Genomic DNA, 72,089 nt, shown 5'->3' with positions numbered 1-72,089 from the left:
ACAACACACATGCCTCTTAGTCCATCGCAGTGTATCACAAAGGAGGACACGTGACAGAACCCAAAACGATGGAAGACTTCACTCAAAGTCATAACAACACGTGTAGGTGTAAGGCATTCTTTTTCTTTTTAAGCCATTAATTTAATTAGCAGTCAGTCATCCATTCTGTTTGAAGGGACTAAGGAAACAAAATGAAAGGATTTGTTCTTGGTCCTTGAGGAGGATAAACTCTTGTGGGAAGACAGACGTATGGACAGCCACAGTGTGACTTCATATATACCAATTACAATCAGTGCAAACATGCTTGGGTACTCCCCAGGTTTCATACACACACACAAAATTCATGTGCATGAAAGATGCTCAGTAAATATGTGTAGAATGAATGGCTGCAAGAATGTGTGGCTTCATGTATATTTCATCTGTACATTGATTTCTAAACATATCCAGACATATCTGAAAGCCTGAAGATTGTTGCTGGGTACAGTGGCATGATGACATGAAGGTCCTGGGTAATAATAGCCAGAGTTCCAGAAATAAGCCTCAAGCCACGGTTTTGTTTTTTGATTTTTAACTCGGACTCTGGACCCATAAACTGCTTAACTATAGCAAATCTCAAAAATGGAGAATTTGGTAGTACAACTCTTCTCTCTGCTTTATCAGGTTAATTATACTTTGCAGCTCTCAGCTGAATACCCTGCAGTGTGTTGACAACTTTCTGTGCTCACTGCTTAACTTTGCTGCATTTGTTATGAAATTTTCATTCCCTACTGGCAAAAAGTACCTTACATTCAGGAAGAAAAGGAACATTTACATCTCTTTTTATTGCTTCAAGATTTGTTTTATTTTTAGGATACAGGCAATGATACACTTTTGGCAAAACAATCCTTACACTTAAGACCAGATAGTAGAATGTGACTACATGATTGGCCCATTGCTTGCAGGGATCGGCTTGCCTTTGGACACTTTCACAGAGAAAGTAGGGATTGGTTGAACTGAAAAACAACAGCAGCTTCACCTCTAGGGTTATTTCTCCTTATTTATATCCATAGAATTGTGCAATGGATCCTAAAGGGTTCAGATGAAGCTGTAATAGGAAGACACGTGCATCCAAAATTCATCTCTGTGGTTTTTGTTTTTTTTTAATACAAAAGGATATTTAGAATGTAGATAGCTACTAAAGAGCATGATTTTTAAAATGGAGTAGAGAAGAGAGATTATGAGGAATGGTAAAAATTAGAAATGTTTCCCTGAGAAAAAGAAAACTAGAAGAAGCCTAATCCAATTAAAATAAAGACTTGTTGGGCTTCCCTGATGGTGCAGTGGTTGAGAGTCCGCCTGCCGATGCAGGGGACACGGTTTCGTGCCCCGGTCTGGGAGGATCCCACATGCCGCGGAGCGGCTGGGCCCGTGAGCCATGGCTGCTGAGCTTGCGCGTCCGGAGCCTGTGCTCCGCAACGGGAGAGGGCACAACAGTGAGAGGCCCCAACAGTGAGAGGCCCGCGTACTGCAAAAAAAAAAAAAAAAAAAAAAAAAAAAAAAAAGAATTGCTATGCAGAATATTCAGATCAGTTGTCCTTTGCGTCTGCTTAGAACAGAGTCAGTTAAGCCTCATGGATAAAAAAAGGGATTGCAATAGCAAACAGGCTACCAAGCGAGATATTTGAATCATCATCTTAAAAACTTCTTAAAATAAGATGGAAGTTATATTCCATTCAGGACCCAATATTTTTAATTGCAAAATTATGTTTTCCCTTACTCCAAATATTGAGATTTCTAGATATGGGCTCCATTTTTTTTCCTCTGTAGCAAAGATCCTTAAAGGAGTAGGAACGAGCTGTCACACCTGGACTTGTGTCCCCCACCCTCAGAAATGCCAGTGAGCTACCAACTGTTGAGAAAAGTGTGGCAACCAGCTTGAGCATCACTAGTATCTCCCCACCTACTACTTTCAGCCATTATTATCAATACCTACCTGAGTATCTTGATATCCCTTTTAGTTCTAGGTTTCTGCAATGCTATTATAAACAAGAATGTATTGATTCTCCATTTGAGATGGAAAACTAACATGCTTTTTAAAGAAATTATTTCTATTTGTAGTAGATAAAAGAGTAAACATATGAGAGACAGTAGAAATATATAAGGATAAACAGAAAATAAGAAAAAGATGAATTTTAAGTTAAAGATTTGAAACAGGACTCTGAAAATAAAAAGCAGCTCAGAACTGCCAACAAAAGAAATAAAAAGGCTTCTTAGGAGATACATTCTGAATAATGTACCATGAAAATATCTTGTGTATTCTACAGAGATGGCATCAGAAAAATGGGCAAAGGTATGCAATGGATGTGTTGAGAAGTAATCATTGCATAGGTAGCTTAAACTACATGGTTAAAATAGCAGTTGTTCCCTCAAGATCCCTAAAGTCCAAGAATGAGTTCAGGAACAGGTTGATCTCTGGGAAGAAAGCAGGGCCCTGTGAATAAATGAGGATGTAACTGTCTGGACTGAAGAATTCCTTTCCATATTACTGCTGAGCATCGTCTCAGTAGGAGGGAATGTGCTTTGGAAGCATAGCCTGGTCCCAGGGCTGTAGTGAACCCTAGTACCAGCTTGATGTGTATCATGGGAGTTAGCAGTGAGAGTGAAATAGGAAGAGCTTGAGATTTTTTCAAGAAAACATAGGTTTGATCTGTGACATCTTGAATTTTAATATGACAGTGATGAACTTTTATAAATGACCACTTGGGATACAGTAAGTGAGGCAGGGGATGTTGGAGGGAGGGAAAGGGGAGAGAAAGCATAGGATGAGAATGATAGAGAGATAGTCAGATAAAAGAAAGCTAATTGGAACTGTGGTCACTTGAATTTTTATGATTCACTTTCATATAAGATTTATTCCTTTGTCCTTTATATAATGGTAAATTTAAGAGGAAAAATAACTATTCAAAAAGAGATGATTATTCACAGCTGTTTGATTTGACAAGTTAAAGGAGAGAATTAAAAATGAGTCTACTTTTCCAGGAATGATATCTTGAAGACTTGAATTTATATTGTGCTTTATACATTTAATGCCCTTTTATCTTCAGAACAACCCCACAGGGTAAGATCTTTAGCATAGGAACTGACACACTGTAAAACTCAGTAAAGCCCTTGATACCTCAAATGGCAACCATGATGATAGACAGAGAAGCCAGACTGGGAAGGGTCTAAGAAATTAAAGAGCTAAAAAATGGTACTTTATAGACCCTTGGGAGTCACGGGAGCCTATTCTATGAATATCATCAACAAGCTGAACCCAAATGTAGATTATGGAGAAAAGCCATGGGTAAGATGACTCAGGAATACAGAAATGAGACACTCTTACCTCTAGAAGTTAAGAATGGAAACTCTTGGGACTTCCCTGGCGGTCCAGTGGTTAAGACTCTGTGCTTCCACTGTAGGGGGTGTGGGTTTGATCCCTGATCATGGAACTAAGATCCCACATGCCGCAGCCAAAATAAAACAAACAGAAAAACCAATGGAAACTCTTCTCTCCTAGAGGGAATGCAGGGTTCATGGTTGGAACCTGCAGAGTGAAAAGGAGAGATTGATTAAATGTGTTTCTCCCCACCCCAGCCATCCACAGTTTATCATTTCTAGCTACTGTGATTATTTTGCATTCAGCACAAAGATGGCAATCTGGCAGGTTTGTGAGCCTTGAGACTCCAACAGATTGTGGCTGGATTCTTACTTGTTTGTCAAGGCAGCAGAGCACGCTCCCGTCAGTCAAGAGGCGTTTTCTTGCCATGTGGAAACCATTTCTACTCTGTGCCTGTGTCAGTTGCATTTCACAGATATGACTCCAAAATACTGTAGCAAAAGTTACTGTTTCATTTGAAGTTGTTTGGGCAGGTGAGCTCTGCTGTTGTCAATTGCGATTCTAAATCAGTAATTTACAGAGGAACAAGCCCTGTTGAAATATGAATGCTATTTCCCTTCTAAAAAACATAAAGTGCTGTGCTGTCATTTAATCAGTCTGATGACACTATCTCTTGAGTACCTACTAGACTCTGAAACCATAGTGTGTGCTTTGGGGAAATACAGAAGAAAAATGTTGTTTCAGCCCTCCAAGTAATTTCTCCATTTGGGAAGGCAGAATGTATCCAGATAAATAAGGACATTTTCAACATTAACAGATTTCTGTAAGATAAGAAAAAGAGTGACCACAAAATGCCAGAACATGGTTCATCCTTGAGTAAAACTGTGACTTGGTGAATTCAGGCCAAGGACCTTGTGTCATGACTAAGGTTTTACTATGAAGTTTCCACAGGGTTTCCAGATACAAAGATTGAATGCGGATAAATAAGTACATCTTCCTCTTACAATTGAATAAAACTGCATATTTTCCAAACAGTTAGTTTGGAAAATTTTCTTTGCATAAGCAAGCATGTGACTGCCAGGATGCCTGGCTGAATACACCAGTTGGCATAGTGAAAAAGAGGAGAGATGTGAAAGTCCCCAGCAAAGAAGAAATCCCCTCACGTTGTTGCAACAGTGCAGATGGGGCAGCTTCCCACTGTGCTTCACCTCCTTCCGGAACACTGACCACCATGATGGTTGAAGGAGAGAGCATGGCCACAGTAGAGCACATGTGGGTTGCTTCTGTTTGTTTCGGTTGTCCTATGGCAATTAAGTAAGTGTGATGGTTCTAAAAAGCAATCCATAGATGGCGTGAATATCTCTGTAATGATGTTTCAGCGTTGGGGAGTCATGAAGACAAGGGAAAGAAAAGAAGGAAAGAGGAAATGGCTGTGTTTGGGCCCCTTCTAGAGGTTGGACTAATAACCTGGACATCTTAGAATGAATCTAACCAGTGCAGTACATGTTTCTCAGCCCTGTTCACCATTCTTATTTGTTTTCCAAAAGCACTTTCCTAACTGTTGTCCACTTACATCTTTGTTTCCTATCTTTCCTGCTTTTCATTACATCTCTTCATTTTTCATTCTTCTTCAATCATTCCCCCTTGATGAAAACTTGAGTTTTTGAATCTTCTGAGTCTATTTTCTGAGGTCAGGATTTTAATATGGATGGTTCCTGGGAGCACATTATCTCAAATATGAACTGGAACCAACAGATGGGGACTCTTGGCTGAGAGGGAATGAGTATCTGGGATCCTCAGGCAGATCAATCTTATTTGGCTCTGTTTGAAAATGCCAGGACTTTGGAGAATGTTCAACTGTAATATTAGCAAGTATACAGTGAAAGGTGAACCTGACGTAAGAATTCTCCCCTAAAGTTGGGACCACGAGGGGACCATATGTGTTTGAGTGCTGTCAAGATACTAACACTTGTCTTCTGCATTTCCTCTTAAATGGTTTTGTGATAGGGGGTGTGTTTAATAATAATGTCTTCTATCAATATATACACTTCCATTTAGAAAGTACCATCAGATACATAATCTCCTGTTGATTTTGATGATCACACTCCTGCATGATAGGTAAGGTAAACATTATTATCCTTATATCATATATCATAAATACAGGGAGTTAGCCTCAGAGAAGTTAAGTGGCTATGTAGGTAATATTCAGAATCGTATTCAACTGCTGTTCACTGAGCATCTAATAAGCACTGGGCAGTTTGCTACATGCTGACACCTCTGTTATCTTTCTGTTCTTGTTCATAACAACCCAGTGGAATTGGTAGTATTACTTGCACTGAGCTGATAAGTTTGAGAGCATGTAAGCCACTGTTGAGAATCATGCAGCTCTTAAGGAATAGAACTGAGATTTCAACTCAGGTGGAGTGAATCCAAGCTCACTGCACTTTATACCTTAGTGTTAAATGTAACTCTAAGCTGTCGCTCCGGTGTAATATTTGGGTCACACCGCCTCTCAAATTCTGTCCTATTCATACTGATTTCCTTTTAGATCCATGTCCTAAAATTCCTTTCTCATCACACCAGCCAGGCAGCAGGGAACAGACATAGACATGATAATTGTGTTAAGAACAATGATAATAAAAGCTAGCATTTTGGGTCATCTACCAGGAGCACTGTGCTAAATTCTTTCTTTGCCTTAATAAAGAGACTGACTGTATTTTTGAGGCTTAGTGACTGACAGCTTTCAAGCCCCACCACTCGCCTTTACCCTTCTGACCCACATCTGGACAAGCTGGTAAGAAAGCGTAGGTGCTCTGTCCTACGGCAAGAGCAGGTGGTTCAAACCAAGCAAGCCCTGGCCTGTGCAAGGGAACTCTCACCACAGCCCCGCTCCCTATCTGTCAGAAAACCCTAAGCTGGGTACCCCTCTGTGCTCTTTCAAGCCATTTTTAGGCATGCTTAGAAGCCTGCCCTGCTTTCTCCAGAAAGCCTCATTATGGGAGTAATAAACCTTTTCATACTTCCTGGATGTGTGTGTGTGGCATTCATCAGTCTTATCATCCAAATCAAATTTAGGGTTAAAGGTCCATCTTATATGTGTGGCGTCCTCAACAATACATGACCACGAATCTTGCAACCATGCAGTTATTATTATCAATATCCTACAGATGAGGAATCTGGAACACAGACGCAGAACTAACTGCTTTCTGTTTGTGTGCGTGTGTGTGCGCGTGTGTGTGTGTGCATGTATAGTGAGTGATAGAAGTTGGTTAGATGGCTAGTGGAAGAAATTGCAAAGAAATTTGTTTTTACAGGTTTAAGCAAATCCTTCTTAGCCTTCCCTGAGCAGTAGTGACTTAGAAGACTTGAAATAGCAGCTGACTAATGGTTGAGGTCGATAATGTTTTGTATAGTTTTATAAGGTCCTTGGTAGGTATAATGAAAGATGGGTATAATGAAAATTGATATTTCACAAGTTCCTGCCTGTTCATAATCAAATTGTGTCCTTTACATATATCAAAGCTCACCCTCAAAACAGTTTCTAGTTGTGTTCCCTGAAGATATAGATTGGAAAATAAAATATTGGCTAAATTTTCTCTCCCTGCTGGTTTGGAGAAAGCTTAATTAAAATGTGTTACCTTCTAGAATCCCTCATCTGATTTCCAGAGCCTTTCTTTTCTTCTTTTCTGCCCTTCCCCTAATCCCAGAACTCTATCAGAGCACTGTACTGAGCTCCTGTTGTCACTCATAACTCTGATCCCATTGTCTATGTGCCAGAAGCATGTACAGAGTGAGATCTCCAGGCCTAAAAAGCAGGGACAAGTTCTACTTAGTACCAAGGTGAGGGCATCCTCTGAGTATACTGACCCTAACAAATCAGAGGGATCTGCCATATAGAACATGGAAGACATCAGTTGTAAGAGGTGTTTCTGAAAATTTAAGCCAGAGTTCACAAAATGCTACGTATTTTTCAGTGTTTTTCATTAAAAACAATTCCACAGGTGTTGTGTTAAAAGATCATGAAACATCTTTCTAATGTAACTTACTCTATTTTATACTATTTGCAATCTGTTGCTCTTAAAGCATAACTTCATTTTCTAGACACCAATTTCATGTCAAAATATAAAATTCCTTTAGAGATACACATTGCTTCGTAATTGTCTTCTCACACAAACATCATTTGCCACAGTCAAAGGTTGTTTTCTTCCTTGAGCTTAACTATAAACAATTTATCTTCACCAGTTTTTGCATTTGTCTATGGATTTTTATTCTACATCTCATTTCCAACCTATCTTTTCTTTTTACATCCTCTTTACATGTCTTTTGTGAGGGAGTCTCTCTTGGGCATCTGCCCTTTGTCATGGAAGAGTGGCTCTTTATAGGAGATCATCCTGATTTCAATGGGGTTGAAAAACAGGCCAGATTATATGCAGTGGATATTTGACTATCCCTGCTAAGACAGAAGACAGACAGGAAAGGTTTATTTCCTTTAATTCTGAGAAATCTGAAAATAATAGCTTCAGCTTCAAATGAAGTGAAAATGGAAGTGACTGTTAAAAGCCACATTATTTAAATAGTGCCAGAGTAAGTCATTGTACTACACTTGTAGTTGTCTACTTGTGAAATCTACAAATGATCCTCGATTTACAATGGTTTGATTTAGGATTATTTGACTTTATGGTGGTGTGAAAGTGATAAGCATTCAGTGGAAGCCATATGTGGAATTTTGAATTTTGACTTTTGCTCAGGCTGAAGGTTTGCTATACAATATTCTCTCCTGATGCTGGGCAGGGGCAGCAGCTGCAGCTCCCAATTGGCCACCCCATTACAAGGTAAAGAACACTTACAGTCATTCTTTACCCATACAACCATTCTGTTTCTCACTTTCAATACAATATTCAATAAAGTACATGAGATAGTCAACACTTTATTATAAAATAAAGTTTGTGTTAGATGATTTTGCCCAACTGTAGGCTAATGTAAGTATTCTGAGCACCTTTAAGGTAGGGTAGGCTAGGCTAAGCTCTGATGTTCAGTAATGTAGGTGTATTCAGTGCATTTTCAACTTATGATATTTTTGATTTATGAGTATTATGGGATGTATCCCCATTCTAAGTTGAAGAAGATCTATACTGTGTTATTCAAGATCTCCTTGCACTCACTTTAGGAGAACAAGCATTGTTACCTGACTGTACATATAATAAAGTTAACAGGACATTATGTTGGAAAAGTAATGAAGAAGAGGTGAAAAAAAGTACTTGATCTTTCCACAATCAAGAAATATGTTTTGAGTACTCACTCTTGGGAACCCCCTGGAGATTTCAGAGAACAATAATTGATACCTGCTCGTCACTTGAAAAGACCATGGAATATTAGGTTTGGGAACAGTCCTAGGTCTTTATATCAAAGCATTTTATGTTCCTTTTTATCAAATACAAGTCAGGTGACTTCCATTAATCTGCTCTCTAGACAATTGTGTGTGTGTGGCCAGGTTGGGGTGGGAGTGGGGGTGGGGTCTAGGTCCATATTCAGAGTTGAAGTCATGATATTTGTATTCATATAATACCTCTTTATTTAGTCTTTGCATAGTTAAGCAAGTCACTTAATTCCTCTGAACCACAATCTTCTCATCTTTAAAATGGGTATATTATACTCTGTCTCATAAAAGCAGGATAAGAATCGAGTGAGATAATGCTTGAGACTGTGAACTTTACACAAATGTTAATTGTTACTTTGTCCCACATTATAGACTATTAGAAATGGAATCAACTTCCTGTTATTTGGGTGGTCAGTTTTGACTGGATGCAAGTTTTTGTTTGTTGATTTGATTTGATGGTAGTGTGATGTTGTTGGAAGTGATGGTGTTTTAAAATACGCTTCTTATGAAATTCAAGTAAGCAACTAAATTATCCATTTCTCACCCCATTTTCTGAGCTGTGTTAAAAGCAGACTAGAATAAATCACAGGGACAAATGCCAGGGATGAAGAAAGGGCAAATACATTCTAGACAGCAAGCTTCAACATAAACCAGAATGCACCTTCTTTATAAGGCTATGCCAGGATTAATTAAAGCAAAATTTAATGAGCTAAAGAAGACTTTGTGCCCTGTGGACATAAATGCTAAACATCTAGCCCCAAGCTATTAGTATTTAAATTACCCTGATGATCTCAAAATTATCAAAAATTGGTGAGCTTCCAAACGTGCCATAGAGGTAACTTAGCTTTAGGATGGCAGGGGTGGGGTGGGTGGAGTGTGGCATGGAGAAAAGATATACTTACACCAGCTCTCATCTCACGGTGAAAACTGAAACCTTCACAAATCAAATATTTGACATTTGGAATCAAAGTGTTACAGTTTGAAAACAGCTTTGCTTTGAGAGAACCAAGCATCCAAACCAAAAAATCAATTAATTAATTAAACTCAAAGAAGTAGGTTTATATGAATGAGAGCATACTTTATGTGTGTCAGATAAATGTGTCTTTTTCCAGGCAAAATTTGAAATATGAAACTCCTAAGCCTCATTCCTTTATCTCTTGTAGCCTCAGGGTTTTAGGTAGTCATCCACCTTGTGGATGAAGCAACAGTGTCTAGAGATGTAAAGTGCCTTTTCCAAGGAGGTATTAGCTACCAAGTTACAGAACTGAGTTCTGGAATTCAAGTTTTCTTACTCTGAGTAAAGTAGTTCCTTTCTACATTGGTAATGTTTTAAATAACAGGGAGATAACTGCTTTTCTTGACTCATTTCAGTAATAGCCTTCTCAGAAAAATAGGGACATGTCTTCCTGGGAGATTTAAGTTTATTTACCCCAGGGGATAATGAGACATTTGCCTGGTGACCTACATCTGTGACCTGACCAGGAATAAATGCAACCCTCTCCATGAGTAGGACTCACCCTCTGCCCAGTGATTTGGCCTCCACGAAATCCACCATCAAGGGTCAAGCCCTGCTTTCAAAATACCTGTGATTCAAGGCCCAGTGGATGACCTGCTATGACAACCCATATTCCCTGGGTAAACTGGAGACACTTTCATAGGTTTGTAACCTTTACATAATCCCTCTCTGGAGAGACATTAGAGAAATAATTTTTTTCATTGTTAAACATATTATACATGCAATAAATGTTTTGAATAAAAGTACTTTAAAACAACTTCTATGTATGTAACCCAGCAACTATACTTTTTTAGTACACCTCAATAGATCCCAGATAAATGTGTATGATATGTACACATTTATGGTGGCTTTTTTTCTTTATTAAAATGTATTAGATTTACTTTTCTAATACCCTGTTTTAAGAAACTGAGTGCATCATTCTGAAATTGAACTAATTTTGTTATTGAAGCAAAAAAAATTGATTACCAAAAAAATATTATTATAAAGGAATGTGAAAATAAACAAGGAAAATAAAATGACATATAAAATGTTATCCTGTAAGAAAATGGATATCTGATTTTAATTAAGTAACTGAACAAGCAAGAAGACCTTGCCCTGTCCCATACTTGAATTTGCTAATAGACTCCCAAATCCAACTTTAGAAGCTCCTAGTTTTTATCTTCTCCTTTATTCTTTTCCTTTTTTTCAGAGTTTGTACTGACCTTCTAGAGAAGGTTATGGATGATGAATAAGACCAGCAGCCCAGTTCTGGGTAAAAATGTAGCCTTCATATTTTTTCAAGTGACTGTTAACACAGGGAAAAACAACAGACAACCACCATTAACAGTGTGGCTTAAAAGTACCCTGAGTCTCTCTCACCTAAAAGGGAGATCAATTTTGTGAGGACATTTTTTTCACTATTTGAACATTCTGAGCCAGTTTTCCGGGTTGGTTAGGAAGTTTTACAGAACGAGAAGCCGATAGAAATAGACCGAAAGGCAGGTGGGGTAAGTGGCCGGGTAGTGTAGTGAAAGGACGAGGTTTGGGGCTTTAAAGAGCTGCAACCAAATGGTGACTGCACTGCTTTCTAGCTGACTAATCTTTAGCTCACGCTTCTTAACCTCTCTGAGCCTTAGTTTCCTGATCTGTAAATAGAGCCAATAATGTTATTTTTGACTAATTATTACAGCTAAGTGATACTTGACTTAAATATTCAGTATATGTTCAATATTACTCGTCTAAGTCTAGGACTTGGTCTTCCTTATAAAACTGTAAGCTTACAAATCAACTCCAACACTTACCACAGGAGAGGGAAACATCCATCCATCACTCCCTCTTTCAGCATGTGGGTGGACTAATGAAGACCTCCCCGAGTACGGATTTTTGGAATAAATGTTTAAATCAAAGTGATGAATACATTGACAGAGCAGTTATTTTCTTCTTTCATATGAAAAAAGCTACACGTAGGTTTAATTATTTCTCAAACTGTTATTCTGAAAGTCACTCATTCACATGCCAGAATAAGTCATGATCAAGAATTAGTTCCCTCTGGATGTGGGTACTTGTGGCATATCGAGGCGAGTACCACAATGTGAAGTTTCTAACACAAAGCCCCCAAATTTTGAGCCCTCTTTCCAAATTGTGCTGGGAAATGTAGTCCCAAACCAAAGGCTCTTTTTCCATTTGAAAATGGCCTGGACAAACCCTCTCTGGCAAAGGTCAGACCCAAGCTTCCTGAAAAGGAGGAGACATGCTTTCTATCTCCCTGCCCTGTCTCCATCACACAGGTACCTTCCTGAAGTATCCTGCCACTTAGAATTCAGAGGAAAAGTAGTGGCTTCATAAAGAGGGCAATAAACATAAAAGATACCTGTGGGTAATAGGTTTGAAATTGCTGTGTTCCTTGGTAATGGGATATAATTACAAGTCCCCTGGATTCCTTGGGGCTACGGTGCAATTATCACTCTCATTTCCAGGATAAAAGGGAGGGATTACAACAGTATTGCCACAATTCAGTAACATGAAAAAGGGGGTCTTACCAGAAAGATATCAGTAGTTCTGCATATTTTTCTCAGTATTCATTTCACATTGCTAGCCTGTGTATTTATAAGTCTAAAAGCACACAAATCTATGTGATTAAATTTGTGTAAGTTACAATACATCACCATTATAGTAAGGCCACTGCAGGGTGTTAAGAAAACAAAGAAAAGGTGGGAAAATAATGAGTGATATCACTGCACTGTAGCAGTGAGCAAGTTATCATATATTTTGGAAGTAATTAAAGACGATTGAGCGATACTTCCCAGCCTAATGAGTGATTCTGCCACAGCCTCGCAGCAGGGAGGCCCCTGTGTGTTTGCACATTTCCATAGTATTTACTGGGGTAATGAGTGTTATTGCTGTGGTGTAACAGCAGGGTGCACTGCTCCCTGTGCTTCCCCAAGAGTTCTGTCACAATTAGAAGGCAAAATGCGATTGCTGTTTTGCTAGACACCAGTCATGATCTATTCCTCTGTTGTTCCATAGTAATTACCAAATGACATAGTGTTATGTCCCAGGGTATTTGTTTTGAGCACAACAAGGCAGATTTTTTAAAAATTAATTAATTAATTAATGTTTGGCTATTGTGGCTTAATGACATCGTTTCTCATTTGGTTGTAGAATATATAGTTGTGAAATTGTTATTGACTTGTAATCACTGACTCACATACCACGTTTGCCATTGCTTCTTCTGGGCCTTGGAAGTGGGGTTGCCATTGTGTCTGCAACGTTGCTCAAGCTTGAGAGTGCAAGCAGGAGGGAAGGGATGGCAGAGAGGAGGAGAAAATAGACGTGGCACACACAGTCATCCTTTATACTTTACCAGTTATATTTGAATACTCTGCATCTACACGCCCCTCCTTAGATTATAAGAATAGTGCCCGTGTATCCATCAGGAGGACATATAGTCAACAGAACAAAACCTCAAACCGGCCAATATTTTGTTTTGACCTTACATGCTTTAAGTACAGAGAACCATCTTGGTTTAAAATATTTTGACTTACTGTGCACATCACTGACTAAAATATCCCGTGGATTCTGATATTTTCACTTTGGAGTCTGTCACTGTCTTACCCCTTGATTTTAATTTGGGAAAATGTGGCCCCTGTGAGTGCAGAGAGGTGCTTTGCGTAGGAGGAGTGGAGTGTGTGACTCTGGTTTGGCTCTACCCTTATAGAGATATCACCTGGCTGTAGAGAGTGATGCTAAAGAATATGTACCCTGGAACCTGACTGCCTGAGTTCAAGTCCCAGCTTTGCCATGATGAGCAGGGGATCCATGGGTAAATGTCTTAATGTCTCTGAGCTTCAGTTTCCTTGCTTGTAAAAAGGGCGAAAAATAGTACCTGCTTCTAGGCTTATTACAAGATTGCATGAGAGGATTATGTCAAATATTTATCAAAAGGCCTGTAGAGAGTAAGTTGTCATGAAGAGTTAGCTATGGTTATTGATCAACTTGTTGAGTCTTAATAGGAAAGAAAGTGTTACTCATTCTTTAAGCTTCCATCTATCTCCCCAAATCTTTGATTCAGTGACATTTTGTGTTTGTGACTATGTCAAAAGAAAACAGAAAATAGACACACACACTCACATAAAATTAGGGCTATGTCTTAACCTGAAATGTCTCATTTCCTCATTTCTCCACTTTATACACAACACAGCCAATAACTCTGAATTCTGAATTCTGGCAGCAGTGGAAACGAGAGGAAAAAGCCTCAGACTGATCAAGGAGGAAGTAAGAAAAATCCAGCCACCATTAACACTGGTATTTACAGCACTTCATGTGGAATTAAACTCAGAAGTGGCAGCCAAGTGAGAGAAAGCCATTCTGAGGTAAAGTCAGTGAGATATGTGAAATACTCTTCCTCTGAGAGTGTGTGTGAGGAGTGTGGAGATTTCTCTCACTTTTAGGACTTCTCTAAAGAAAGGATTTTAAGTTGCACAACACTCATCTATCCATTTTCATCTAGGTACTAACTATTTAGTTTGCCTGCAAATTTCTCCAACTTGAAATTGCTTTATACCATCAAAGATCCTAGGGTTAAACTAATTTCTCCCATTGCTACTTAGCACAGAGAGACTTGGAAAGTGGATCTCTTGACAGAGAGACCAGAACTCTAAGGATAAACTGTTGTGGTTATATTGTGGAAAATGAGAATAGGAGAGGGAACCGTGTGTATTAACAGTTCTATGCAATGCTAGACCTTAAGCATTTGATGACAACTTCACACTTGTGTAGAACTGGGACACTTGAATGATCTGAGTTCCCTGCAATTAATGTTAAACTCTCTAGATATGGAAACCCTAGATACTGACAGCGAACAGCATGAGAAGTGAATGTCAAGGGATCTGCCAATGACACACACTGGCTAAACCAGAAGGCTAGTAAGACCCAGACATTTTTCTCTCAAGCCACACAGTTATAGGTTTCACCAAGCTGTACTGTATAGGATCACAGTGTTGCATGTACAGTTGACCCTTGAACAATGCAGGGATTTATCCGTATATAACTTACAGTTGGCCCCCTGTTTTCATGGTTCTTCTCATCAGAGGATTCAATGGAACATGGACCATGTAGTGCTGAAGTATTTACTATTGAAAAATATCCATGTATAAGTGGACTCATGCAGTTCAAACCCTTGTTGTTCAAGGGTCAACTGTATGATAACATGTACATAAATTGTTCATTAAATCAGATGCACTTATAATTCCAGAGAGTGGGTTCTTAGATGCAAGTTCACCCTTTTATTGTTTTTATAAGACCCCAGATAGAGAGGTAAATTGAACAGACCAAGATGATAATTGCAGACAAGGATTCTCACATGCAGAGTGGTCAGGCCTGGTGGGTGGTGCCCCTGCAGAACCATTCCTCCACGTGGCTTATTTCTCATCTATGTGGGCCACATGGCACACGTGGCCCTGCAGATCTCTTCTGTGCTGATGCTGTGTCCTCCATCACTTCACCATGGCATGTCCGTCCATCTTTGTGAGCACAATTTTTTATTAATCAGTGAAATGTTTGGGCCTTTGAAATGGATTTCAATCTTCTTTATATATTAATTATTGATAAATGGAGCCTGGGAGACAAGAAATAAGCCTGGCATGATTAAAGACAGATAGTTTTTAATTTTATGTCTCTTGCAGTGACAGAGAAATTTAGTTTAATAGGAGTAGTTTTTCAAAGCAGATGCAGTCCTGAGGGAGGGTGTATAGAAAATGGGCAAAGCATGCTAAAAAAAGATAGGACTTGTAGGAGACATAGGATGCCTCCATAGATTAGCTATAAGTTTCCTAGGAAGCGTTATCAAGAGATAGGGGTAGAAATCTCTTGAAAATTTTGTCTGTATGTTTGCAGATATGAACTGTAAGCCTAAAACCAGATCCTATTATATTAGTTTCAAAAGCCATACAGTACAAAAAATTATTATATATATAAAATAAGCTGAAGGTGATACTGTACAACACAGGGAATATAGCCAATATTGTATAATAACCGTAAATAGAGTATAACTTCTAAAAATTACGAATCACTATATTGTACACCTGTGACTTCTATAATATTGTACATCAGCTGTACTTCGATTTTAAAAAGGCATACATTACAAGCCAAATTTGTACCTTTTACATTCTTTCAGACTCCCCTAAACTGTACTGTCTCAAACAGCCTTAATTATGTATTGTCCCAACCATCATGTAAAAAATCATGAGGTGCAGTAGAAAAACTATCAGGCACAAAGGATTGCTGTGTTCCAGTCCAGCTCCATCATTTATCAGCTTGCTTTGAGGCAGTCATTCAACCTAGAGTCTCAATGTCTCCTTATGGAAAATAGAGATACTGTTCCTTTCACCAGGTCCATAAGTAGTTTCTGAGGATCAAATGAAGAAATTACCATGAATGGTTTCTGAGGCTTTGCTGAGTTTTAAAAAATCTCAGGTTTTTGGATAAAAAAGAAATGAATCTTTTTACGGGTCTATCAGTTATGAATTACTCCATGCCAATGTATTTCTTTTTTATTCTCCACATATATAACTAACCCAGTTTAACACCACAAATATATTTGATACTTACGATCAGGATCCAGGGTGTATGCTGGGATCTGGAAATCTAAAAAAAAAGAAAAAAGAAAGAAAAGAAAGAGAGCCTGTGCCTCTAAGGATTCCTTATTCCTCTGATCTCTTGTTAAAGCACCTACATTTTTATGGGCTCCTGTATAATTGACAGGACACTCCCCTCTCTACAATTGCCAGTTTAGCACAATGAGCCCTACACTGTTGTGTTTTGAGGTGTCAGCCAGAAGGAAAAAGCATTACATTACAGTAGATAACACAGGAAGAGGGAGAGAAGAGGAGGAATATTGGCTTTTGTTAAGAAGTAGGAGAACAGGATTAGACTGAGGCTCTACTTCAGCTGCACACTTCAGACTTGGCTGGCTGATTGATAGGGAGAAGAAGGCCCTAGACACAGCCATGTCTTGCCTATCTTAGTGATTATCTCTTAACTAGCCTTCCATATTAATCTTCCTAAACTCTTTTCATTATGTTCTTACCCTACTCAAAAGCCTTCGATGGCTCTCACTAGCACCACACTGAATCCATCTTTTTGTGCTTTTTTCCCTTTTCTAATCTCTTTCCCTCTTCAGTTCATTTTATGGTTGGATGTGTCTCCTATCTCCTCAGTAATGTTGCCAGACTTCCTTAGAGTGTGAAGCCTGTCTTGCACAACTATTCCCCTGTAACTTGCATAGAATAGGTAATCAATACATGTTTCTGGATTGGTTATAAACCTGTAAGTTATCCCTTGCTTTTACAGTTTTTTTTCCTTCTAATTTTTGTGAGTGAGTATTTCACACTGAACTATAATTTTTTAAAATAATAATGTTGTCTTGAACATTTGATACACCTGAGGGATCTATCAGCTTCAGATTTTAGAGTTATTTGCTAACTGATGGTTACTAAGATGTATGTTTTCTTGGTAGTAAAGCTATTTTTCATAGTGAAGTTCACAGGAAGTATCATCATGTGATGTTCTTTCCTGGACTACTACCCCCTTTTTTCCTTCTAGCAACTCAACATACATGTGTGTACATAAGTACACACGAAACATAATTATTATTAAGATTGCATTCTGCAGAAGGTCATAGCCCCAGTTTTTCTGCTCTGGGCACCAGAATTTCTACTGGGATTGACAGAGCTCCAACCAGCACGAGTGTCTGTGTATAACAGCTGAAAGTATACTTTAAGGGCTTTATGATAGCAACACATAGAGTAGTTGAAAAAGACTAAACATACACATGTAATAGAAGTGCATGCAGTTATCATACAGATAGTTTAAACATGCTGCTAAGTACAGACACTGTTTAACACTCACAGAAGTGAGCAAGAGATTAATTGCCCTTCTGGTTCATTCTGTATTCTTTCTATTATTTAAGTTCTGCTTATCTTCTTTGGTATGGTCCACTTTCTCCTTGTCCCCTGCCGTGCATGCTGGGATTGGTCAGGTCTTTGTACTGAGGTCTTATTACTATTTCCAGAAAATTCTAATTCTTTATCACTGTTTTGCCAAGGAGGCTTTGCTTCTCTCCAATGAGCTTTGCATAATGCTGGCTGCCAGCCTTACTTATTAGGCCAGAAGTGACTGTGCTGTGCCCCAGCGCACCCTTTTTCTAATCTGAGGATTCTGGACTTAGGCCAACACTGGGCTCTGCTTCATTTTTTTTTTTTTTTTCCTTTTCCTTTTCTTATTCCTTAACTTAAGTTTGAGTTAGTTGGAATATGAGCTGAAAACACATTTTACCACTAGATAGACACAAATACGTTTCCTCTGTCAAACGACTAAACGACCTCTCAGATGCAAATTGTGGGCATGGGTGTATGTGTGTGGATAAGGGAATATTGTGTAATTATTGCTTGTGGTATTGGGTGCACGTGTATTGAAAATACGCTCTGTGAATTACCACGGTAAGTCAGTTTCCAAGGACGCTCAGACTTGGCACATTGACAAAGCACTTCTCATTACTCTGAATACGACCTCTGAGGATGAATAAAGAAGCACAGACCGGGGCTTCCCTGGTGGCGCAGTGGTTGAGAGTCCGCCTGCCGATGCAGGGGACACGGGTTCGTGCCCCGGTCCGGGAAGATCCCACATGCCACGGAGCGTCTGGGCCCGTGAGCCATGGCCGCTGAGCCTGCAGGTCCGGAGCCTGTGCTCCGCAACGGGAGAGGCCACAACAGTGCGGGACCCACGTACCGCAAAAAAAAAGAAAAAAATACAGTTGAAAAATCCCCAGATCCAAATGGCACTTCCTAAGCTAAACCACAGTACAAATTGTGAACTGTATCACTCACTAGCACATTAACCGACATGTAAGGCAACAATTGTAGGGAGCTCAGTGAAGGATTGAATCTGACTTAGTAACTTGAAACACGATTGGCCTCTTTCATTCTTTGATTATCCACACCAATTTCAAGAATTAACCTTAACTTTAAATTATGTAGATTTCCTCTTTTGGATTTGTGTAATAACTGTAGGCTTATCTAAGTATTAGGTGGTCAGGGTTTTTTGTTTTGCTTTGTTTTGTTTTTCTCTTTCTCCGAATAATGATAATTGTTCCGAGTTATTAGCGTCATAATGACGCTACCAAAAAATAATAATATTAGAGGCCAAGAGTGTCTCCAACCAGGCTATTGCAGGTCCCCGATGCCAGTGCTAGATTGCCTGGTTGAAAAATCGTATCTCAACATAATAGGCTACAGTGGCAAAAAGAGAGAGTAAGAAAGAAAGAAAAAGTCAGCAGGTCTGATAGGAAGGTTGCAGGCATTTGTATCTAAATGTTCTCTAAATGTACCATTTTGCTCCTAATGACACAGGATTAGGAAGGGAATATAATGAGGTTATATCAAAAGTTCAAATAAATAGCCTGAATACCCCTCCTCTCAAGAATCCCTTTTTCTCCCTGATATAAATGTAAGCATAATAGAGTTTTAGGATTAAGAAAGGCAGATTTAGCAAGCTAGATGTCTTTTTCTAAGGGTCTTTTTCCACCCTTCTCTGCTCATATAGTAATTAACCTTTTGAATAATCTCCCTTGCAATACTGGTTATACTTATCTTCTTTTCAACCATTTCTCACTGTTCTGAAGTCAAAGCTTGACCAAGCATCGTGACAAAGAATGATGAGAGAAATTTCTGGAAATTGTGCAAATTTATTCGGAGTGCCTCAGTGTTCTTTTGAAGTGAGATAGCAGTATCTGAGTGTTACACATGGGGACACGTGTGAACATTTGCAAAAGGAGCTTCAAGGGCTGGGACCCATAAGTACATGCTTTTTTTCCTCCCTTCTCTTCTCTAGCCAAACTCTCTCATCCCCCTCCTCTGTGGTACCACTTGTAGCCAAATACCCCATTTGTTCCTCTACAGCTTCTCCTTACTGCCTCTACTTCCTCCTGTCTCCCCATCACTCAGTCCCTCTATGCCCTCCCTTGTTGTCCAACTCACAGGGCATCAACCATCTGAGCTCACAAGCCCTTTAAGAGGTAGATCAGCAATTTCCAGGCATGTGTTTTAGCATTTGAAGTTGATAAATATTCTGTGCCTAAACATAATGTTCTGATTATTTGGAAAAGCTAGATCAAAGAAATAAGTTATTTACTATATATATATAATGTATATATAAACGGTATATATACTATATATATATATATATATATATATATATATATATATATATTATATACTTTGAACACACACACATACACATACCCATTATGTGCTAGACAGACACCATGGAAATTAGAATGATGATTTAGATATATTCCCTTTCTTCAAAATTATAATTTAGTAGTTTCTTGCACCATCTGCGTAAAAGTGATTGTTAGAGCCGTGGAGTGGATAATGTCCTAGTGAGACACTAATATGAAAATAACAGAAGGCAGAGGTTGGAGCCATGTTTAAAATGCAAAATGAGGGGGGGAAAGCCAGTGAGAGATAGAGAGAGAGAGAGAGAGAGAGAGAGAGAGAGAGAGAGAGAGAGAGAGAGAGAGAGAAATTGGCTGAAATGACAGAAAGGGGATCGCAATAGTGTAATGCCAGAGAATTCTAAGAAGAAGAGAGTTGCAAGAAGGAGGTGGGCATAACAAACTTTCAGAGAGAACAAATAAAATCATGACTGAGTAAAACCTACTGCATTTGGCAATTAGGAAGATGCTGGTATCATTGAGAAAGGTGGTTTATAGATCATGGGAATGCAGCTGAGTTGCATAGGGTTGAAGAGTGAGTGTTTGGTGAGGAAAATGATAAGGCAGGTAGATTCTTTTGAGAAGTTTGGGGTTAAGGGGAAAAATAGAGAAATGGGATTATATATGGGGTAAGGTAATGTGTGTGCTTTGCTGTGAAGTGTGGTGTGTGAAGGTGGCATGGTTGTAGTGTAAATATGGTTTGGAAATAGAAGTATACTGTGTGTATAAGAGTACAAAGGAGGGATAGAGAGAGAGGCAGAGAGGGAGAAAGGGAGAGAATACAAAGGGTGATCAAGTGGTTGATGGAGCCAGTTCCTGGAAGTGATGGAGGCATATAGACTGAAGCAGGAAATATTTACATATATTTTGGGTATTAGCTTTGGAATTGGGTAATTCTTTTTTCCTCTGAGAAAGAAAAGATCATGAAAGGGCAGTGACATTTGGTGAAAGGGCATGGCTGTCCTGGAAGTCCTAAGTGGAAAGGTTTGAGACATTACCTGAGTGCCCTGGGCTGGAGGAGTACATACAGTGTTTGAAATGCCTGAATTGCAGTAGGCAATCAATACGGATAAATCCAGGGTGAACAAATGTCTCTAAGGAGCCAGTTGAAGTTCTAGAGTAAGGATTTTCAATCAACAGTTCATCACAGCTTTGTGTCTGTTTCTCTCACAATGGTAGGTAACCAGTAGTTGTGTGTACACAGTCAGGAGGATAAACAAATCTGGAGTTCTTGAGTCTTATTTAATAAATAGTTATTCTGAGTACCTGAATTTCCAGATACTGCCCTAGGCTCTGTTAAATACAGATTTTCTTATAGCAGCCACATCAGATAACATTAATCCTCTTTGAGCAATAAGAAACTTGACCTAGAGAGGCAAAGTAAATCACCTCGATTACACAGTTGGTAGATAACAGAAGCAGAATGGCATAAAATCTTAGATTATGGAGCCTAATTGCCTGGGTTCGAATCAGAGTTCAGTTATGTAAATTGGGGCCAATTCCTTAATCTCTCAAAACCTTAGTTTCTAAATCTGTAGGATGGAGCTAATAGTATCACTTCAGTTACTTTATACAAGATTAAATGTGTTAATACATGTAAATCACTTACAGCAGTACTTCGCTTATTTTAATATTAGCTACTAATAACATCATCATCATCATCATTATCATCCTGATTTCCTAAGTTAAAATTCAGTGGTTTTTCCACTTTACAATAATTTCCCAAGCTGTTCCCTACACACCATAAATTACCTAGGATGTTATTAGGTAAAAGAGGACAACAGAACTACAAAATTTGGGAAGCAGGCATTAGACTGAATTCATCAAGCTTCTTTGCTCCAAGTGACTTAGAACCTCTAGTAGGTTAATACATACTGGGAACTTCTAATAAAGGAATATAACAAAAAATGATACTTAGCTAAAATTTATTGAGAACTTATTTTTCCCTTAAAAACACTTATTAACAACATTTTGAGAATTATTACTTTTCAATGGAACATACTTGCCAAAAAATGTTGTGCTTCATTTTGACTATTAGAGCAATTTTGAAAAGACTGATCCATGCCTGGCACAAGTTGGGTTTGTAGGAAAGCAAAGTCAGAGAAGGGCTGATGAGCTGCTGAGGCTTGTCAGGGGCTTGGCAGAGTCAGGCCCACAATGAGGGCAGGGAGTGGATTCAAGAGATGGCAAAGAGCAGGAGAAGAAGGTGAGCAGGTGGAAAAGAGATAGGACTATGATATCAAGACCTTGGAGGTAGACCCATTCTTCAGAATGGCAAGACCCAATATGGGAGGTATTGTGTGTCTCTCAATTTTAAAGGAGGTAAAAGTCACTGGAGTTGAAAAGGCCAAGAAGATATGAAATCAAAGTTCCAGATGGTTCATCCTATTGATACTGATACCTTATGTACACCTATTGTTTTATACTTAAAAAATATAGACTTAGAGGAGAGAGAGAGAGAGAGAGGGAAGGAGGGAGGAAAGGAAAGAGGGAGGGAGAAGGGCTGTCTTGCACAAACATAACTAAAAACAAAAACAGCATTTGAATGTTATTAATTATCATAATCAAGGTATAATAAAACATTCTCCTCTTCTCTTTAAGCTTTTCCTTTTCTTTAAGCAGTTGCTTTCTTTATTTTTGATTTTAGGGTCAATTTTTAAATTGAAATGTATTTGAAAGCAGTTGGTGTCAAAAATCAAAATAAATTATTGGGTTATTTGTATGGCACTGTATGATGCCAAATGAAGATGTTGGTAGTTATGTGGAGAGTTTGGAGTATAGATATTCAAAATAAAGTACTCTTAATTCTCTCAATTATCTGAGAGTATTTTAGCAAACAAGGTAATGGATGAAACTGATTATTTTTATGGTTAGTCTACCATAAATATATAAAGAGTGTGAGAGCCAGAGACAAACAGGAAAATTTTATTTCTGTCTTAATAAAAAAACAAAACAAAACAAAACAACAAAACCAACAAAACTGCATCCACTCTAGGAACCTTTAGAAATGTCTGAGATATTCTAACCTTGCATTTTTTTGATAGTTGGTGCCTATTGACTATATTTGCCATCAGCACATTTAGTAGGAAAGCAAATAATCAAGCTACAGAATTTAGAAAAGACAGTTATTTATTGAAGTATACCAAAAATGAAAGTCCATTAGCCACAATTACCATTCCTTTCCTTCCCTCCAATAATCCACTCATTTTATACTAACACTGGGCCAAACACTGGATTGGACATTAAAGATTGAAAGATGAATAAGATACAGCTCCTGCTTTTAAGGAACTCAAATCCATTGGGGATTCAAGTCTTATTTAATTCTCTCTATTGAATGCTCTCTATTACGCATCAGGTAATGTTCTGGGAATCTGAGATGCTAGTTACAAGTATTTATTATCAATTTTTAGGAAGGTTAAAACTGAGGTGTCAAAGTCTAAGGGAGAATAGAGAGCAAATGTCCAAACTAACCTTGAGAAATCAGAAAACTTGGCTTTCAGAGTTGCAAAAAAATGTATAAGTGAAAATACAGAGATGTAAAGAAGCAAGATATATTTTGGGAACTTCAGGTGGTTCTGTAAATCTGGAACAGAGGAGAGGATATGACAGGAAGTGACAGGAGATGAGCTGAGGCAGTGGAGTGGAGGGAACATGGCGGGGTGGGGAGGGACAGGATCTGACAGGTATTGGGAACTGACCAAAGCATACCTTTAGAGAAAAAGGGTAAATAAGAATTGAATTCAAAATGAGTCAAAGGGATACAGAAAGGCTGAGGGGAAAAAGAAGTATACAGAAGATAAGGGCTGCAGGAAAGGGATCGTTATGTAAGTGGGTAAGTTAATGGAGGAATGGAGGGCCTAGATCAGACACATAAGAGAGATGGATATGTTTAAGGGTCATAGACCTCAACAGGGGTAGACCTTGAAATCCACAGAGTAGAGGTTTTACTTCACGAAGTGGGTGACAAGGAACCATTAGTGTCATAAGAAGACGTATGATGGCCCTCAAGTGGTGTATTCTATGAGCTACTTAGATTCTTCCAACTGTCCCATGAGTACTTCATGAGAGCACAGAGTGTCAAAAGGGAACCTAAATGGTACCTAAGGAAGTTGAAAGATCAGATATAATTCAAGCTCTCTGCTTGATTAACTCCCTAGCAGAAGCCCAAATAAACCCCAGGGGCCAATGCAATTCTTTAAATAATATTAACATTGGGTTGTGCCAATTAATTAGGGAATTAATGAGCAATTAAGTTACCCACTCATAACAATTGGTCATTTATGGTGATTAGTATGTTTTGTACTGTTATGTACCAAAATAGTGAATTTTCAGCACTAAAATATTCAAGACAGCAGTAGCCAATAAGAGGAAATATCCATCATAAAATTATCATCTAGAAAAATAGTATTTACCCATTTCTCTGATCATTATTAGCAAATGTTTTAAGCCAGGCTTGAAAATAAACCCTCCCTGATGCTCAACATCAGTAATCATTAGAGAATGCAAATCAAAACAATAATGAGGTATCACCTCACACTGGTCAGAATGGCCATCATCAAAAAATCTACAAACAGCAAATGCTGGAGAGGGTGTGGAGAAAAGGGAACCTTCTTGCACTGTTGGTGGGAATGTAAATTGATACAGCCACTAAGGAGAATAGTATGGAGGTTCCTTAAAAAACTAAAAATAGAACTACCATATGACCCAGCAATCCCACTACTGGGCATATACCCTAAGAAAACCATAATTCAAAAAGAGTCATGTACCAAAATGTTCACTGCAGCGCTATTTACAATAGCCAGGACATGGAAGCAACCTAAGTGTCCATCAACAGATGAATGGATTAAGAAGATGTGGCACATATATACAATGGAATATTACTCAGCCATAAAAAGAAACGAAATTGAGTTATTTGTGGTGAGGTGGATGGACCTAGAGTCTGTCATACAGAGTGAAGTAAGTTAGAAAGAGAAAAACAAATACCGTAGGCTAACACATATATATGGAATCTAAAAAAAAAAAAAAAAGGTTCTGATGAACCTAGGGACAGGACAGGAATAAAGACACAGACATAGAGAATGGTCTTGAGGATATGGGGAGGGGGAAGGGTAAGCTGGGATTAACTGAGAGAGTGGCATGGACATATATACACTACCAAACGTGGGATAGATAGCTAGTGGGAAGCAGCCGCATAGCACAGGTAGGTCAGCTCTGTGCTTTGTGACCACCTAGAGGGGTGGGATAGGGAGGGTGGGAGGGAGGGAGATGCAAGAGGGAGGAGATATGGGGATATATGTATATGTATAGCTGATTCACTTTGTTATACAGCAGAAACTAACACACCATTGTAAAGCAATTATACTCCAATAAAGAAGTTAAAAAAAAAAAGAAACGAAGTCCAGTTTTATCTTGCTTAGAAAACAGATTTTCTTGAAATCACTTCTGTCCACACACCTGAATGTAGTAATCCCATTAACTCTTTATCTGGCTCCCTAAATACCATATCATATCATAAAATATCAGTTAAAAATTTTTTAAAAAAAGAAAAGAAAAGAAACCTTTCCCTACTGGCTTGAGGTGAATAATTATTTACTCTTATTGCACAGAAATAAACTTCTGACAATACATGATTTTTAAATAATAAAAAAGGGCAGAATGATCCTCACCCCTCATAAATATGTGGGCCAGTTCAATATACGTATAAATAAATATAAATATATATGTATGTAATTTTCCCCAAGGTTGAAATGACATTCAAATAACCATCAGGCTTACACAGACACACAACTAAATAAAATAATTTATTTGTATGAACTGAAAGGGAAATAGCTACCCATGGTTCTGAGTTAGACTTCTTCTTATGATCTGGCCATTTCTCAGCCCTTGCTAACCAATAGTAAAACTGCATGATATTGTCAATAATACAATGGGCTTTCCATATTTTAGACTGAAAAGAATGTTGTTGGTTAACAGTATCATGGAGAGATAATTATGAGAATAGGTCTGGTATAGTGAGCCTCTCACTCACTAACCTGGAGTAACTGTTCCTGTCATTGTATAAGGGCTGTTGAATTAAATGACAGAGATTTCTGTAGTCAGTCCTTAGAAGGCGGCAAGGAAACCTGAAGGTGTGCCCTAGAGATTTGCTGTAGAAAAAGTCAAATGGCTTACTTTGACCTAACAACAACAACAAAAAAAAATTGTTAAATATATGTAGTGGATCAAAAGAGTCATGCTGAAAAACTTTAGAAAACATTATTGAAAACTAACATCGTAAAAAATACTGAGGACTAAAAGGTACTGTGCAGGTGTGTGTTCAATTGCTAGAAGATTAGACATCCAGAGTCCTAGATGCTATCCTAGCCCTGCCATATATTCATTTACATAATGCATTTTGCTATGTTTTCAGCTTCGATTATAAATTAGTCATGTATACTCCTCCTAGGATTGAAAAAAAATAATGTTTGGAGATTTAGGCCCTACTGTAAAACTCACTCAACTCTAGTTCAGGTAAAGAGGTGCTTTGTGAGGGGAGAAAAAAGAGATGTGTTAGCTATTGGTCCAGTTACTATGTTAAATATGAAATAGTATGAGAGGTGAGCATCTGTATGTGTCCACAGTGCCTAGAAACTTAGACCAGTTTTAAGAAACAGGGAAAAAGTAGTCTGCAGTTATTCCGCCTGCCTTCTGATTCATCAGTTATTTCTTTGCCTAGTAGAAAAGGAAGTTAAGGAGTAGATAAGCCTCTAGAAAGAGGGAGTGGAAGAGAACATAGAAATGTAATCTCTATATACATTTTTGCTAGGCTGCTCAGTCTCACTGCAAAAAATTAGACCGAGTCAGCAACACTGTCTAATTGGCTAGGAAATTCCATATATGCTTTTAGTAGTAACACTTCTATAAACTGGACTTGCATCATATAATATCTTTAGAGATAAAACTCAGTTTTTGTTCTTTTGGCTCCTTCCCTCCATTCTGAGGAAATAGGTTACCGTGTCTGCAGGTTGGTAGGCATAAATTGTGCAGCCTATTTCAATGGTAGGATAGCACAGGGATTTGATTTACAGAGTACATAAGAAATCCTAGAACAGCTAATCCAAACTTTCAGGGAGCTGATTTCTTTCACTGTATCTGCATATTGGCTGAGTTTTAAAAGCATTTGATAATATTTGTGGCTAATGCTCAGTACACCAGTATTTTTGAGATTTATGAAGTGGTTTGCTTTTTTAGATTTCTCAGGGACTAAAAGATAACATTAAAATAAAGCAATTAGTATTAAAAAAACTCCTTGTCTTACTAAACCTGTTTAGTGCCCTCTATGAAAACTTATAGTGGGGCAAAAACTGTTTTAAATATCAAGAAAATGGAAAAGTGTGACAGTTTTGAAACCTGATAAGGCTTTCTGAGAGCCATAAACAGCCCAGTTCATTTGAACCCAGAAAATTCTGTAAGGAACCAGAGTCTGTTTAGGATTCCCTTCTTCTTCTTCTTCTTCTTTTTTTTTTTTAATTGAAGTATAGTTGATTTACAGTATTGTGTTAGTTTTGGGTATACAGCAAAGTGATTCAGTTATATATATATTTTTTCAGATTATTTTCCATAGTAGGTTATTATTAATACAGTTCCCTGTGTTATACAGTAAATCCTTGTTGCTTGTCTATCTTATGTATACTAGCTTGTATCTGCTAATCCCATACTCCTAATTCGTACCTTCCCTACCTCCCCTTAGGTAAACATAAGTTTGTTTTCTGTGTCTGTAAGTCTGTTTCTGTTTTGTATATAGATTCATTTGTATTATTTTTAAGATTCTCCATGTAACTGATATCATATAATACTTGTCTTTCTCTATCAGACTTACTTCACTTAGTATGATATTCTCTAAGCCCATCCATGTTGCTGCAGATGGCAATATTTCATTCTTTTTTATGGCTGAGTAATATTCCATTATATATATATGTGTGTGTATATCTATCTATCACATCTTCTTAAACTAATTGTCTGTTGATAGGCACTTGGGTTGTTTCCATGTCTTGGCTACTGTAAATAGTGCTGCTTTGACCATTGGGGTGCATGTATCTTTTAGAATTAAGTTGTCATCTTTTCTGGATATACTCCCAGGAGTTGGGGGGAGGACTAAAAATTAGAGCTGCCATAGGATTCCCTTCTTGAGTCCACTGAAGATACTTAGTTTCTATGTTTATCATTGTGAATTACATCTTCCTCTTAGAAACAGTAAAATAGCTCTATTTTCAATTTCATTGAGGATTGTGTTAATATAAAGGACTCTGTTACACGTATTACCTAAAATAAGCACCTCATCTCTGTACATTTTCTTCTTGCATTAGATAAAGGCAATAACAACTTAAAAAAATGTACTTTTCCCCTCTCCTTTATAGACTTACTCCTATTTAGATGGCATGGGCTCACTTTTTGTCATCTTAGAATATATTTTAAAAATATGTCTTCACTATTACTTTCTTATTTATTGTTTTAATCTCTTCTTTTTCTCTTTTTTCCAGGTAAGTCCTGCTGCTTTCTAAATCTTACCAGAATGTCCTTTAGAAGAAATGGTAAGTCTTTCCTGTAATGTGGCTTCATTACAGAGCACAATGAAATTATCATGTTTTTTTTTTGAACTGCATTTGGTATCAGCCCATTTCTTAGGTTTTATCCATTAACTCTAAAACTTCGTTGTGAGTGGGGTGCCAGTTTTCCGTTTGATGCTTTGATGGATCCTTGCCACTTTGGGTGTTTGGAGCGTTTTTCCTAGAAAATTGAGTCTACTAGTGTGTTGTATATTAGAAAGAGGCAGCTCAACTTCTTGTAGATGGTCAGAGATTACAGATGGTTCATGATTGGTTTGGAGAGTTAAAGGAGCTTGTATTTTTGAGCATCAGGTTTCAGAATCCGGCAGGTAAATATTTTTTCAGTGATGTTGGATAATAAGACTTTCTCTCAAAACATTCCATGACAAAGCTACCAAAGGAAATGTGAAAAGTGACAGTGAAAATGAGAAGTAAAAGTTCACAAAACCTAGCTGCTTTGTTTAGCGCTTCAGAAGGAAGAATATTGGCACGGTGGTCTTCATCTGCTGGAATTAGCTTCATGGTCCATTAAAGGAAGCACAAATTTAGCTTTGTATATTGCAGACCTTCATATTCAGAGATGACGCAAGTTGCAAAAAAATTTGATTCATTTTTCTTAAGATGAGAGTGTGTATAACAAGCTGAAATTATGACTTCTTGGTGTTGTCAGCTATTTTATTTTGTGTCCTTGGTTTCACTGCTGTGTTGTACATAATTATATGAGAATTATATTCTGTGCTGTTCCAGAAGACTCTTTCAAAACCTTTTCTCATGAGGTTGAGCATTTGTTTGATGGTATCAAAACAAAATAATGAGCACATGAAAGGAGGTTTAGTTGAGACCATGAGAAATAGAATAAGAGTTTCAGTCCTCAAGTCTTTATCTAGAATTCTCTTTAAAAAAGAAAAAAAAGAAAACCTTAATATTTAGGTGCTAAGACATGATTTTATATTACATGTTGCTATGTTATCAAGTCACATGTATTTTGTAATAACTGCTTCCAATAACTAAATTAAAGAAAAATCAGCAATATATAGACTCCTCTGCATGCAAGTCTTTAGTTAACTTTGAATAGGAAACTCAAGAATTAACTGGAATACAAGCTCTATTACTAGCTCTCTTGAATTCTCATATGATTGTCTTGTTTACACCCACCACAAGATCATCTCTTCCTTATATATTTTTCTTTCAGCATCATTTAGAACTTTTCCGGTTGCAAGTAACAGAATATTCAACACAAACTAGTTCAAGCAAAAAAGGGAATTAGTGGGGTCGTGTAAATAAAAACCTAGAGATAAATCTGTCTTTGGGCACAGCATTTAGCAAGTGCTCAAAGGACCTGGTTACTTTGTCTCAGCCTCTTAAAGGCTGACCTCTTGGTTTCTATAAACTGTTTCAAATCCTGTGGAGTAAACAGAGGTTCACTCTGATGGTAGCCCCGCCAGAGACCCATTGCATCTTATGGACTGTGATTTTGTCATGAACTTATCTTTAGGGAGAATGCAGTGAACTGGCTTAGGTCTGAGTTAGGTGCTTTATCTCTGGTACTGAGGGGTAGGCGAAGCCCACCCAAACTCAGGGACAAAATGAAAAAGGACTGAATTCCTCAGTTGCTGGTACTTGCACTAAGGTGAACAGATGCTGAGAAACCAAGAAATAAATTAATAAGTACCTACCTCATCTTCTTTATTACTAAATATATTTTTTCCTTTGAAAAAGATTATCTTTCCCCTCTTTGGAATGATATAAGGAACTTGACTAATTCTGCCCCATCACTGGCCACCATCATGGCAAGGAAGGAAGGTACACGGGGTGGACAGATGGGGCCATAGCAAATTCTAGTATTTCTTGTATTTGATCCAAAATACTTGAGCTTAAAATCCATGATGAGAAATGCTAGATAAAAGCACCTTACTTTAATCATTTTTACTTCTCTCTCTCCTGCCCTTCTTTGTATGTTAAATATGTTCACTGTAATGAGAGAACAGTGTTGAGATGTTGTGGTACTTCTGATGTCATCCTTGTTTTAAAGATAAAGCCAGTATATACAAGAACATTGTGCATGGGGATAGAACCTCTAAAGTTAGTTTATTTCACATATGAAAGCTAACTTAAAAGAAGAGCTTTCTTCTGAACACATAACACTTATTAACCCACAAATTGCCCACATTACATTCTTAAATAACTATCACTTTTCTCTTCCTACTTATATTAACACTTTGCATCTAGAAACTATAGGTTGAGAGAAATTATTCTTTTCAAAGTAAAGGATAAAATTAATATTTAAAATTTGTTTGGAGCTCTATGGAGACTACAAAATGTGGCTAATACCACCTGTTGTTGTGAAGCACCAAAATCTTGGAGCTAATGATCAGGATCCCAGATATTAATCCCAGTGTTCAAGTTGCCATTAGGAAAAAAAAATTGTTTTTTCTTTTAAAATATAAACTACCACTGCCTAGAAAATTAAGCTATGAACAAATACCTGAAAATGTTATAGGCCTTATTAGAGAGCAGTCTCTCTAGATTTTCATTGTCTTGTTGAATGAAATTAAACATTTTATATTACCTTTGAATGTCATTAAACTAGATGAAGCCAAGCTACACAGTTCAATGAAAGTCCTAAATAGTCAAGGATTTTCTGAAAGAGTATTTACTTCCTCACATCTTGATTATTCAATTTTTGTTTAATCTTTTTTATTTTTTTGTAAAACATTCTATGTTTCTTTTCAATGTAGAAAACTTATACCAAGAGTAATAATGTAAATGTTAGGTTAATAAGGTTAAAACTGATTTACTGCCTTAATATTTTATACACTTAAGGTGCTACACAATATATTTTTGAAAAGAAGAGTAACTTGTAAGACAAAAATACATGTTTTACAATTTCTCATTAGAAGTATGGTTATTAAAATATATCAGCAATAAAGATTCTGCTTGAAATCTATTCATCTTTGCATTCCCCAAAGCACCCTAAACCAAGATTTGCACATAGTAGAAACTCTGTATTCTTAATTGGTTACTAAAGTAAGAAAGAAAGAATAAGTGAATGACTTTTTTGGAAGACATTTTCATACATAAATCCAGTGTAAAAAATGAGAAAATCGGGCCTCCCTGGTGGCGCAAGTGGTTGAGAGTCCGCCTGCCGATGCAGGAGATACGGGTTCGTGCCCCGGTCTGGGAGGATCCCATATGCCGCGGAGCGGCTGGGCCCATGAGCCATGGCCGCTGAGCCTGCGCGTCCGGAGCCTGCGCGTCCGGAGCCTGTGCTCCGCAACGGGGGAGGCCACAACAGTGAGAGGCCCGCATACCGCAAAAAAAAAAAAAAAAAAAAAAAAAAAAAAAAAAAGAGAAAATCTGAAAATACAAATAATAAAAAACATGGATGTGTTTTTCTAATCATAAAATATATTCAAGTCATGAAATTCAGCAACAACTCTTTTTGAAAAAGATAACTTAAAATAAGAGTAGAATAAAGTAACATAAAATAGCTATATAGCTGATAAAATTAAAAGAAGCTAAGAATCATCAGAGGTCTAAAGCCTATTAAATGCATGTCTTCTGCCTTTTAAAGCATGTGTTGGTCACAGTTATACATTCTTCTCTGGTTTCAAGGGATTATTTGCCCACTGTCCACCTTCTATTCTGTTTCCAGTTTCATTTATAAGAATTGGTAGGAGTGTCACATGTTTATTATATACTTTAGAAAGTAACAAAATTTCCTGAGAGACAGGTTTGAATTCTATGTAAATCTTATCTAGTAGCTCATGAAGGCCACTGGCACATGAACATATGGTGAAATTGGATGTTTAAAAAGCCATAGTTTAACTTTCAGTTATAGCTTCAACATATAAGGGGCTGAGAAGTTGTCATTTCCATCCTTATAATTAAAAACAACAACAATAAAAAAAAAAACTGGGCAAACTGAAAATGATTGATTTTTTTTCTTGGACTCTCACTTTTACAGAGGACTTACCTTCAGGAAACATATCATATTACCTTAGTGAAGAGCAGACAAAGATTCCCTTGTGGCTCTGGCAGAGGGAGGAAAAGAGTAATCCTTGTGAACTAAGTCCATTCTCCTCCACAATGACTTATTACCCAGAGGGAAAGACTTTCCAAGAGCATTGTCCCAGAGCTGTAAAGAAAGACCATCCCTCTTAGTCCAGCACACTCCAGCCTATCACAGCTAGCGGGTAGGGAGGGGTGAATGCTGTAAAAGAAGAAATACTTGTAAGTCATAAACCAGACACAGTCTTACTAAAATACTAAGATTTAATTGGAAGACGATAGAATGCCCTCTCTCTCCCACACCTTATCACCATACCAACAGGGCTCCAGTGTATTAATAGGGGTTGACACTAATTACACTGAAAAAGACACAAATTCTCTCATATTGAGTGAACTTCAAATCAAAGGGTACAACAAAAACAAGTCACTGGAGGGGTTTGATGCCTCTGGCACCTCTAGCTACAGCATACATTAACCAAAGCTCATAGTCAGATTAACATAAATCTTCACACTAGAGGCCTGTTTACCTCAGTTCCTATTACCCAAAACAACATTTCTGGCTTTTAACAATAAAATTACAATGCACATGGGCACACACACACACACACACACACCCTGAATAGAAAAAGCAAGCATCATAACCAGACTCATACATATGCTGGAATAAATGAATAGAGAGTTTTAAATAACTTTGATTAATATATTAATGACAAAAGTAGATAACATGCAAGAACAGATGGGTAATGTGATCAGAGAGATTTAAATGATAAGAAAGAATCAAAAGGAAGTACTAGTAATCAAAAGCAGTAGAAGAAAAATGAAGAAAGCTTTTCATGGACACATCAATATACTTGGCATGCTGAGGAATTAGTGAGCTTGAAGACAGGTCAAAAGACTCCTCAAATATAAATGCAAAGAGAAAGAAAAGAATGAAAAAGAACAGAACAGAAAATCCAAGACTATTGGACAATATCAAAAGGTATATGTCTCTGGAATACCAGAAGGATAAGAAAGAGTGAGTGGAGCAGAGAAATATTTAAAGTAATAATGATAGAGAACTTTTAAGAACTAAAGACACACCAAAGCACAGATCCAGGAAGCTGAGAGAACACCAAGTAGAATAACTCACAAAAAACTATACCGAGGCACATCATATTCCTACTGAAGGAAATCAATGAAAAATAGTAAATGTTGAAAGAGCCCAGAGAAAAACAACTTACAAGACATAAGGGCAAGAATAAGAATTATAATGGATTAATCATCAAAAACCATGCAAAAAAAGATCATCTAATGAACTACTTTAAACGTTGAGTAAAAAACTCCAACCTAGAATTTTATATCCATTAAAAATGAAGGAGAAATAAAAACTTTTTCAGAAAAAATCTTAAGGAATTTGTTACCAGCACACTGTTTTTTCAAGAATTGTTAAAAAATATTTTTCAGGCTGAAGGAAAATTATGTAGGTCAAAAACTTAGATCAACATAAAAAGAGGAAGAACATTAGAGAAGGAAAAAATTAAGATAAAACTAAATCCTTTATTTTTCTTATTTTAATGGATCTAAAAGATAACTGTTTAAAGTCATAGTAGTAACAATGTATTGAGAGTTTATACCATATGGATAACTGAAACGTATGACAGCAATGTCACAAGGGATGGGAGGGAGGAAATGGGGATACGAGTGGAATAGTATTGTAGAAGGTTGAATTGAATTAGGGAAAACTATATACTATAAACTGTAAAGAAACAACTTAAAAATTGTTTTTAGCATGATTTAAAGCCAGGGAAGGTAGGGAAAAAAAACCTTTTAACGTGATAGAAAATGATTACAATTGTTATATTACTCCAAATATATCAATCATCACTTTAAATGTGGATGTTCTACATACAGGAATTAAAAGACAGATTTTTATAATGGATAAATAAACATGATGCAACTATATGTTGTCTGCAAGAAACTCACTTTTAAACTAAAGACTCTACTAGGTTAAAAGTAAAGAAAGAGACCATGCTAACACTAATTAAAAGAAAGCTGGAATAGTTGCATTAATTTCAGACAAAGCAAACTTCAGAACAAGGAAAACTAATACCTCAAGAGAGGTATTAGTAATGACAAATTCTTCAAGAAGACATACTAACCTTAAATGTGTATGCACCCCTAACATGTACATTAAACTATGTAAGGGATAAACATATAGAACTGAAAGGAGAAGTAGACAAATCAACTATTATGTTTGGAGACTTCAGTATGTCCCTATCAATAATTGATAGTTCAAACAGGCAGAGAGTCATTAAGAATGGAATTTCTTTCTCTGAAAGAAATCAAAGATGATACAAACAGATGGAGAGATATACCATGTACTTGGATAGGAAGAATCAACATTGTGAAAATGACTATACTACCCAAAGCAATCTACAGATTCAGTGCAATCCCTATCAAATTACCAATGCCATTTTTTACAGAACTAGAACAAAAAATCTTAAAATTTGTATGGAGACACAGAAGACCCCAAATAGCCAAGGCAGTTCTGAGGGGAAAAAACAGAGCTGGAGGAATCAGACTCCCTGACTTCAGACTATACTACAAAGCTACAGTCATCAAGACAATATGGTACTGGCACAAAAACAGAAATATAGATTAATGGAACAGGATAGAAAGCCCAGAGATAAACCCACGTACCTATGGTCAACTAATCTGTGACAAAGGAGGGGAGGATGTACAATGGAGAAAAGACAGTCTCTTCAATAAGTGGTGCTGGGAAAACTGGACAGCTACATGTAAAAGAATGAAATTAGAACACTCCCTAACACCGTACACAAAAATAAACTCCAAATGGATTCAAGACCGAAATGTAAGACTGGACACTATAAAACTTTTAGAGAAAAACATAGGAAGAACCCTCTTTGACATAAATCACAACAAGATCCTTTTTGATCCACCTCCTAGAGTAATGGAAATAAAAACCAAAAATAAAAAAATAAACCAAAAATAAACAAATGGGACCTAATGAAACTTACAAGCTTTAGCAAAGCAAAGGAAACTACAAACAAGATAAAAAGACAACCCTCAGAATGGGAGAAAATATTTGAAAATGAATCAACAGACAAAGGATTAATCTCCAAAATATATAAACAGCTCATGCAGCTCAATATTAGAAAAACAAACAACCCAATCCAAAAATGGGCAGAAGACCTAAATAGACATTCCTCCAAAGAAGACAAACAGATGGCCAAGAAGCACATGAAAAGCTGCTCAACGTCACTAATTATTAGAGAAATGCAAATCAAAACTACAATGAGGTATCACCTCACACCAGTTAGAATGGGCATCATCAGAAAATCTACAAACAACAAATGCTGGAGACAGTGTGGAGAAAAGGGAACCCTCTTGCACTGCTGGTGGGAATGTAAATTGATACAGCCACTATGGAGAACAGTATGGAGGTTCCTTAAAAAACTAAAAATAGAATTACCATATGACCCAGTAATCCCACTACTGGGCATATACCCAGAGAAAACCATAATTCAAAAAGACACATGCACCCCAATGTTCATTGCAGCACTATTTACAATAGCCCGGTCATGGAAGCAACATAAATGCCCATCGACAGATGAATGGATAAAGAAGATGTGGTACATATATACAATGGAATATTACTCAGCCATAAAAAGGAACAAAATTGGGTCATTTGTAGAGACGTGGATGGGTCTAGAGACTGTCATACAGAGTGAATAAGTCAGAAAGAGAAAAACAAATATATATTAACGCATATATGTGGAACCTAGAAAAATGGTACAGGTGAACCGGTTTGCAGGGCAGAAATAGAGACACAGATGTAGAGAACAAACGTATGGACACCAAGGGGGGAAAATATTGGGGACTGGCGGTGTGTGATGAATTGGGAGATTGGGATTGACATATATACACTGGTGTGTATAACATGGATGACTAATAAGAACCTGCTGTATAAAAAAATAAATAAAATTCAAAAAAAGAAAAATGTAGTTGACCTGAATAGCATTTTACAGTCAACTTGATTTAATTGACACTTACAGAATATTCTATCCAATGACAGCAGAATATACATCCTCCTCATGCTTACATCCTCATTTCAAGTTCACATGGAACATTCACTAATATAGAGTACATTCTGGGCCATAAAACATACCTTTACAATTATGAAAGAATGTAAATCATACAAAGTATGTTCTCAGACCATAATGGGATTAAAATAAAATGAATCAAAAATACTCAAATATGTGGAAATTAAACATTACACTTATAGATAACATGTGGGCCGAATAAGAAATCTCAAGAGAAATTAAAATATATTTTGAACTAGATTAAAATTAAAATGCAAATTACAGAAATTTGTGAGATGTAGAGATGCAAAAAGAGGGAAATTTCATTTTAAATGCATGTTAGAAAAGAAAAAATATATAAAATCAATAACTTAAGCTTCCACCTTAGGGAGGTAGAGAAAGATCAATTTAAGCCTAAAGCAAGCAGAAGAAAGGAAAAAAATTTTTTTTAAATAGAACACAGTCAATACAATTGAAAGGAGAAAAGTAATAGAGAAAGTCAATGAAACTAAAAGATTTCTTTTAAAAATTCAATAAATTTGATAAACATCTAACCAAGGTAACTAAGAAAAAATGTATACATTAGTAATACAAAGGAACAAAAGAGTAGTCGTCACTGCTGATCCTATGAACAACTCTATGTCCACAAATTTGATAAGTTAGATAAAATGGACCAAAAGACATAACTACCAAAAAGACATAAACTACCAAAACTCACACAAGGAGAAATAACCTGAATAGCCCTTTAATCTATTAAATAAACTGAAGTAATAATTAATAATCTTTCAAAATGAAATCACCACCCCAGATGGTTGCACTGGTGAATTTTGCCCAACATTTAAGGAAGAAATTGTACCAGTTCTCCACAGTGTCTTCCAGAAAACCGAAGCGGGAACACTTTTTAATTCATTCTATGAGGCCAGCATTACTCCAGTATTAAAACCATGTAAAGACATTACAAGAAAGGAAAGCTATAGACTGGTATCTATCATTAACAAAGGCAGAAAATCCTCAATGAAATATTAGCAAATTGAATCCAACAATATGTTAAAGGAATTATACACCATAACTAAATTAGTGTCTTAGGACTGCCATAATAAGTTATCACACACAGTTTGGGTTAAAGCAACAAAAATTTATTCTTTTATGGTTCTGGAGTCTAGAAGCTGAAACAATGGTGTTGGCAAAACTATCTATCTATCTATCTATCTATCTTATATATAATGCAATCAAATAATATAATCCACCACATCAGCGGACTGAAGAGGAAAATGCATATAATTTTATCAATTGATATAGAAAGACCATATTGTAAAAATCCAGTAGGAATGAAAGGGGAACTTTCACAAGTTGATAAAGAATATCTATCCAAAACCTACAGACAAACTGATACTTAATAATGAGAAAATAAACCCTTTCCAAAATAAATCATACATCTAAATGTAAAGCAAAACTATAAACCTTATCATAGGAAACACAGGGAAAAATACCTATGTCACTTTAGTTTGGTGATGGGTTTTTAAATACAACACTGCTAGTGAAATTCATGAAAGAATAACTTGATAAATTTAATATATTAAAATTAAAAACATATGCTATGATAAATATACTGTTAAGAGAATTAAAATATAAACCACAGACTGAGAGAAAATATTTAAAATATACTATCTGATAAAGAAATTGTATTTAAAATACACAAAAAATTCTTAGCATTCAATGATAAGGAAACAACCGAATTTAAAAAATGGGCCAAAAGTCACAAAAGATATCTAACCAAATAAGACATGCAGATGGAAATAATATGAAAAGATGTTCAGCATCATTTGTCGTAAGAGAATTACTAATTAAAATGACAGTGAGATACCATTACACTAAAATCCAAAAATTTATGATACCAACTCTTGTGAAGAGGTGGCGCAACAGGAGCAAAATAATCTGAATGTATTATAAAGGTATGAAACAACATCACTGAAATGGGTGAGAGAATAAGGAGGAGGAGACTATAATGACCCATGTAATAATGATCAGAGCTGGAGACAGCAGTATGAAATTAGGTTTCACTCAATATAGATACAGGTGGTCTACATATAAGTAAGAAGATGTATTTCAGAATGCATAAGAACATGGCAAACCATTAATTTAAGAGAAAAAGCAATCTGAACTATTCTTTAATAGGTCCTATCATTATGCAAAACAAACAAACAACAAGAAAAACAAGAAAGAAACCTGGTGGGTACCTTCACTACCTTTAATGTAAACCCTCTTGGGCAAGAACTGTAACTGGAGGAGTTACATTTACACATGAGTTTTCATTCAGATGAACCTTTCATATGAGGATATGCTTGGGACCATACATTTTTTAAAGTTTAAACACATTTAAAAATTTAAAATTGTGCTGAAACTTTACAAAATTTATTAATATTAGTAAATTAGACAGAGATGTTTATCAAATTCCAAAAGTACATTATTCTGCTATTTTGAGAATGGAATGCTAGGTTCTCAAAACACATGGAATTAATTATTGGAAATTATAGTACAGGCTAAAAATTCATACATGACAGATTCCTAACAGATTAAAGGGTGAAGTTACTTTCAAAGTTCTACTGTGGAGAAAATTGGTTTTCTTCTAGTAACCACCACTTATCTCCACTGGAAAGGATGAATGTGACCTCCTCTACAGTTTCTTATTTTTTTAACAGTTTGTTTCAGTTGGAAGCTACAGCAGATCAGAGTAAGATGGCTCATTAGCGGGGCTTTCTATAAATATCTGCAACAGTATAGTCCCCAGAACACCCCTTCCATGATGTCTAGATTGATTTCTCAAGATGCTTACGGAAGGCTACAGATAGAAGAGGACTGAGTGGAAATGAGATAGCCTGAGGCCAGCTAAGTCTTAAGAGGCAGAGATAGCTTAAAGAGACATGAGGACTTGGTATGCAACAGTTTCTGATAATTTCTGAAAATGATAGTATGTACAAACCTTGTATGTGAAGGTAATATTAACGATGCCCTAACAATGATATAATATATATTTTGCTTAATTTCCCAGCAGAATGAATGGACATTTACTAGCCCATGGACCCCAATTAACCTTTTAGGGATCAATTAGCCATATTTACAAGGTAGCTAACAAACTAGCTATATAAACTCTATAATGGAGTAACCAACATAAAGGCTTATAATGTGTGACCTTTGACTCATTAGTGTGACATTTTAATCCCTTGTCATGTGTGTAAAGCTTTGAATCTCTTCATCATGTGTACATTTAATGATCTGCACTTTAATATGTTTCTTAAAAGTAGAAGTAGAATTGTGTATTTTTAAAAATGTATCTCTGAAATTCCAAGTAGAAAATAATTACATTCACTAAGTTCTAAAGTCAGTTATGAGTATTAAAGATCAGTTTCTTCCAAAAATAGGAGGATGAAGTCTGCACTTTAAGATCTATTAAAACACCCCCCCAAAAATAAAATACAATAGAAATTTTAAATTAATCTAGAAGAGTAGGTAAATATACAATTCACCTAGGCTAACTTAGTTACTGTGATTGGATAATGTATTTACCTTGAGAGCCCTAGATGTAGAAGAAATAAAAGCATATGCAGGGACTTCCCTTGTGGTCCAGTGGTTAAGACTCCACGCTTCCAATGCAGGGAGTGTGGGTTCGATCCCTGGTCGAGGAACTAGGATCCCGTGTGCCACACAGCCCCAAAAAAATAAAGTTCCTGACACCTAGTAAATGCTCAATAAAGGTTAGTTTAAAAAAAAAAAAAGCATATGCAGTGGATTACAAAATTCATTTTACTAATAATAGATAACATGCCAGTTCTTCAGGAGAAGCAACATTTTTCTTGTACTGTATTTGGAAAGAAAATTTTCATGTTGGTTATTTGAAAACACAGAGACTATTGTCTTTATCAGTAATTTTGTAGGAAGTGGGGAAATGTTCATTTTATGCTTGACCCCTGAATAAGCCACATCCATAGAAATAACTCACAGGTGGTGTTCTGCATGGGTATAAACTAATTAGGTCTAGATATATTGCTTTCTGATGCTCTAACCCTATACAAACTTGGAGAGGATGTTGGATAATATGCCCCTAGAGTATCTTTGTGGCACTGGTTTTTACCTTAACTGAAGAGCAGTCAGGTAGATCAAGGTCCGTCTCTCGTTAACATGTGAAGGTTTGACTTTCTGGAATGCTGATTATTTTTGGTTGGTTAAGCAGTTGTTTAGAAAGGCTAGGAAACTTAGAGTCCTCTCTCAGAAATACAGATTTTAAGTCCCCTCATTGTGTTCAGTTACTTAAAAAAAAAAGAAAATTATTACATATTTATTTTAAACAATGCATATTTTACAAGGCCTAGTTTACCTTTCGAAAAGCAAAGAGTTGATGACAAAAAGAATTGGTGAGTTTTTGCAAGGGTCATTTTCAGAGAAGTGGGTAGTGTAGTAAGGGTCATTTGACTGGCAGCTCATTAACTTTCAGATTCCTCCATGCCTCTGATTATTAGTAATAATGTGGAATGAATTATTAGTAATAATGTGGAATGGTAAGAACACCTCTGGCCTCAATTATCTTCACTTATGTGTCTCTCCATAAGAACTGATTTTTGTTTGAAATAAGTTTGGGGAAGAGGATTTTCCAGTTCAGGTATCTTTTGATATGAGTAGGTTTTCATGGGATTGTAATGATGAAGCTAGGGAGAGGATTTAGTTGTGGCTTTTCTTGTGTCACATTTACTCCCTCTCAGCCTCTCTCGTCTCGTTTCTCAAAGAGCTCTTGGATCTCTTTGTTAAAATAATTATTTTTGTGTGTGAGATTCTGTCATTAGATGAAAGGTCATGGTTATAATATGAATCCTGGATAATAAATACAGTGTAAAATGAATTGAAATGCATAGAACAAAAAGACTTTCCAATTAAAAAACACTTTGCCAAGTCTGCACCAAACAAACAACCATATAGACTCTGATTTCTCTTCACTTATAATTAGCTGCCACTGAAAGTTAATTACTTTCAGAATCAAAGGAAACAAAACTAGAAATAAAATGGAAGAATTCCTTTTAGATTCAAAGTTTAAATAAAGGTTTGTTTTAGGAGCAGACCATATGCTGAATGTATCCCAGAGGGGGAATGAACTTAAGCCTCAATACATATAGATGGACTTTAAAGTTCACTGAAGGTGGGCAAAGAAATAAGGCAGATTTTATTTCCTTTGTGAGTATCAACTAGGAGATTTTATAAGGGAGTAGGAAAGCCTCTTTACATAGCCTCATTTTTGTTTTATCAGCAGAACTGAGAAATATTGTACCTTTTGGAAGATTGACTCTTGAAATGCTTTCTTCTAGGAAGACCACTGAAAACTAATTTGATTTCTGATTTCTCTGAATAACAGATTGTCCTTAATTAAAAGGCTAATTTATTGCGAAGGTGTGGGTAGTAGTAATCATGCACTTACCTACTTAAAAACAGTATACGTTGAGTCATGGTAAACATTTTTATTGTTTAGTGTGTTTTTCTTCACCCAGAAATGATTTTTTAAGTTAAATATGGAAACACAAGTGGGAATTCTGTAATCATATATTTTCAGTTTGTTTCAAAATATAGGTTATAATCTTTTGGAAAATGCATTTTGGAACAGACTGATCAGGTTCTGTGATCTTTATGGAAGGGTTCAGAGATTATATTCTGAAAGTACTTCAGGACTTTGGATGGAGACCTATAGATGAGTTAGGGGCAGTGTGGCTCAGCTCTCTATCCTTATGTTAGGTTAAAGTGTTCATCCAAACATGGGCACAACAATAACGTGAATATAGCTAGTCTTCAGATACTCACTTACCCACAGTCTCCACACACATCAAAGCTTTCAGCAAGTCACCAGTCTTACACCCAATGCTTCAGTTATACTGCCTCTTCCTGACCTGCATTACTGTTAATTCAGTGCTCACCAGTTGCCTAGCACTGAGTTCAGGGTTTCACACTTAACTAAAAAATGTCTAATAATAATGACACAAGGTAGAAACAGTTATTTTCCCCACTTTGCCAAATAGGAAACCTACCTGAGAGATTAAGTAAGTTTCTGAGCACACATGGCTAGCATGAAACTAAATCAAAAACTAAGCCCAGGTTAGTTGGGATCCAAAGCTTGTGCTCATAACCACTATGTTAATGATCCTGTCCTATAATATTTTTTTTATTTCAGTAAAAAACACATAATATAAAACTTACCATCTTAACTGTTTTTGTGTGTATACTACAGTAGTGTTAACTATATGTACATTGTGATGCAACAGATTTCTAGAACTTTTGCTGTTGTCAAACTGAAACGCTACACCCACTGAACAATACCGCTTTTCTTCCTCCCTAGCACCTGGTAACCAATTTTTCTATGAATTTGACTACTTAGATACCTCATTTAAGTAGAATCATGCAGCATTTGTATCATTTTTAACATCTTTATTGGAGTATAATTGCTTTACAATGGTGTGTTAGTTTCTGCTTTATAACAAAGTGAATCAGCTATACATATACATATATCTGAATATCCCCTCCCTCTTGTGTCTCCCTCCCACCCTCCCTATCCCACCCCTCTATGTGATCACAAAGAACCGAGGTGATCTCCCTGTGCTATGCAGCTGCTTCCCACTAGCTAGCTATTTTACATTTGGTAGTGCATATATGTCAATGCTACTCTCTCACTATGTCCCAGCTTCCCCTTCCCGCTCCCCCACCCCGTGTGTCCTCAAGTCCATTCTCTACGTCTGCATCCTTAATCCTGTCCTGCCCCTGGGTTCATCAGAACCTTTTTTTTTTTTTTTTTAGATTCCATATATATGTGTTAGCATACGGTATTTATTTTTCTCTTTCTGACTTACTTCACTCTGTATGACAGACTCTAGGTACATCCACCTGACTACAAATAACTCAATTTTGTTTCTTTTTTTGGCTGAGTAATATTCCATTGTCTATATGTGTCCCATCTTCTTTATCCGTTCATCTGTTGATGGACACTTGCTTCCATGTCCTGGCTATTGTAAACAGTCCTGCAATGAACATTGTGGTACATGACTCCTTTTGAAGTATGGTTTTCTCAGGGTATATGCCCAATAGTAGGATTTCTGGGTCATACGGTAGTTCTATTTTTAGTTTTTTAAGGAAACTCCATACTGTTCTCCATAGTGGCTGTATCAATTTACATTCCCACCAACAGTGCAAGAGGGGTCCATTTTCTCCACACCCTCCCCAGCATTTATTGGTTGTAGATTTTTTTATGATGGCCATTCGGACCAGTACAAGGTGATACCTCACTGTAGTTTTGATTTACATTTCTCTAATGATTAGTGATATTGAGCATCCTTTCATGTGTTTCTTGGCAATCTGTATATCTTCTTTGCAGAAATGTTTATTCAAGTCTTCTTCCCATTTTTGGATGTGTTGTTTGCTTTTTTTGATATTGACCTGCATGAGCTGCTTTTATATTTTGGAGATTAATCCTTTGTCCATTGCTTCGTTTGCAAATATTTTCTCCCATTCTGAGGGTTGCCTTTTTGTCTTGGTTATGGTTTCCTTTGCTGTGCAAAAGCTTTGAAGTTTCATTAGGTCCCATTTGTTTATTTTTGTTTTTATTTCCATTTCTCTAGGACATGGATCAAAAGGATCTTGCTGTGATTAAAGTCATGGAGTGTTCTGCCTATGTTTTCCCCTAAGAGTTTTATAGTGTCTGGCCTTACCTTTAGGTCTTTAATCCATTTTGAGTTTATTTTTGTGTATGGTGTTAGGGAGTGTTCTAATTTCATTCTTTTACATGTAGCTCTCCAGTTTTCCCAACACCACTTATTGAAGAGACCATCTTTTCTCCATTGTATATACTTGCCTCCTTTGTCATAGATTAGTTGACCATAGGTGCGTGGGTTTATCTCTGGGCTTTCTATGCTGTTCCATTGATCTGTATTTCTGTTTTTCTGCCAGTACTATACTGTCTTGATTACTGTAGCTTTGTTGTATGGTCTGAAGTCCGGGAGCCTGATTCCTCCAGCTCTGATTTTCTTTCTCAAGATTGCTTTGGCTATTCGGGGTCTTTTGTGTTTCCATACAAATTGTGAAATTTTTTGTTCTGGTTCTGTGAAAAATGCCATTGGTAGTTTGATAGGGATTGCACTGAATCTGTAGATTGCTTTGGGTAGTAGAGTCATTTTCACAATATTGATTCTTCCAATCCAAGAACATGGTATTTCTCTCCATCTGTTAGTATAACCTTTAATTTCTTTCATCAGTGTCTTATAGTTTCCTGCCTACAGGTCTTTTGTCTCCTTAGGTGGGTTTATTCCTAGGTATTTTATTCTTTTTATTGCAGTGGTAAATGGGAGTGTTTCCGTAATTTCTCTTTCAGATTTTTCATCATTAGTGTATAGGAATGCAAGAGATTTCTGTGCATTACTTTTGTATCCTGCAACTTTACCAAATTCATTGATTAGCTCTAGTAGTTTTCTGGTAGCATCTTTAGGATTCTCTATGTATAGTATCATGCTATCTGCAAAGAGTGACAGCTTTAATTCTTCTTTTCCGATTTGGATTCCTTGTATTTCTTTTTCTTCTCTGATTGCTGTGGCTAAATCTTCCAAAGCTATGTTGAATAATAGTGGTGAGAGTGGACAACCTTGTTTTGTTCCTGATCTTAGAGGAAATGCTTTCAGTTTTTCACCATTGAGAACGATGATTGCTGTGGGTTTGTCATATATGGCCTTTGTTATGTTGAGGTAAGTTCCCTATATGCCTACTTTCTAGAGGGTTTTTATCATAAATAGGTGTTGAATTTTGTCAAAAGCTTTTTCTGCATCTATTGAGATGATCATATGATTTTTCTCCTTCAATTTGTTCATATGGTGTATTACATTGATTGATTTGCTTATACTGAAGAATCCTTGCATTCCTGGGCTAAACCCCACTTGATCATGGTGTATGATCCTTTTAATGTGCTGTTGGATTCTGTTTGCTAGTATTTTGTTGAGGATATTTACATCTGTGTTCATCAGTGATGCTGGCCTGTAGTTTTCTTTTTTTGTGACATCTTTGTCTGGTTTTGGTATCTGGGTGATGGTGGCCTTGTAGAATGAGTTTGGGAGTGTTCCTCCCTCTGCTATATTTTGGAAGAGCTTGAGAAGAATAGGTGTTAGCTCTTCTCTAAATGTTTGATAGAATTCACCTGTGAAGCCATCTGGTCCTGGGCTTTTGTTTGTTGGAAGATTTTTAATCACAGTCTCAATTTCAGTGCTTGTGTTTGGTCTGGTTTTATTTTCTATTTCTTCCTGATCCAGTCTCCTAGGGTTGTGCTTTTCTAAGAATTTGTCCATTTTTTCCAGGTTGTCCATTTTATTGGCATAGAGTTGCTTGTAGTAATCTCTCATGATCCTTTGTATTTCTTCAGTGTCAGTTGTTAGTTCTCCTTTTTCATTTCTAATCCTATTGATTTGAGTCATCTTCCTTTTTTTCTTGATGAGTCTGGCTAATGGTTTATCAGTTTTGTTTATCTTCTCAAAGAACCAGCTTTTAGTTTTTTTGATCTTTGCTATCATTTCCTTCATATTTTTTTCATGTATTTCTGATATGATCTTTATGATTTCTTTCTTTCTGCTAACTTTGGGGTTTTTTTGTTCTTCTTTCTCTAACTGCTTTAGGTATAAGTTTAGGGTTTTTATTTAAATTTTTTCTTGTTTCCTGAAGTAGGATTGTATTGCTCTAAACTTCCCTCTTATAACTGCTTTTTCTGCATCCCATAGTTTTGGGCCATTGTGTTTTCATTGGCATTTGTTTCCAGATGTTTTTTGATTTCCTGTTTGATTTCTTCAGTGATCTCTTGGATATTTAATAACGTATTGCTATCCTCCATGTGTTTGTATTTTTTACAGTTTTGTTCCTCTAATTGATATCTAGTCTAATAGTGTTGTGTTCGGAAAAAATACTTGATATGATTTCCATTTTCTTAAAATTACCAGCGCTTGATTTGTGACCCAAGAGATGGTCCATCCTGGAGAATATTCCATGAGCACTTGAGAAAAAATTGTATTTGGTTGTTTTTGGATGGAATATCCTATAAATAGCAATTAAGTATATCATTTAAAGCTGTGTTCCCTTATTTATTTTGATTTTGGATGATCTGTCCATTGGTGAAAGTAGGGAGTTAAAGTCCCATACTATGATTGTGTTACTGTCGATTTACACTTTTATGGTTGTTTAACATTTGCCTTATGTATTGAGGTGCTCCTATGTTGGGTGCATAAATATTTACAATTGTTATGTCTTCTTCTTGGATTTATCCCTTGATCATTATGTAGTGTCCTTCTTTGTCTCTTGTAATAGTCTTTATTTTAAAGTCTATTTTGTCTGATATGAAAATTGCTACTCCAGCTTTCTTTTGATTTCCATTTGCATGGAATATCTTTTTCCATCCCCTCACTTTCAGTATGTATGTGTCCTAGGTCTGAAATGGGTCTCTTGTAGACAATGTATATATGCACAGGTCTTGTTTTTGTATCCATTCAGCCTGTCTGTGTCTTTTGGTTGGAGCATTTAATCCATTTACATTTAAGGTAATTATCAGTATGTATGTTCCTATTACCATTTTCTTAATTGTTTTGGGTTTGTTATTGTAGGTCTTTTCCTTCTCTTGTGTTTCCTGCCTAGAGAAGTTCCTTTAGCATTTGTTGTAAAGCTGGTTTGGTGGTGCTGAATTCTCTTAGCTTTTGCTTGTCTGTAAATGTTTTAAGTTCTCCATTGAATCTGAATGAGATCCTTGCTGGGTAGAGTAATCTTGGTTGTAGGTTTTTCCCCCTCATCACTTTATATATGTCCTTCCACTCCCTTGTGGCTTGCAGAGTTTCTGCTGAAAGATCAGCTGTTAACCTTATGGGGATTCCCTTGTATGGTATTTGTTGTTTTCTCCATGCTGCTTTTAATATTTTTTCTTTGTGTTTAATTTTTGATAGTTTGATTAATAAGTATTTGTCTTTTTGTTTCTAGCTTATTTTACTTATCATAATGTCTTCAAGATTTATCCATGTTGTAGCGTATTAGAGGAATTCCTCCTTTTATAATTTTAAATGATTTTCCAGTATATTTATTTATCATATTTTCTTCATCCATTCATCTGTTGATAAATGTTAAGGTTACTTCAATCTCTTGATTTTTATGAATAATGCTACAGTGAACATAGGCGTGCAAATATCTCTTCAAGATTCTGTTTTTAACTCCTTTGGATATATGCCAAGGAGTGTGAAAGTTGGAGGATACAATAATTCTATTGTTCATTTTTTGAGAAATTTTCATATTCCCTGTACTTTACATTCTTGATGTAACAAATTTCATTTTTCATAATGTGTATCTATTAACATAGTTTTATCAATTAGGTATTTTTTGTACTTTTAAATTCAACATTAGAGTTAAAGTGATTTAATCAACACTATTACAGTAATCTGAGATTCTGTACTTGTCTATTTATATATCTTTACCAAAGACCTATATATTTTGTATGTTTTCATGTTGCTGTCTAGTGTTCTTTCATTTTAGCTTGAAAAACTCCCTTTAGCAGTTCTTGTAAGGCAGGTCTGGTGGCATTGAACTCCATCAGCTTTCATTTATCTGAGGAACTCTTTATTTTGCCTTCATTTTTGAGAGGTAGTTTTCCAGATAGAATACCTTGGTCAGCTGTGTTTTTTTTTTTTAATTTTATTTTAGCACTTTGAGAATATTATTCTATTTGATTCTGAACTCTAAGGTTTCTGCTGAGAAATCTGGTAATAAATTTATGAGAACTCCCTTTTGTGTGATGAGTTGATTTTCTCTGCTTTTCTTCAAGATTTTTTTCCTGTGTTTTTGACTTTTGACAGTTTTATTATCATGTGCCTCAGTGTGCCTTCTCTTGGTTTATCCTTTGGAATCTCTTGAGATTCTTGAATTCAGATGCTTATATTTGGTAAGTTTTCAACTATTATTTCTTCAAATATACTCTCTCTTTTCCTTCTGGGCTCCCAGAAGAAGTTGGAGTCCAGAATGTGTATATTGGTCCTCTTGATGGTTTCCCAAAAGCTCCTTAGGTTTTATTCACTTTTCTTCATTTTTTTCTTTTACTTTTCTAAATTGGTAACTTCAAGTGATCTCTTTTTGAATTTGCTAGTTCGTTTTTCTGTTCAATCAAGACTGCTGTTGTGGGCTTCCCTGGTGGCGCAGTGGTTGAGAGTCCGCCTGCCGATGCAGGGGACACATGTTCGTGTCCCAGTCCGGGAAGATCCCACATGCCGCAGTGCGGCTAGGCCAGTGAGCCATGGCCGCTGAGCCTGTGCGTCTGGAGCCTGTGCTCCGTAATGGGAGAGGCCAGAACAGTGAGAGACCTGCGTACCGCAAAAAAAAAAAAAAAAAAAGACTGCTGTTGTACCCCCCTACAACAATTTTAAATTCAGTTATTATATTATACAGCTCCAAGTTTTCTATTTCATTCTTTTTAATTTTCTATCTATTTATTGATATTCTCATTTTGTTCATGCATTGTTTTCCTGATTTCACTTACTTATCTATCTGTATTCTCTTTAGGATCATTGAGTTTTGAGACAGTTACTTTTATTTCTTTGTCACATCATTCATATATCTCCGTTTCTTTAGTGCTGGTTTCTGGAGATTAATTTTGTTCTCTTCATTGGGTCATGCTCTGCTGTTTCTTCATATGCATTGTGACTCTAACCCCACTCCCCACCAGCCCCCACCACAAGACTTGGTTATTTGGAAAAACAGCCTCCTCTCCCAGTCTTTACTGACTAGCTTCATATAGAGGAAAACCTTCACCAATTAGCCTGGCTAGAGATTCTCGGGGCCTCTCAAACCTTTTCTGTGGATATGTCTTCTCTGTGCTTGTGGTGTAATTTCTCAATTGGAGAGATTTGCCAGTTTCTTTTTTGGGAGCTCATAATGTTTTCCTCCCTCAGTATCTGTCTGCAATACTGCAGGTTCTCTGGTGCTCCATTAAGATATTTACCTGTCTTTTGTACTGAGTGCCCAGATACCCAAAGTATTCTAATTCCATCAGTTTTCTTCCTGTGAGGTGAGACAAAAACCAGTCCTTTGAACAATCCCACCAAAAAACAGAATATTAGACACGTTATACTCTTCTCTTTCCCTTCCAAGGGAGAAACTTCCAAGTTGGCTATTTTCTCCCAGGCATGCTGAATTGTGCCAATCTGGGGGAGGATAATCATAGGTAGAATGAAGTAGCTTTTCTTAGCTGTTTCAATACAGCTGCTCTTAGCTTTGTGCTCACCTGGGGTACTGTGACTTCTTCATTGGTTTCTGGAGTTTTCACTAAGGCATTTTGGTCTGTATATTGCTATTAAGTTGGTGTTTCTATGAAGGGAATTGGGGCTAGAGCTTCCTCAACTGTCATCTTGCTGACATGATGCTCCTGTGTCATAACATCTTTTATATCACAGCAGGATAGCCTTGTTTTAAAACACAAAATTAGTCTGATCTAAAAATAGTTCTTTGGGCTGATAGATATAGTAAACATGTTATTGAGCATTTGCCATAAACATAAGTGGTTAAAGGCAAAGAAGAAAAGCTTAGGGTTTTTCAGTGACCAAGCAAAGATTTAGCAAATCATTAATTGATCTTGATGTAGTAAGCACCCAGTGTTCTTAAATCATTCAGTTCTAGCAAGAAAAACCTATGATAATTTAGTCAAGAATTTATTATTGACAAATATTTAGGCCTATGAGAAAATATAGTGCTTTTGAAATCTTCCAGGTAATTGCTAGAAGATGGCTTATAGGAGAGTTATGAGTTTTACAAATCTTTTTTATTAAATATAGTATATTTCAGTCCTGCTCTTTCCTCAGTTGTTCATTAATAGGAGGATGCTGTGAATGTTTTAGAAAGATACCAAAAGAGGTAGATTGATGTGCAGCAGCAATGACAGCCACCATGAGGCGTCTGGTCACCAACACTGCTAAAACTAAGGAGATAAACTAAGGAGATATAGTCATCATAATAGTAATGTTAGGACAATGAGAAGAGCTCATAGTAGTAGTTGACATTTAAACTCTAGACTCAACATTATATTTCAGTTTGTTTTCCCTTTTTGTCTCTTGAATTCCTTGGGTACACCTTGACTCAAATCATATAGATCCCAGCTTAAAAAGAACAAGCTTTGACTATGGTGTAATCAGGGTTATACTGGATTTGAGGAATTATTTTCAGTAGATTTAGCCGTTTCAACTGAGGATAGATTAATGGTCCCCTGTATACCTCATCGCCTTTTATATTCTGCTTACCCTTAATGTGGTCTTTATTGTGTTTTAATCAGAAGCTATCATGGGAATATTCTGAACCAAGGTTAGGATTTTATGTAAAATAATGAGAACGGGCATGAGAGGAGTAGAGACTGATGAAAATAAAGAATTGAAAAATAGTAAAATTCAATATAGTAACACTAAAATTAAAGCACCTGGATATTAATTCTCCTAAAAATCCACTGACTTTTTCACATCCAGTCATGTGTGCCAAATGCTAGGTTAATGATAGTCTTACAAATCTGTCATCAGATTATTAAAAGACCGTATGGGGCAATGACCTTTGTAATTATGCTAATAGCAAATCCTTCCTTATGCAGACGTGCCTCATTTTATTACACTTCACAGATATTGTGTTTTTTACTAACTGAAGTTTTGTGGCAACCCTGCATTGAACAAGTCTATTATTGCCATTTTTCCAACAGCATTTCCTCACTTCATGTCTCTGTGTCACATTTTGGTAATTCTCACAATATTTCATACTTTTTCTTTATTATTATATTTGTTATGGTGATCTGTGATCAGTGATCTTTGATGTTACCATTGCAAAAAGATTATGACTTGTAGGTTCAAATGATATCATTTTTTAGCAATAAAGTATTTTAATTAAAATACATACATTTTTTAGACATAATGCTATTATCGCATACTTAATAGACTACAGTATGGTGTAAACATAACTTTTATATGCACTGCAAAATCAAAAAATTCATGTGATTCACTTTATTGTGATCTTTACTTTATTGGGGTGGTCTGGAACTGAGCCTACAGTATCTCCAAGGCATTCCTGTATCAGAAAGTATCTGAGGACTGTGAAAAAATGCCTCCTTCCTTAGATTGGCTCTATGCAAACGCTTCACTTCAGATTAAGTACGTGCACAAGAACAGTTCGATTTTGTCCCACCCAGCCTACACCCAAAATTATCATTGCATGATATTCCTTTACACCCATGCATCCAGTTAACACTTTTAGGCAGGAAGAGGTCAGTTACTCTTATTACCATTCAAAAGTTTAATGCTTCACCAAAAGGACAGGGATATTGACATTCCTGATGCAGGACCACAGTGAATTGAGTAAAGAATAAACAAATATTAAGAGGCTGTTTATCTGGGATTGTTTCAGTTCTAAGCCCAACTCTGCCACTTACTGGCTATGTGCCTTTATGTAAATTATCTACGATTTCTGTGAGTTTATATATCTAAAGTATAGACTTGGTTTAATGGCATAATAATGAATTTTAGAGTTGAAAAATAGATAGAAAAGAACAAAGAATGTAAATCATTCTAAATCCAGAGGTAAGAACTGTGAATAACATGTGTAGTTCTTTCTACTTTTAGCATACATATACATACATATACATATACACACAAATAAATACACACAATGGAATCATGATGTATCTACACTTTTATGACCAACTTTTTTCTTTTAACATCATATTGTGAATATCTTCCTTTGATTGCACATACATAATCACAACACTAATGTATTCAGTTATCCTTTTTTAAGTATATTTTCATAATTTATTTAGACAATACTCATTTATTGAACATTTAACATGTTTACTGCATTTTGCTATTACACATACAGCTTCAGTGAATTCCTTCAGGCAAACGTTGAAAATTTATCTTCATATGATAAATTCCCAGAATTAAAAATGCTGTACCAAAAGCTATTCACATTTTCGGACATTTGCCACAAATTACAAACAGTCAAAAAAAAATCAGGAAAAGAGACATAAACCAGCATTTCACAAAAGAGGAAACACTGTGGCCAATGGATTATTTAAAAAATGAATGGTTGAGGGAATGCAAATGAAGACCATGATGATATACCACTTTGCCTCTAGTCAACTGGCAACTGTTTAAAAGTTGGATAATATCAGGTGCTGAGTAGGTTCCACTGGATCTTTTAGATTTTGCCATTGGGAGTTTAAACTGATACAACCACTCTGGAAAACAGTTCAACATTATATTCTAAAATTGACCACTTACATACTGATGACTCAGCAACTCCACTCCCAAGTAGCTAAGGGAATTCTTGCACATATGTAGCAGCATACATATTCAATAATATTCACAATAATAAAAATTTGAGAACATCTCAAGTACACCATCTGGAAAGTTGAAGAATAAACTGTGTCATGTCAATGTGAATGACATACAACAATATAGATGATTATTGGCAGTATAATAGTATGTGAAAAAAAGTAAAGTTTTGCCACTAAAGAACAAAAGAACTGAGGAGACCTTCAAGATGGCAAAGGAGTAAGATGTGGAGATCACCTTCCTCCCCACAAATACATCAGAAATACATCTACATGTGGAACAACTCCTACAGAACACCTACTGAATGCTGGCAGAAGACCTCAGACTTCCCAAAGGCAAGAAACTTCCCACCTACCTGGGTAGGGCAAAAGAAACAACAGAGACAGAAGAATAGGCACTGGACCTGCCCCTCTGGGAGGGAGCTGTGAAGGAGGAAAAGTTCCCACACACTAGGAAGCCCCTTCACTGGTGGAGACAGGGGGTGGCGGGGGTGGGAAGCTTCAGAGCAATGAAGGAGAGCACAGCAATAAGGGTGAAGAGGGCAAAGCGGAGAGATTCCCACACAGAGGATCAGTGCCAAACAGCACTCACCAGCCTGAGAGGATTGTCTGCTCACCCTCCGGGGCGGGTGGGGTCTGGGAGAAGAGGCTTGGGCTTTGGAGGTCATGTCCCAGGGAGAGGACTGGGGTTGGCTGTGTGAACATAGCCTGAAGGGGCTAGTGCACCACAGCTGGCCGGGAGGGTGTCCAGGAGAATGTCCGGAACTGCATAAGAGTCAAGAGACCATTGTTTTTGGGTGCGTGAGGAGAGGGGATTCAGAGCACCGCCTAAATGAGCTCCAGAGACAGACATGAGACACGGCTATCAGCATGGACACCAGAGATGGGCATGAGTCACTAAGGCTGCTGCTGCAGCCACCAAGAAGCCTGTGTGCAATCACAAGTCACTATGCACACCTCCCCTCCTGGGAGCCTGTGCAGCCTGCCAAAGCCAAGGTCCTGTGATCCGGGGACAACTTCCCAAGGAGAAAACACAGCATGCCTCAGGCTGTTGCAAGGTCACACTGGCCTCTGGTGCCGCAGGCTCGCCCTGCATTCCAGACTCCTCCATCCCCCCAGGCTGAGTGAGCCAGAGCCACCTAATCAGCGGCTATTTTAACCCTGTCCTTTCTGAGCGAAGAACAGATGCCTTCAGGCGACTTACATGCAGAGGCAGGGCCAAATCCAAAGCTGAACCCCAGGAGCTGTGCGAACAAAGAAGAGAAAGGGAAATTTCTCCCAGCAGCATCAGGAGCAGTGGATTAAATCCCCACAATCAACTTGATGTACCCTGCATCTCTGGAATACCTGAATAGACAACAAATCATCCCAAAATTGAGGCAGTAGGTTTTGGGAGCAACTGTTGACTTGGGGTTTGCTTTCTGCATCTAGCTTGTTTCTGGTTTTATGTTTATATATATATATATATATATTTTTTGCGGTTCATGGGCCTCTCACTGTTGTGGCCTCTCCCGTTGTGGAGCACAGGCTCTGGACGCGCAGGCTCAGCGGCCATGGCTCACGGGCCCAGCCGCTCCGTGGCATGTGGGATCTTCCCGGACCGAGGCACGAACCTGCGTCCCCTACATCAGCAGGCGGACTCTCAACCACTGCGCCACCAGGGAAGCCCTTATGTTTATCTTAGTTTAGTATTTAGAGTTTACTATCATTGGTAGATTTGTTTACTGATTTGGTTGCTCCCATCCTTTTTTTTTTCTTTCTCTCTCTCTATATATATATATATTTCATTTTTCTCTTTTTTTGAGTGTATATGTGTATGCTTCTTTGTGTAATTTTTCTCTGTATAGCTTTTCTTTTACCATTTGTCCGAGGGTTCTGTCTGTCCGTTTTTTTTTTTAATAGCTTTTAGTGCTTGTTATCATTGGTGTATTTGTTTTTTGATGTGCTTGCTCTCTTTTTTCTTTCTTTCATTTTTTTCTTGTTACTTTTTAATTTTTTTAATATTTAATACTTTTTTATTTTAATAACTTTATTTTATTTTAGATAATTTTTTCTTTCTTTCATTCTGTTTTTCTCCCTTTTATTCTGAGCCATGTGCCTGACAGGGTCTTGGTGCTTCAGCCAGGTGTCAGGCCTGTGCCTCTGAAGCAGAAGAGCCGAGTTCAGGACATTGGTCCACAAGAGACCTCCCAGCTCCACATAATATCAAATGGTGAAAACTCTCCCAGAAATCTCCAACTCAACACAAAGACGCAGCTCCACTCAATGACCAGCAAGCTACAGTGCTGAAAAGCCTATGCCAAACAACTAGCAAGACAGGAACACAACCCCACCCATTAGCAGAGAGGCTGCCTAAAATCATAATAAGGTCACAAACACCCCAAAACACATCACTGGATACGGTCCTGCCCACCAGAAAGAAAAGATCCAGCCTCATCCACCAGAACACAAACACCAGTCCCCTCTACCAGGAAGCCTACAAAACCCACTGAACCAACCTTAGCCACTGGGGGCAGATAAAAACAACAGCGGGAACTACAAACATGCAGCCTGCGAAAAGCAGACCCCAGACACAGAAAGTTAAGCAAAATGAGAAGACACAGAAACACACAGCAGATGAAGGAGCAAGGCAAAAACCCACCAGACCAAACAAAAGAAGAGGAAATAGACAATCTACCTGCAAAGAATTCAGAGTAATGATAGTAAAGATGATCCAAAATCTTGGAAATAGAATGGAGAAAATACAAGAAATGTTTAACAAGGACCTAGAAGAACTAACGAGCAAACAAACAATGATGAACAACACAATAAAGGAAATTAAAAATTATTTAGGGGGCTTCCCTGGTGGCACAGTGGTTGAGAGTCTGCCTGCCAATGCAGGGGACATGGGTTTGTGCCCCAGTCCGGGAAGATCCCACATGCAGCGGAGCGGCTGGGCCCGTGAGCCGTGGCCACTGAGCCTGCACGTCAGGAGCCTGTGCTCTGCAATGGCAGAGGCCACAGCGGTGAGAGGCCTGCGTACTGCAAAAAAAAAAAAATTCTTTAGAAAGAATCAATAGCAGAATAACTGAGACAGAAGAACAGATAAGTGACCTAGAAGATAAAATAGTGGAAATAACTACTGCAGAGCAGAATAAAGAAAAAAGAATGACAAGAATTGAGGACAGTCTTAGAGATATCTGGGACATTAAACACACCAACATTCAAATTATAGGGGTCCCAGAAGAAGAAGAGAAAAAGAAAGGGAATGAGAAAATATCTGAAGAGATTATAGTTGAAAACTTCCCTAATATATGAAAGGAAATAGTCACTCAAGTCCAGGAAGCACAGAGTCGCATACAGGATAAATCCAAGGAGAAACACACCAAGACACATATTAATCAAACTATCAAAAATTAAATAAAAAGAAAAAATATTAAAAGCATCAAGGGAAAAACAACAAATAACATACAAGGGAATCCCCATAAGGTTAACAGGTGATCTTTCAGCAAAAATGCTGCAAGCCACAAGGGAGTGGCAGGACATATTTAAAGTGATGAAAGGGAAAAACCTACAACCAAGATTACTCTACCCAGCAATGATCTCATTCAGATTTGATGGAGAAATTAAAACCCTTACAGACAAGCAATAGCTGAGAGAATTCAGCACCACCAAACCAGCTTTACAACAAATGCTAAAGGAACTTCTCTAGGCAGGAAGCACAAGAGAAGGAAAAGACCTACACTAAGAAACACAAAACAATTAAGAAAATGGTAATAGGAACATACATATCAATAATTACCTTAAATGTAAATGGGTTAAATGCCCCAACCAAAAGACATGGACTGGCTGAATGGATACAAAAACAAGACCGTACATACACTGTCTACAGGAGACCCACTTCAGACCTAGGGACACATACAGACTGAAAGTGAGGGGATGGAAAAAGATATTCCATGCAAATGGAAATCAAAAGAAAGCTGGAGTAGCAACTCTCATATCAGACAAAATAGACTTTAAAATGAAGACTATTACAAGAGACAAAGAAGAACACTACATAATGATCAAGGGATCAATCCAAGAAGAAGATCTAGTAAATATTTATGCATCCAACATAGGAGCACCTCAATACATAAGACAAGTGCTAACAGCCATAAAAGGGGAAATCGACAGTAACAAAATCATAGTATGGGACTTTAACACCCCACTTTCACCAATGGACACATCATCCAAAATCAAAATAAATAAGGGAACACAAGCTTTAAATGATACATAAAACAAGATGGACTTAATCGCTATTTATGAGATATTCCATCCAAAAACAACAGAATTTACTTTCTTCTCAAGTGCTCATAAAATATGCTCCAGGATAGATCCTATCTTGAGTCACAAATCAAGCCTTGGTAAATTTAAGATAATTGAAATCATATCAAGCACCTTTTCCAACCACAACACCATGAGACTAGATGTAAATCACAGGAAAAAATCTGTAACAAACTCATGGAGGCTAAACAGTATACTACTTAATAACCAAGAGAGCATGGAAGAAATCAAAGAGGAAATCACAAAATACCTAGAAACAAATGACAATGAAAACACGATGACCCAAATCCTATGGGATGCAGCAAATGCAGTTCTAAGAGGGAAGTTTATAGCAATACAATCCTACCTCATAAACCAGAAACATCTCAAATAAACAACCTAACCTTACACCTAAAGCAATTAGAGAAAGAATAACAAAAAAACACCAAAGGTGGCAGAAGGAAAGAAATCATAAAGATCAGATCAGAAATAAAATGAAAAAAAAATGAAGGAAACAATAGCAAAGATCAAAAAAAAATAAACGCTTGTTCTTTGAGAAGATAAACAAAATTGATAAACAATTAACCAGACTCATCAATAAAAAAAGGGAGAAGATTCAAATCAACAGGATTAGAAATGAAAAAGGAGAAGTAACAACTGACACTGCAGAAATACAAAGGATCATGAGACATTATGACAAGCAACTCTATGCCAATAAACTGGACAACCTGGAAGAAATGGACAAATTCTTAGAAAAGCACAACTTCCAAGACTGAACCAGGAAGAAATAGAAAATAAAAACAGACCAACCACAAGCACTGAAATTGAGACTGTGATTAAAAATCATCCGACAAACAGAAGTCCAGGACCAGATGGCTTCACAGGTGAATTCTATCAAACATTTAGAGAAGAGCTAACACCTATCCTTCTCAAACTCTTCCAAAAGATAGCAGATGGAGGAACACTCCCAAACCCATTCTACAAGGCCACCATCACCCTGTTACCAAAACCAGACAAAGATGTCACAAAGAAAGAAAACTACAGGCCAGTATCACTGATGAACATAGATGCAAAAATCCTCAACAAAATACTAGCAAACAAAATCCAACAGCACATTAAAAGGATCATACACCATGATCAATTGCGGTTTATCCTAGGAATGCAAGGATTCTTCAGTATAAGCAAATCAATCAATGTAATACACCATATTAACAAATTGAAGGAGGAAAATCATATGATCATCTCAATAGATGCAGAAAAAGCTTTTGACAAAATTCAACACCCATTTATGATGAATACCCTGCAGAAAGCAGGCATAGAGAAAACTTTCCTCCACATAATAAAGGCCATATATGAGAAACCCACAGCAAACATCGTTCTCAATGGTGAAAAACTGAAAGCATTTCCTCTAAGATCAGGAACAAGACAAGGTTGTCCACTCTCACCTCTGTTATTCAACATAGTTTTGGAAGTTTTAGCCACAGCAATTAGAGAAGAAAAAGAAAGAATAGGAATCCAAATCAGCAAAGAAGAAGTAAAGTTGTCACTCTTTGCAGATAATATGATATTATATGTTCAGAATCCTAACAATGCTACCAGAAAACTGGTAGAGCTAAACAATGAATTTGGTAAAGTAGCAGGATACAAATTTAATGCACAGAAATCTCTTGCACTCCTATACACTAATGATGAAAAATCTGAAAGAGAAATTAAGGAAACACTCCCATTTACCATTGCAACAAAAAGAATAAAATACCTAGGAATAAACCTACCTAAGGAGACAAAAGACCTCTATGCAGAAAACTATAAGACACTGATGAAAGAAACTGAAGATGATACAAATGGATGGAGAGATATACCATGTTCTTGGATTGGAAGAATCAGCATTGTGAAAATGACTATACTACCCAAAGCAATCTACAGATTCAATGCAATCCCTATCAACCTACCAATGGCATTTTTCACAGAACTTGAACAAAAAATTTCACAATTTGTATGGAAATACAGAAGACCCCAAATAGCCAAAGCAATCTTGAGGAAAAAAAAAAAAAAAAAAACGGACCTGGAGAAATTAGGCTCCCTGACTTCAGACTATACTACAAAGCTACAGTAATCAAGACAGTATGGTAATGGCACAAACACAGAAATATAGATCAGTGTAACAGGATTGAAAGCCTAGAGATAAACCAACACACATATGGTCACCTTATTTTTGATAAAGGAAGCAGGAATATACAGTGGAGAAAGGACAGCCTCTTCAATAAGTGGTGCTGTGAAAACTGGACAGCTACCTGTAAAAGAATGACATTGGAACACTCTCTAAACACTCCATACACAAAAATAAACTCAAAATGGATTAAAGACCTAAATGTAAGGCCAGACACTATAAAACTCTTAGACGAAAACATAGGCAGAACACTCCATGACATAAATCACAGCAAGATCCTTTTTGACCCACCTCCTAGAGAAAGGGAAATGAAAACAAAAATTAACAAATGGGACCTAATGAAACTTAAATGCTTTTGCACAGCAAAGGAAACCATTAACAAGACAAAAAGACAACCCTCAGAATGGGAGAAAATATTTCCAAATGAAGCAACTGACAAAGGTTTAATCTCCAAAATATACAAACATCTCATGCAGCTCAATATCAAAAAAAAACCCAATCCAAAAATGGGCAGAAGACCTAAATAGACATTTCTCCAAAGAAGATATACAGATTGCCAACCATCACATGAAAGGATGCTCAACATCACTAATCATTAAATAAATGCAAATGAAAACTACAATGAGGTGTCACCTGACATTATTCCAAATGGCCATCATTGAAAAATCTACAATCAGTAAATGCTGGAGATGGTGTGGAGAAAAGGGGACCCTCCTGCACTGTTGGTGGTAATGTAAATTGGTACAGCCACCATGGAGAACAGTATGGTTAAAAAATCAAAAATAGAATTACGATACGACCAGCAATCCCACTCTTGGGCATAAGAAAACCTCTGAGAAAACCATAATTCCAAAAAGAGTCATGTACCGCCATGTTCATTGCAGCTCTATTTCCAATAGCCAGGACATGGAAGCAACCTAAGTGTCCATTGACAGATGAATGGATAAAGAAGATGTGATACATATACACAACAGAATATTCTCAGCCATAAAAAGGAATGAAATTGGATAATTTTAGAGACATGGATGGATCTATAAACTGTCATACAGTGTGAAGTAAGTCAGAAAGAGAAAAACAAATATCGTATATTAATGCATATATGTGCAACCTAGAAAAATGGTACAGATGAACCGGTTTGTAGGGCAGAAATAGAGACACAGATGTAGAGAACAAACGTATGGACACCAAGTGGGGAAAATGGTGGCGGGGGGGGCGGTCATGGTGGGATGAATTGGGAGATTGGGATTGACATGTATACACTAATATGTATAAAATGGATAACTAATAAGAGCCTGCTGTATAAAAATATAAATTAAATAAAATTCAAAAAAATAAATAAAAATAAAGCTGCAGCAAAGTTAAAAAAAAAAAAACACTACAATGAGGTATCACCTCACACCAGTCAGAATGGCCATCATCAAAAAATCTATAAACAGTAAATGCTGGAGAGCGTGTGGAGAAAAGGGAACCCTTTTGCACTGTTGGTGGGAATGTAAATTGATACAGCCACTATGGAGGACAGTATGGAGGTTCCTTAAAAACTAAAAATAGAGCTAGCATATGACCCAGCAATCCCACTACTGGGCATATACCCTGAGAAAACCATAATTCAAAAAGAGTCATGTACCACAATGTTCCCTGCAGCTCTATTTACAATAGCCAGGACATGGAAACAACCTAAGTGTCCATCGACAGATGAATGGATGAAGAAGAATTGGCACATATATACAATGGAATATTACTGAGCCATAGAAACAAAAGAAATTCAGTTATTTGTAGTGAGGTGGATGGACCTAGAGTCCGTCATACAGAGTGCAGTAAGTCAGAAAGAGAAAAACAAATACCGTTATGCTAACAAATATATATGGAATCTAAAAAAAAAATGGTTCTGAAGAACCTATATGCAGGATAAGAAAGACGCAGACATAGAGAATGGACTTGAGGACATGGGGAAGTGGGAAGGTGAAGCTGGGATGAAGTGAGAGAGTGCCGTGTATATATATACACTACCAAATGTAAAATAGATAGCTAGTGGGAAGCATCTGCATAGCACAGGGAGATCAACTTGGTGCTTTGTGACCACCTAGTGGGGTGGGGTAGGGTGGGTGGGAGGGATACAGAAGAGGGAGGAGATATGGGGATATATGTACATGTATAGCTGATTCACTTTGTTATACAGCAGAAACTAACACAACATTGTAAAGCTATCATACTTCAATAAAGATGTTTAAAAAAAGTATTAGGTTTTATGTTGCAATTCTAAGGATTGGGACATAAAGTACTCTAGTGTTATCTTGTAAAAAGCATATGTTAATTGTTCAAAGTACATGGCCTGAGAATTAGCAGGAAAATTATTTCAAGTTTTTGAAAAATCTACAGGTACTCATACTGTTTAACACTGTAGTATCATTACCAATGTATGTATAGACTTTGCACAGTTTTTAAAAATAATAAATACCTGAGATATTGATTAAAAAAAGGAACAAAAGAACTAAAAATTACTTCTCTGTTTATATGTAATTTATATGTATATGTGTTTATATGTATATATAAGCAATAATATTTAAAAAGAAAGCAATGGCTTGATTAATATGGGATTTAGATACGGAGAAGAAGGACAATGTAAACTCACACATGCACAAACAAACAAGAGAGCACAGTGTATGCCAAAGGAATCCCACCAGGAAGAATATAAGAATACCTGTTTCACTAGACTGTAGAACTCCCTTAGAATTATAATTTTTCCTAATATTTCCCAAGCTGATGATTGAAAAGGTATTCACTGGTATTTTTATTTGCCTTTGTTTATCACTCACTACTTACTTTGAACATTGTTTCAAGTGTTCATTTTTCTTTTAATCTTATTTATTCTATTTTTTAAATTAATTAATTAATTTACTTTTTGCTGCTTTTGGCCTTAGTTGCTGTGCGCAGGGTTTCTCTAGTTGCAGTGAGAGGGGGCTACTCTTCATTGTGGTGTGCGGGCTTCTCATCGTGGTGGCTTTTCTTGTTGCAGAGCATGGGCTCTAGGCATGCCGGCTTCAGTACTTGTGTTACGTGGGCTCTAGGGCACAGGCTCAGTAGTTGTGGTGCACGGGCTTAGTTGCTCCACGGCATGTGGGATCTTCCTGGACCAGGGCTCGAACCCATGTCCCCTGCATTGGCAGGCGGATTCTTAACCACTGCACCACCAGGGAAATCCTCAAGTGTTCATTTGAATGAGGGAGGGAGGCTATTGATAATGAATTTAATTAATTTGGGGCAAGATCTGCGTTCATGCTTTTTGCACATTATTATCCCAAGAATTCTAGGAGGTGAAGTCATTCTTCTTGTTCACAAATAATGAAATTCTGAGGGCAAAATGGCCCAAGGTCTAATGGCTAATGTGGCTGCCCCAGGAGCCTGTCAGACTCCAAAATGTGAACACAAGAAGATTGGGCCATGCAGCCTCACCGTTTCTACAGCTTTATTTCACTCTTATGAAATGAGAGTGATGGAAATTATTGAATGTGAAATTCTTATTAAGGGGTTATCATGTCATGAAAGCCCTGGAGGCTAATAACAGTGTTTCATAAATAAAATAAATGGAATTAAGATAGTTAGGAGGGACAAGGAGTGACAGAGAGCTGTTCAAGTTAGCACAGTCCTTTTCCATGGGCCAATTATGTATTTTCAAGAATTTAATAGCATGGAATCACAGGGAAATATGAAAGTATCTGAAAACAAGCCCACAATAAGGAGGTAGTGAGTTCCATGACAGATGAGAGCATCTGAAAAATGATTTGCAGATGCAGAAAAAAGCCTCTGGAAATAGCTGCCTGGTAAAGTAGTTCAAAAGACATTGACCTGCTGAGCCATAGCCTTATGGTAATATTTCTCTAAGTTCGGTTTGGGACCCAATAATGACCCATGAATCTGGAGAGTTAGTGGTGCCTACAAGACAAATTGTGGGTTTTATTGTGTGAGAGGAAGAGCTATGTACCACCAGGCAGGGCATGAGAGTCCTGGGGGTAAGTGGGAGGTACTGGGAAAATCATACTCAAAGGTGTCTCTCAGGGCCTCTGTGTGTCCATCTCTAAGAAGAGATGTATACATAGTCCCTTTCTAGACCTCAAATTCTGTGATTTGCACATTTACTTCTGCACAGCAGAAAACAACACTTTTTGCTCTTAGCAGAGGCAACAAATATCCTCTAGCCATCAGAAAGCAATCAGTTGTAGTGGACACAACTTCAGATAGAAAACAGGGTTTACTTAAGTATCTATAGCATTGGTCTGAAGCTCTGCAGACATTTTACAAATGAGTATCTTCTTTCACTGGTGTGAAAGGTGCAGAGTGGCAGGAGTGACCATTAACACTTAACTGAGACCACGCAGAAATCCACTGTCTCTAGGATTCTTCCATACCAATCCTTACTGCCCTCCTCCTTTTGCCCCTGGACAACTTGCAATTTATAGCAAGTCAAGAAGTCTCTTAGGTATTATGCAGGGAGAGATGATAGTCTATGGAGTTGGCCCTTTATAAATAATTTCAAAAGAAATTATTGTGAAAGGGAAAATTCAGTAACTGGGAAAAAATAACAAGAGCTAAAGTGTTTACCCTACGTAGATTCCCAAGTACTAGCTTTGTGGTCAAGTCAGGCCTATAATTGTGCAATTTAATGGGGATTCTCTATTCTTTGTCTTTGAGAAGTATTTGTTTTGGGAGCAGAGGGAGAAGTGGAAAGGAGCAGGGAGACGTCATTTGGAGTGGGGGAGGTATATACTATCTATGTTTGTGAGCCATCTTTGGACTTGAGTCTGAGGGGACATAGGGTGAAGATGAAATGACCCCAGGTAGTTACATTCACCCTAATGGCACTGAAGTCATTAGCTGCTCACCATTTAAGCAATGTCCAAAGAGAGGGAGTTTAGCCGTTTGTCTTTTGGGATCTAGATCCTGGAACATATTGGGTACTTATTACTTATTTTTTCAGTAAGTAGGAATAAGTTACAGGATAGAAAAGAAGGGATTCCCTCTCAATCACAGTGGAGGAGAATCTTTGTTTTTCTGTCCTTTGTTAAATTGAATAGAATCCAGACTCTGTCAGTCTTTCACCCTCATATCACAGACTTGACATGATCTCTCCATGTCTAGATGAGACAGAGGGAGGCATTCCTTTCCTCCGTTCTGACCCTGTCTAGTACAAATTCCTGTTCAGCCACCTGCCTTATTTCTCCCTTTTTCTCACAGAAAGACCCTTTAAAAACTAAGAATACAGAGGATTATTGACTGGATCCCAAAAGAGATTTTTGTGTTAGCTAAAGTCTAATAGTGGCAGAGCAAGGTAATGGAAAACCTGATTACCTGGAGAGAAAGCCTTAAGAAATCTGTGATGCTGAGCCTCAGACAAACCCTATAGCTTCTGGATCCATAGAGGAAAGAAAAAAAAAGAAACTCAGCAAGAATAGAGAAATGACTGAATGATTCATCAACAAAGTGCTGAATGAACCAATATATTCTGTTCCATTCTTAGGCAAATATAGCTATAATAGAGATGATTGCAAGTTCCTAGACAGCGGTGGAGAGTGGGAGCATTATGTCGTGTTACTCTCTGTCTTCACTCTATTAGATATTGAGTATCCACACACTTGCAGAACACATGGATGGTACAAAACAAAGGGGAACTGCAAGGGTGTTCAACAAAAGAAAGTTAAATAAAAACTTAAGGACACATGAAATCCCATACCAATTTGTGCTTCAACAAAGAAGGGAATAAGTGTTTAGAAGCTCAAAATTGGGAACAGCTGGAGAATCAGGCATTCTATAGGGCAAGATTTCCTCATTGACCTGAACTTAAAGCTGAGTTCTGCATAGGAAGAAGGGCATATTGTAGCAGAAAGGAGAAAAAACCCATGAGGGGTAAAGATGAGCAAGTATGGAAAAAGAGGGATGGGAACAGACATATCTTGTACATAAAAATAACAATAATTTTGGGTGGTCTAGAGAAAGCATGTTGAACTGTAATGGAAGATGTGATTGGTAAACAGTAAATATGTTGTTGAAGAGGTTTTGAAAGCTTACATAGAAAATTCTGGAGTTAATATGCAATAGAATATATCTGTCCTTATCTATCTGGTAAGTGTCTTGATAAACACCCAGCTGGAGAACTTTGTTCCAGAAGTTATATGTTGAAGAAGAACGTAAGATGGTTAATTTAATCTAAGTTGGGTCTCAGGGAAAAAGTGAAAACTCAAAAATGTCTGCAGAGGGTGCTGAGTTAGGGAGCTACTTATAGAGGGTTATGTTGGCTCCTTCCTGCCCCTCAGAGCAATTGGGATTTGGAAATTCATAATAATTTTCCTTTTTTGTAGGGTGTTTTTGGAAACCTTTATTATATTACCGTACTAAGATCAATTTTACTAAGAGGGGAGACCCAATAACCCTTAAACCACAGTATGCAGTGTGATAGGCAGTGGCATCATTCAAAATGATTTTCATGAGTCTGGCTTCAATCCAGACAGGTCAGATAAAACTATAGCCCAGAACTTTAATGCTTTAGCTTTCTGAAAATTCTTTTAAAATATCCCATTTATCATTATATCCATAATACCGCTCCTATTTTTATTCTCCCTTTTTCTCTGCATTTCCAACAATATATAATTCAAGATTGGTCTCAGTAAAATAAATACTATAAAAGGAAATTTATTATGACTTACCATTTTCATTTTACTAGCTTTTATATGTGGCTCATGAATATCAAAATAAAATTATATCCCAAATTTGGCCTACTAAAACTTTACTTAGTTAATATCAATTACAATCTACCTGTCTGCTGGCCTGCAAAAAGAATGCAAAATGTGAAATCCAACATTAGGATAAGGATCTTCCCATCTCACCACAGAGGATTTGTTTATTTAATTTTTTAATCATCATCATTATTATTCCTTAAAAACAATTTCTGAAAGCTTGGGTTATCTCAGAGTATCCACAAAGAATCAAACTTCGCACAGTACTTTTTCTTGACTTTTTCAATGAGTTCTACTCTTAAAAATTGTTCTTTTGAGATAAAGTCACTGGGGTGCTTCTATAAGGAAAAGAATGTCCATTTAAGCCAACAAGGACCAGGGTGTACTCTGCTGTTCCTGAAGTAAAAATAGTTTTCTTTGTGTTGGGCTTCATATTACGTATTTTAACTTTTGACTTATTATCTTAGTCATGTCAGAATGAAAAATGGATCTCTCTAGGGACTTCCATTATGTCAGATTGAAATATCATCTCTCTTGACTGCTTGGGGCAACTGCATGTTCAAAGCCCTTTTGCCTCATTTCTCACAGTGCTCTGTGTTGCTACACCATCCTCCTGTTTTCAGGCGCATTTCCATTGCTGATGACAAATCTCACATTCAGGGGTCAGACCAGTTCCATGTGTACACGATAATCCCCAAGCAATTGGCGATGATTTATTCATAAGTTTGATTTATTTAATGTATTCCCATTACCTAAAGCTATCTACTTCCTAAAATGTGATATGTGTTGGTATACATATGTAGCTGTGAAGCAGAATTATTTTTAGACACATACACACACACACACATAAACATACATACAGAGTTGGGGCACAGGTCATATAGGGAAAGAAAGCTTTTTCTTTAAGAACCCAATTGGCAATTACTCTAAGAAAACTGCGAGAGCCTTCTGATCTGTGCATTGCTTAATCTCAGTCTTAGGAGACTGTTGAATTGTTCTTTGGAGAACTATAGTGTTCTTCATAGGAGACCTGGGACAAGTTCAGTCCCTGGGATCTAGTCCAGACCCTCTTGAAACCATGAGAGAGAAGATTTTATGATGTTTGTGGTATCAATAATCTTACTTCCTCTATGTCCCCATCACCTTCTCATCATTCTTTTTCTCTTCATTTCTTTGACCTCTCATGGTAGAGTCAGGAAGACAGGAAGATGTGTGAGACATTTTCTTATCTGCCTTTCCCATTCCTCCCATTCATAATATCCAAGACATCGTAAAAAGAGTGTGTGCTTTAGGTGGCCTGGCCTACAGTTACCCCTCTTGATATCCTTTCACATCCTCTGAGGCCTTCCTCACATTTTCTCTGATACCCTCCTGATCACTTGAGCCAGAAGGGATCTCTTCTACCCTGGGCCTCTGATGGTACTTTCTTTGCATTGCTACATGGTGCTGGAACCATTCTACTTTGTGGTATAGCTATTTGTCTACAGATCCCATTGGTTTTCCTAGATCATCAACCCTTGAGAGCTTGTGCAACTTCATACCCTGAATAGCACCTACATTAGAGCTTTGTAGCCATTGCTATTTGTTTTCACAATAGCTGTGCACTGAATGAATGCATCAGGAGAGTTCATGAAAGCGGTGATAAACTGTTAAACAGGAAAATTTAACTACAGTGTCAGGTGTGATGGAATGCTCATCAAAGTGTAATGATTCATTTTTGAATTTGAAATAAAAGCAGCGTATATGTTTAAAGGGTATTTTAGCTGGTAAAAAGTCAGTGAGACATTAAACATTATTATAGTGACCCTTATTACTGAAAATTGGCATTTCTGTTTAAATGGCACTCTATAAAATTAGATTTTTTCAATAACATTAGGTGAACACACTATTCTGTAGGTTGAATTTGAGGTTCTTTAGGAAGGAGAATAAATAGTAGAACAGAGTAGAAAATTCCAAACTAAAAATGTTAATCACTGATTTGACATTAAGTTTAATGACAAATAAGAAACTGAGTATTGTGAGCAAGGAAATAATAAAATAATTCTTTGTTATTTTTCTTGAGTTGCTCCTATTGATTTAATTTCAGTTTTGATTAATTCTTGGAGTTCATCTAATTGGAAGATATTTTTTTATCTATGGGAAAAAAATACTTGCGGCTTACAGATGCTAAATGCCTAAGATGCCAAGACATGAGAGACAGGAAAACTGGAAGATGTGTGGGAGGCCAGTGTCCTATGATGCAAATAAAGAACAGACGGGGCTTCTCTGATGGCGCAGTGGTTGAGAGTCCACCTGCCGATGCAGGGGACACGGGTTCGTGCCCCAGTCCGGGAAGATCCCACATGCCACAGAGCGGTTGGGCCCGTGGGCCATGGCCGCTGAAGAGGCCACAACAGTGAGAGGCCTGCGTACTGCAAAAAAAAAAAAAAAAAAAAGAACAGATGACGCAAGCCTCAACCATTTTTCACCTGCATGTGGCTAAATATATTTATATTTTGTTCTATACGACTATAATATGGCTAAGAGCAAATAAGCAATCAGCAAAACATGATAAAAATCCCACTTCCAAGTACCCTTTTATTAGGACACATATTTTTTAATATAAAAATATACTGAGGTTTTATTTGCATCAGGGTCAGCTGGTCATGTGCTGTAAACCCACCTGTAGAAGATAGGAGAGAGATGGAACACTGGTGGAAGCAATGAAAACCACCTGGGGCTATCATGCTTAGTTTGCTCGGACACAGAGTTGTTTGTCCCTGAAGCTCACATTAGTAATAAGGAGAATGATTTTTCAAAATGGTGTCCCTATTCTTTTCATTCATTTTTTTAATTCAAAAAACATTTTTGAGTGGCATTGAACAAAGACAAAATCACTTCTTTCATTAAGCTTGTGTTCATGATGGAGAAGGCACAGGAAACAAAAAGTAGTAAGCAAATCATTTTATATGTTAGGAGGAGTAAGTACAACGGGGTAGGGGTGTATTTGAGAGAAAGGGATCAAGAAAGCCCTATGTGGTGAGATAAAAGCCATGTCTCTTAACAGACATGTTGTTCTGCATCATTCATGATGAGAAGATATTATTTCTCTTTGGAAAGGAAGCCTCAAATGAAGTATCAATAGAAAGCTGGGAAATGAAAACCATGAATGAGTTGACCAAGTGACATCACCAAGTACAGAAGATGGGGTTCCATTGTTCATGAATTCACTCCCATCACCAATCCTGCCTCAGGACACCATGCCTACAGTGACAGATCTTAGAAGGAGAGTAGAATGATATCTCAGCAACCTGTACAGTCACTTCATAACCAATATTGTCTCCTCCAAGACATGAACAATTGTATCTATCAAAAGGAAGCAGATTCCAGAGTGGTACATTATCCAGAGTTTAACCTTCTTAAAATATTAATTTAGAAACACATTTGAAATCAAAAACAAAACAAAGAAACCCATGTAATCAGTGGCTGAGGACTTCAATGGGGTGAAGAAAAACACCCCAAACTTGTCTTTTCATCTTCCTCTTCTCTTCCACCATGTGATCTTTTCTCAACCATGGCACGGAACACATTCGTTATATATATATTTAATTTAATAAAACCCAGAGACAGGCTTTTATGTATATTCATGGATACTTGATTAATAATTGATGAGAAAGCCTGGGGCAGGTGGTTAAGAATAAAAAACATTTAGCAGGGAGCAGAGTGGAGGAAGGAGACTTCACACTTGCCTCAGTCCCGAGGGGAAGGGAAGCCGAGACAAGGAGGAGGAGGAGGAGGTGGGGGCAGACCCTGTGCTGAATGTCATCAGTGCAGTGTAATTTCCTTGATTTACATATTTAATTGCTTCCTGTCTTTAGCAGTTGGGCTCTAGGATTCTGACACACTTTCAGAGAAATTCGTCTGAGGGCTGGAGAGGCTGTGTTGTGTGGGAACGAAAAGCTGAGCCTAAGCCTTGCTAGCTGTCCTCAGATAATGGACAAGAGTCATTACCATTAGTTCTTACACCATCAAGGGGCTCTGTCAACACGTTTGCTCCCAAGACATGGTTCTCACTGAAAAGACATTGTTGTGATAATAAGAGCTAGGCCTGCGTCTCGGAGATCATAAGTTTCATAATCGACTAAAAAGGTAATTTACCCTAAGGTTGTATTAAGTCACAATTCCTTTCATTTATATGGCCATTCATGGTTTACAAAACAGTTTTGCACAGTCCTTATAGCATATCTCTGATGTAGGCATTATGATTTCCTTTTTTCACATGATAGGCCTTCGATATGAAGAGGTTAAGTGACTTGTCCGAATCCTCTGTAAGGTACAAGCCAGGTTTGGAACACAGTCTTTCTGGTTTCTAGTCCAGGGTTGTTTCTACCCTGCATGTGGCTCACAGTGTCAGGAGTTGGGCCACACTAGACACCTTTACATCTGTCAGGACTCATCTAAAACCTTAGCTTGAATTCCCAGTGATATCACATCAGAGTTTGAAGTATTGTGCTGCTTATTAAATCAGGTAACATACAAAACTTGAAAGTGTCACAACTAGCAATGGTAGTTACATTATTTTAAAAATCTTAAATCAAAACCTATGAACTCTTACAGGTGAAGCAAATATTATAGGAGCAGTGAGCACCTTCATTCTCTTGACATTGCAAAAAAAAAAAATCCTGAATTTCACAAGGATATTCAGCAATCCTCTTTGATTTTCAGAAATGTATTTGAGTGACTGCTAGCAGAGTCAAGTTATTGACTATGACACAGAGAGATAGGGAAGATATAAATTGGGCATGCTACAAATGCCCATGAGTGAGAAGTGGCAGAAGGATTTGAGTGATCAGAGCATTTATTTTCATTATGATGATCATCTCAGTTGTAAGCAGCACACTGTACTCCTTGTTTTTCTAAATATGGAAGCTGGCATTTTCATGTGGAATGTGCAAGTAGGCCAGGCCAATGTTAATTTATCATCATGATTTTTCCAATGCAGAAGTTAACCGTTTATTTATGATTTGGGTAGTCTAAATCAAAGTGATATTTAAAAAATAATGGCAATTCTGGCCACTCTGTCTCATTTTCTGTTGTGGAGGTGATAATAAATAATAAATGAGCAGCTGATGAATATTTTAACAGAAATGAATCATTGCATAAATGTTAACTACTTATTTATTAATACTTAACTACTGTATATAGTACTTAATGACAAGTACTAAAACAAGTGATTTTTTTTTCTTTCTTCCCTTGACATGCTCGAAATGATGAAGAATTTTCATCCAAATTTCCCAGGTGTTAGGATCCTACATAATTCTGTCAAGCACCATTTCAAGAAGCTTTTATTTGACTGTTTCCCATTGGGTAGTGATTGAATATATTTTTATTATCTGAAGGATGTGAATGAATGTCAGTGTAGCAAAATCCTGATTTTATATAATTTCTTCCCATCTCAAGTTCCATTTGTTAAGTAACTTCATCAAACCTCTAGTTTCAGATTTGCTTAATACCTAGATATTGGTGGCTCCTCTCAGTGACAGAGCAAATTTGTCCCATTTGAAATGTCTTTTGAAACACATTTGCTTCCATGCTCCCCTAGTCTAACTGTCCAATTATTTGTTCAGTAATCATGTCATTACTGACTTCCTGTTGTCTCTTAATGATTGTGGAAGTTACTCATATTTGCCATTCTGGGTAGGACTGGCTCTACCACTAGTCCTTTCTTTTCCTTTCTTTTTTTCTGTTTCTTTTTCTTTTTCTTTTTTTTTTTGTTTGTTTTTATCATCAAGGCTCTGGGTTTATTTCTTCTTTTCTGATGCATTATAATTGCATAATGTAAATGGAAGCTCTGATTCAAAGTTGAAAAATTAGCA

The sequence above is a fragment of the Mesoplodon densirostris genome, chromosome 5 (assembly GCF_025265405.1).
Source record: "Mesoplodon densirostris isolate mMesDen1 chromosome 5, mMesDen1 primary haplotype, whole genome shotgun sequence".
In the NCBI taxonomy this organism is placed as follows: domain Eukaryota; kingdom Metazoa; phylum Chordata; class Mammalia; order Artiodactyla; family Ziphiidae; genus Mesoplodon; species Mesoplodon densirostris.
Note: the sequence above shows the minus strand (reverse complement) of the source record.